Below are 72,089 nucleotides of genomic sequence, written 5' to 3' on the forward strand. Positions count from 1 at the left end.
CCTGATGGGCTAATCTTGCATTTGCCTATAGTCCCTGGGTGTTACAAGGTGGCTTGGCCCAGGGACCACTTAGGGTAAGTGTTGGGCCCATAGAGCCCATCTAATGGGTTTCAGGGGGTGCACTGTCCATAACAGTGTATTCGACCAGGCCTTGTAACAAAGGTTGGGCTGAACCCATGTGTCAGATGTGTAGATCAATGTTTGGGTCCCACACCATACAAGAAAGCTCAACTGGGTAACAGTTTGGAAGGATAAATGAATACATAACCTTAAATGGTCCTTAAGCCCATTTTGAACTGGGCTAATTTGATTAGTCACTTAAGGGGCGAATTCTGAGATGGATCAGTTGATAGGATTGGGCCCACACCCTATCCACTTAGAGAGTCCAAGATCTAAATAAAATTTAGATCTGACAACCACCTAGTTAGATTAGGAGATGGCTGATCTAATTTACTAATAAGATAAGGATTATCCCTTATCACTTATAGGGACTTCTAATCCAAATATGATTTGGGTTAGCTACTCCTAATGGGATTAGGAGCTGATCCCTTTTTAAGTCTATAAAAGGAAGAGGGGGCGACAGCCTTTAAACAAGCAAGCAATACAGAGATTCTTGTCTTCAGAGCTGAGATCACAAGAAGAGAGAATCTGCACCCTACAAATACTCTCTTGCCACCTCCTTTCTGCAGCCGCCACCTACAGTAGTTTGATCTCCAATTCTTGGGAGATATCAAGATTGGATCTTGATACCAATCTTTTGGGAGTTGTACTCACAAGCTGTCCAGGTGATTCTTGAGAAGGGTCAAATTCTTTTGGAAGAACACTGCTGATTTTGCTCCACCCTGCACTGCGCCATCTTTTGTGGGAGCAGATTTTGGATCCTTCCTTGGGCGTGAACACTTCCATTGGGAGATACTACTTCTCTGTATCAGGTATTATCTCTCCCTACTCCTTTTGGTTCAGATCTGGTTCAGTTTATGGTTCAAGAATGATCCTTGAAAATATGATTTTCTAAATAGGGAATTCGATTCCCAGTTGAAGGGAGAGAAATTTTTTTTGAAATTCACCCCCTTATTCCGCAATCTTTGGGCGTCCATGTGATGGATTTCCTATCCCTTCAGTGGTATCCAAGCCATGGTTCAAATCTTGAACTGAGTAACCGTATTTGCGCAGATATGGGTTTTGGGAAATCTGTTCCCAAAATTGATGGGCAAATAATCTGAAATTATTTTTATATAAATCTTATAATTATTTAGAATAGTTCTTTATAATTTTCTTAATTTATGGGCTGTTTGTACAAAAGGAGATCCAATTCTTGATTTGCGCAGGGAGAACTGCAAGATTTGCAGTTTCTTGAATTTATTTATTACATTTGGTCTGTAAATAATTTTTTTTTATTTTTAGACTCAATGTATAGGCATTCGATCTGATGTAATTATTAATAGAAATAGAATTTCTTTTTTTTTATTCTTGGATCAAAGATGGCGGCGCAGGAAGGAGATTTCGCAGATGGGACATTCGCTTCTGCGATTTGCAGTTTATGAAACTTCAATCTATGATCTAACCTCTATTTTGCAGGATGGATTGTGCGAACAGCCTTGATTAACTGATTCCTGATTTTCTTATATCAGTTATTGAATTTCAGATTATTTTCTTGAATTAAAGATTTAATTAAAGATCAAACCCTAGACCCTGATGGTAGGGTTGAGACCTTCAAAGCTCGTCTGGACTCTACTAGATCCACCCTGCGGGGTAAAAGCAATCGGTTGCAAATGGATTTACAAGAGGAAGAAGGGCCCCGATGGTAGGGTTGAGACCTTCAAAGCTCGTCTGGTGGCGAAAGGATACACTCAGAAAGAGGGCATCAATTATGAGGAAACCTTTTTGCCTGTGGCCATGCTTAAATCCATTAGGATCTTGCTACCTGCAGCAGCATATCATGATTATGTGATTTGGCAGATGGATGTCAAAACTACATTCCTGAATGGAGATCTTATTGAAGATATCTATATGCAGCAGCTGCAAGGTTTCATTGCTGCAGGTCAGGAAAACATGGTATGTAAACTCAATATATCCATTTATAGACTTAAGCAAGCTTCTAGAAGTTGGAACATCCGTTTTGACACTGCAGTCAAATCATTTGACTTTGAGCAGAATCTGGATGAACCCTGTGTTTACAGGAAGTATAGTGGAGATAAGGTTACCTTCTTGGTTCTGTATGTAGATGACATTCTACTCATAGGGAATGATGTAGGAATGTTGACTACGGAGAAAGTATGGCTTTCACAACAATTCTCCATGAAAGATTTTGGAGAAGCCTCCTATATACTGGGTCTTCGACTCTATAGAGATAGATCGAAGCGGATAATAGGATTATCCCAATCTGCCTACATTGACAAAATAGTCAAAAGATACAGCATGGAAAACTCCAAGAAAGGAAATGTTCCTTTCAGGCATGGAGTCACTCTCTCCAAGAAGATGTCTCCCAAGACTTCTGAGGAGATTGATGACATGAAAGACGTTCCCTATGCCTCTACCGTAGGGAGCATCATGTATGCCATGCTGTGCACTCGCCCAGACATTGTTCAGGCAGTGAGTGTAGTAAGCAGATTTCAAGCCAACACAGGGTAGGAGTACTGGACTACTGTGAAAAACATACTTAAGTACCTTCGAAGGACAAAAGAGTTTTGTCTAGTATTCGATGGTAATTCATTACAGATCCAAGGGTATACAGATGCTGATTTCCAGTCGGATCCAGATGATAGAAAGTCTACATCTGGATATGTTTTCATGATAGGATCGTGTACTGTTTGCTGGAAAAGCATCAAACAGGGGTCCACTAGAGACTCCACGACCGAAGCCGAGTACATTTCCACAAGCGAGGCTGCCAAAGAAGCCGTGTGGATGAAGAAATTTGTTCACGAGTTGGGAGTAGTTCCGTCCAGCACATCACCCATCCCATTGTTGTGTGACAACAATGGAGCTATTGCTCAGGCTAAGGAGCCACGAGCCGACTCGAAGTTGAAGCACATCGAGAGGAAGTACCACGTATTGAGGGAGATTGTTGGTAGAGGGGATGTCCTGATTTAGAAGGTAGCGTTAGCGGAAAATGTTGCAGAACCATTGACAAAGCCACTATCACAGAAAGTGTTTGAGAAACACGTGGAAAGCATGGGACTCTGGCTATTACTTGATTGAACCTAAGTGCAAGTGGGAGCTATTAGATAGTTTTGTATGCCCTTAGCTTCAATCAAAATGATGTACTTTATGAGTTTATTGTAAATGAATAAAAGTGCATATTTGATTCATGTTCCCTTGGTATGTTTCTGTGTAATACCCTTAAACTGGACACTTAATGAGACTCGTGTTAGTTTAGAATATTCACAGCCAGTGGGTCAGTCTGGGGAGACCTATCCTAACAAGGCTGACACTTTTGTGCCACCAAGTCGGTTGGGGTGGCTTGTCTCAACTACCGGGGTGAGACCCTAGGCACATGCAGTGTAGGATTAATTGAATCATTGAACTGGACCAAATTTCCAGTATTGCTTTGGACCTTGGAGATTGATGGGCAAAACTGGAAAGTTACACCCGACCCCTAGACTCGATTATGATACTGCACTAGGTGTCAGATTGGGCTATTTTTGATGTACCAATCAGTGAGATCCTTAGCGGGGGTCAAAACCAGAGTATGGTGGGACAGTCTGAGAATTCATCTGAGTGGGTGATCATAGTGACAGGATCAGCCCCTTTGTCGGACAAAGGTAATGATCGGGGATGCACTCTCACTGTTGGAAACCAAGACTGCCGGCAATAGATTTCAATCGTTTAGATTTGTTTTGCAAAATATATTTTATATGAGATATAAAAGTATATATATTATGGTTTCAAAATGATTTGTAAAATGTTTTGTCCCGGGATCCATACAAGCAGAGAGTGCAACATTGTTCCTTGCAGCTGAGGGAGAGGTCCTCTCTTGTCGGGCAGTGTATGATCATTATGAGCTGAGAGGTTAAGTGTAAGACCATTGAGGATAATACCTGATGGGCTAATCTTGCATTTGCCTACAGTCCCTAGGTGTTACAAGGTGGCTTGGCCCAGGGACCACTTAGGGTAAGTGTTGGGACCATAGAGCCCATCTGATGGGTTTCAGGGGGTGCACTATCCATAACAGTGTATTCGGCCAGGCCTTGTAACAAAGGCTGGGCTGAACCCATGTGGCTGATGTGTAGATCAATGTTTGGGTCCCACACCATACAAGGAAGCCCAACTGGGCAGCAGTTTGGAAGGATAAATGAATACATAACCTTAAATGGGTCTTAAGCCTATTTTGAACTGGGCTAATTTGATTAGTCACTTAAGGGGCGAATTCTGAGATGGATCAGCTGATAGGATTGGGCCCACACCCTATCCACTTAGAGAGTCCAAGATCTAAATAATATTTAGATCTGGCAACCTCCTAGTTAGATTATGAGGTGGCTGATCTAATCTACAGATAAGATAAGGATTACCCCTATCACTTAAAGGGACTTCTAATCCAAATATGATTTGGGTTAGCAACTCCTAATGGGATTAGGAACTTATCCCTTTTTAAGTCTATAAAAGGAAGAGGGGGTGGCAGCCTTTAAACAAGCAAGCAATACAGAGATTCTTGTCTTCAGAGCTGAGATCACAAGAAGAGAGAATCTGCACCCTGCAAAGACTCTCTTGCCGACTCCTTCCTGCAGCCGCCGCCAATAGCAGTTCGATCTCCAGTTCTTGGGAGATATGAAGATTGGATCTTAATACCAATCTTTTGGAGAAAAGATTGGTGGGAGTTGTATTCACAAGCTGTCCAGGTGATTCTTGAGAAGGGTCAAGTTCTTTTGGAAGAACACTGTTGATTCTGCTCCACCCTGCACTGTGCCATCTTCAGTAGGAGTAGATTTTGGATCCTTCCTTGGGCGTGAACACCTCCACTGGGAGATACATTTTTCTGTATTAGGTATTAACTCTCCCTACTCCTTTTGGTTCAGATTTGGTTTATTTTATGGTTCAAGAATGATCCTTGACAATATGATCTTCTAAATAGGGAATTCAATTCCTAGTTGAAGGGAGAGAAAAATTTTTTGAAATTTATCCCCTTATTCCTCCATCTTTGGGCATCCATGTGATGGATTTCCTATCCCTTCATCACCCACTCAGATAAATTCTCAGACTGCCCCAACATACCCAAGTTTTGACTCCCGTTGAGGATCTCACTAATTAGTATATCAAAGACAGTCCAATCCAACACCTAGTGCAGTATCATAATCGAGTGTAGGGGTCGGGTGTAACTTTCCAGTTTTGCCCATCAATCTCCAAGGTCCAGGGCAATACTGGAAATCTGGTCCAGTTCAAAGATTCAATTAATCTTTCACTGTATGTGCCTAGGGTATCACCCTGGCAGCTGAGACAGGCCACCCCAACTGTCTTGGTGGCACCACAGTGTCAGCCTTGTCAAGATAGGTCTCGCCAGACCGACCCACTGGCTGTGAACATTATAAACTAACACTAGTCTCATTAAGTGTCCAGTTTAAGGGTATTACACAGAAACATACCAATGGAACATGAATCAAATATGCACTATTATTCATTTACAATAAACTCATAAAGTATACCATTTTGATTGAAGCTAAGGGCATACAGAACTGCCTAACATGTACAATAAAAATGAGAAATAACAAATGTTTCTATAAATCTTTGGTTGAATACAATCCCACATTCAGAATAATAGCAATGAGGTGGAAGAAGAAAACGTACATCAATGGTAATTTTATCTTGTGATGTTAGAGCTCTATATATAATCTGCTCTTGGTAGATGGGATTTGGCTATAAGGATACCTAGTGGTCAAATTTTTTATAAAGTTTATAGCTTGTGTTTGACTTAGATACTTAATTCATAGGATGTCAAAAATTAGGTACTTAATTGCCCAAGTATAAAAGGCAAAAATTTGTATTGTAGAGTTTTACTTATAACAAGGGATATCTTTTTCATCTTCCTCGACTCTCTTCCGCAAGAAAGTTATTTACAAATAAATGATTATTCCTTTACAAAATTTTGAACGGGCCGGGGCCAAACAATTTCTTGATCAGAAAAATCTTTGTTGCTAATACTCATAAACCATTCAAACGAGATGTGAGATTAATGAAGACACCCTCATTGAATGGTATGGTGAGAGCACCCATTGGATGATTGAAGGCAAATTCTTCTTGAGACTGGCTTAACAAATCTTGGAACGAAGGATGGATCAAATAGGATATGGGAACCACGAACTGCTTCTTGTGGGTCTCTCTAATATAACCAGCCAAATGGCCCACGGCTTCTATGCACACTTATATTGCAAGAATAAGAAATCAAAGAACAAGGTTTGATAGAGAAGGAAGAGAATTCTGAGAATATTTGAGATTGTGATTTGGAGGGACATGTCCCCCTTTCCGGTTTTGAGGTGCAATTTGGTTATCATGAAGACTGTTATATGTGTCAGCTCATTGTATTTGACTCGTTCATAATCAATAGACAACGCATGTGAAGGGCTGAGAGTAATGCCATGGGTTGTCAATGGAATGGATATACAGGCGATATACAATCAATCAGTTGTCCACTCTCAACAAAGTTTCGGAAATGGGTTAAAAGGCAAAATCATGTGATTTCACATGTAGGATGTCCCTTAGAAGGCCTAATATGAATAAATGTGGGCTCTCCTGCTAGCCGCTCTTTTGCGAATGGCCTTCTGACCACACCATTTCCTTGGTCGTCTACACCCCTCTCTCTCTATATATGTGTACGCATGCTGAGGGAAAGTGCATCTTTCATTTTCTAGCTACTTCCAATCTATTAGTGTTGACGCTCTCTGTGTTTTCTAATACCAATTTCCGAGATTAATATCTTGTGAATCCTTCTTTTGCCAAGTAACCTTGAAAATCATGGGTTTCCGCTTGCCTGCTTTGCTTCACACAAAGGAGATTCTTCGCCGCTCTCTTTCAGGAGGGAGGAACCAATCGCTTTGGTCAACAACAGCCAATGTTCCTAAGGGTCATTTGGCAGTTTATGTAGGAGAAGCAGAAAAGAGGAGGTTTGTTATTCCAGTATCCTACTTGAATCATTCCTCATTCCAAGAATTGTTAGGTCAGGCCGAGGACGAGTTTGGGTTTGATCATCCAATGGGTGGCCTAACGATTCCTTGCAAAGAAGACACTTTCATCCACCTTTTGAATGGTATGGATTGTTAGAGGAGTAACACAAGATTTTCAGAAAAGCAAGTGGTGGAGAATCGAATCAATGCATTGAATTTCCTTTGGTTGTCAATCTATGCCACAAACTCCGTAGGCTCATAAGTTCAAAGGGCTGCAGTTTTGGATCCAAAAGAAAGATTCTTCACTCAACGCTAATAGACGATGGGCCAGCACTAAATCCAAACTCTCCAATTTTGTAGCTTCAAGTGAAATGAAAAGTCATTGCAATTGAAGTTGAGGAGGGGATTGAGATTGAAACCGATGTCCGTATTTTTCCAAACTATATTGTTGACATTTCAACATTTTAAATTTACATTCTGTATAGCACCGGGGAGATCATTTCTCCCAATGGAAATTGGAAATACAATTCAATAGCACATCTTCTTTTTCCATCTGTTATTAGATCTAAATCTATATTGAAAGAAGGGTAGGATCCATCTAATGGACGCCATAAAGGTTGCGGAATGGGTGGGCGAATTTCAAAAATTTCCTACATTCTCTTAACTGGGAATCATATTCCCTAAATTTAGAATACAATATTCAAGGATCCTACTTGAACCATAATCAAACCAGATCTGTACCAAAAGATAAATGGGAGGAATATACCTGATCCGGAGAAGCAGTATCTCCCAAAGTTGGTGTTCACGCCCAAAGAATGCTCCAAGATCCGTTCCTGCTGAAGATGACACAGCTGTGAATGGAACAGAACTAGCAGGGTACGTCCTACACACTGGATCCTTCACAAGAATCCTCTGGAAGTACTAAACACTGAATCCTTCTCAGTCTTTCTTGCAAGACTGATGTCAAGAACAGATTTCTTGACTTTCTTTTCTGCAAAGATCTAATCTTGCAATGGCAGATGGCGGCAGCAGGAGATCTCCAAAAAACGAAAAAGGCTGAACTGCTTTTCTCTTTTTCTGGAGAGTATGAATCAGATCAGATCTCAATTCGCAGGAGGTATCCTATACCTCTTCAAGGTGGTTCGAAATCTCCTCCTTTCTTCTTGATTAAGAAACCTCCTTTTTAGGAGTTATCCCAATCCAAATCAGTATTTGTATAGGGGATAATCTTAATCCTTTTTGCAGATAGAGTTAGCTTACTCCTGATCTTATCAGGAGGTTACCAGATTCAAATCTAATTTGAATTTGGTCTCTTAGAGTGGATAAGGCTAAAAGGCCCAATCCTTTTACTAACTTTAATCTCAAATTCGCCCCATGGATGGGTGATCATATCAGCCCACCTTGAAATGGGCTTTTGGCCCATTAAGTGTTCAGTGTCTAATTACTTTCCAATCTGCTGCCCAGTTGGGCTTCTTTGTATGGCGTGGGACCCAAGCATTGATCTACACACCAGCCACATGGGTTCAGCCTAGCCTTTAATACAAAGCCCAGCCGAATTCACTGAAAAACTCAATGAACCCCTTGAGTCCATTATATGGACCCTATGGGCCCAATACTTACATTAAGTGGTCCCTGGGCCAAGCCATCTTATAAAAACCCAGGGACTGTGGGCAGGTGCAAGATTAGCCCATCAGGTATTATCCTCAATGGTCTTACACTTAACCTCTCAGCCCTTAATGATCAAGCACTGCCCGACAAGAGAGGACCTCTCCCTCGGCTGCAAGGTACAGTGCCGCACTCTCCTCTCACATGGATCCCGGGAATTAAAACCATTTAAAAACAATTCAAAACCGTACATATATATATAAATATATTACTTTTGCAAAACAAAATTCCAACGATTGAAATCAACTGCCGGCAGTTTGGTTTCCATCAGAGAGAGTGCATTCCCGATCATTACCCTTTGTCCGACAAAGTGGCTGATTCTGTCACTATGATCACCCACTCAGATGAATTCTCAAATTGCCCCAACATACCCAGGTTTTGATCCCCGCTAAGGATCTCACTGATTGGCATATCAAAGGCAGCCTGATCCAACACCTAGTGAAATGTCATAATCGAGTCTAGGGGTCAGGTGTAACTTTTCAGTTTTGCCCATCTATCTCCAAGGTCCAGGGCAATACTGGAAATCTGGTCCGGTTCAAGGATTCAAGTAATCCCATACTGCATGTGCCTCGGGTCTTACCCTGATGGCTGAGACAGGCCATCCCAACACTTGGTGGCACACCAGTATCAGCCTTGGCAGGATAAATCTCCCCAGACTTATCCAATGGCTGTGAACATTTAAAACTAACATGAGTCTCTATAAATGTCCAGTTTTAGGGTTTTACACAGAATTAAACCAAACAACATGAATCAAACATGCACTTTATTTATTTCCACTAAATAACAAAAGTACATCAAATCAGATTGAAGCTAAGGGCAAACAAAACTGTCTAACATATATATATATATATACATATATTTTTTTATTATTGGCTTTGTTCACCTATGTTTGGATTTGCAACTTCTTAATCATCTCGTAGATTATAGAGCATTGATATTGTTGATCCACAATGGTTATGGGACTGAATCATGTTAGACACAAACGCCATCACATGGTTTTGCTAACCTTCACATTGTGTCGGTGAATGGTCAAAAAAAAAAAAAAAGTAAAGCTGTTGCATTAATCGTTGATGAGAAATGTCCACAAACAGAACCGAAGAGCATAAACCAACACATTTTATGAGTAATGAAATTGTAGGTCTCTCCATTCAATCAATTCTCAATTATTGTTGCCAAATATGGGGCCGAGGGCAACTAGGTAATATCCTTAGTGTCCATAGATGACTAATCTGATCTGTAAACAAGGGAAGAGCACAAGTCTGAGGCCCCAAGTGTTATCCTAAGGGCGGAGACTTGGTCAAATTATTCAAATACTCAAAGAGGGGTCTGACTAGACAAGAGGCGAGGGCTTAGATATTAGTCCTTAATGACCAAGTGGTTGGAAGCAGTTGATGATGTGTGTCTAGGATTTGATTTGGTTGACACCACGAAGTATGATCTGAGGCCTACCAACTGGTGTGGCCCCCACTCTCGAGGCTGTAGTGGTTGAGGTCAGATGGTGTATTGTGTGGAGTTCTTGGCTTCGGCTGAAGAGAGTACTATGGAGTTGCATGGAGAAGTCAACCTGGGCTGCAAAGGGTTCTTCTTGGCGACTGCTTCCCTGCTCGTCCTCCATCTTTGTGAAGGATCGTAATGGGCTGAGAACACATGACCTTGGCCGACACGGGTGCAAGATGTCTGCATGTGTTAGCCGTGCCTTGCACAAGTGTTGACAACATCTAGTGGAGGTCCATACATGGGATGGGTGTTGGTGTGGACTGGTTAAGGCCATGTGCGGAACATTGCAGAGGGGTGTCTGGTTTCAGTCGTTCATGACCTGGAGCAAACAAGTGAACCAGCTCCCTCCTTCGGTGTCGTATCATCTTCCCAATGAGTAGAATGTGTCTACATACAGAACCAGAAATGTAACCTTATCCCCACTGGACTTCCTATAAACACAGGGTTCATTCGGATTCTGATCAAAGTCAAAGTTTTTTACAATAGAGTCAAACCGGATGTTCCAACTCCTAGAAGCTTGCTTAAGTCCATATACGGATCTATTTAATTTACATACCATTTGTTCCTGACCCGCAACTATGAAACCTTGCGTTTGCTACATATAGATATCTTCAGTAAGATCTCCATTTAAGAACGCAATTTTGACATCCATTTACCAAATCTCGTAGTCATGGTATGCTGCTACAGTTAGCAGGATCCAAATGGATTTAAGCATGGCCACAGGTGAAAAGGTTTCCTCGTAATCGATGCCCTCTTTTTGAGTATACCCTTTCGCCACCAGATGATCCTTGTAGGTCTCAAACTTACCATCTGGGCCCTTCTTCCTCTTATAGATTCATTTGCAACCAATTGCTTTTACCCCGGGGGCGGATCCACCAAAGTCTAGACTCCATTGGTCTTCATTGAGTCCATGTCAGCTCTCATGGCATCTACCCACTCCAGGGAATCTATGTCCAACATATCTTCTGCATAAGTCATGGAATCCTCCTCACTAGTCATGGCTTCCACCCAGTAACTATCCTAGTCATAGCCAAAATGGACTGGTGACCTAGATACCTGGGTAGATCTTCTATGTTGGTCAGTACCTGGAACCTGTGGGACACCTCCCACTGACCTTGAGCTCTCCTCATCAAGAACAACTTCCTGACGATGATTATTCAGGTTATATTCATCCTCCAAGAAATGGCATTCAGACTACAGAACACCTTCTGTTCTCTTGGTTCATAGAATAGGTAACCCACAGAGCCTTTGGGGTAGCCTATGAATAGGCAACGGATGGTCTTGGATTCCAATTTGTTCGCACTCGTTCTTTTGACGTGCGCAGGACAATCCCAAATTTTCAAGTGTCTGACACTTGGTTTCTTTCCGGTCCAAAGTTCATATGGAGCGTTCGGAACCGATTTGGATGAAACTCGATTCAGCATGTAAATCGCAGTCTCTAATGCGTAACCCCAAAAGGATGTGAGTAACTTTGAGTGTATGAGAAGTGACCGGACAATATCCAATAAGGTCCTATTCCTCCTCTCTGAAACACTGTTAAGCTGTGGTGTAGCAGGAGGAGCTAACTGTGATACTATCCCATTGACCTTCAAGTAGTCCCTTAATTCGTTAGAGAGATACTCGCCACCTCGATCCGATCGAAGGGTCTTAATTTCTCTCCCTAACTATTTCTTGACCTCTTGTTTGAAATCTTTGAACTTTTCAAAGGATTCAGACTTGTGTTTCATTAGGTACATGTAACCATACCGAGAATAATCATCGGTAAATGTAATAAAATACACGTACTGGTTACGAGTCCTAACAATCAGGGGACCACATACATCAGTATGTATTAGGTAAAAAATGCCCGTACATCTTTCAGGCTTACCGTTATATGTCCGTTTCATCATCTTACCACGAAGGCAAGGCTTACAAGTGGGAAGATCTTTCTACAGTTAGAAAATCCAAAAGACCATCCTTTACCAACCTTGTGATACGATCAATGCTGATATAACCAAGTCGGTAATGCCACAGTCACGTGGGATTAACTGTATCATGGATTCTTTTCTTGGGGATATCAGCTGACGTAGTTTCGGCTAAGTTAGTTTCTAGAAAAGGATGTAGAACATAGAAACCGTTCTCTAGTTCCCCGTATGCAATGAATTTGTTGTTTCTTTTGATAGTAATCATATTACTAAAGAAGATAGAATATCCATCCGCATACAGTTTTGAGACAGAAATCAAATTTCTTCTTAAAATCTTTACAAAAAGACAATCTTTAAGTACAATAGATCATTCTCTAAAAATTAATTCTACAATTTCTATGGTCGTAGCTGCAACACTTGCAGAAGTCACCAAGTAAAGCGTTACTTCTCCTTCACTCAGCCTTTTACTTACCTTGAACACCTGTAGTGAATTACACGCATGAGTTGAAGCCCCGGAGTCAATACACCAGAACGCAGAAGCCACCAACAAATTGCTTTCTATGACACAAGATTCAAAATTACCTTTCTTGGATTCCAGGTATTAAGGACAGTTCCTCTTCTAGTGGTTGGTCTATTTGCAGAACTAACATGCATCAGATGTCCTGTCCTTTTTTTGCTTTTTGGACTTGGTGGCTTTCTTTTGGGTTTTCTTCTTTGCCTTCCTCTTTTTCTTGCCTGACTTGCTAGCATCAACAAGCATAGCTATAGGCTCATCCTTTTTAATCAGTTCATCGGCCCTCTACAACATATTGCTGAGTTCCTAAACGCTGACATTCAGCTTATTCATGTTGTAATTCATGATGAACGGATTCAAAGAAGGAGGCAAAGAATTCAGGATGGCATCTATCTGGGTTGCGTGATCCAGCCCAGATCCAAGAGCCTCAAGCTCATTGATGTAACCCATCATCCAAAGACAATGGACATGAACTTGTTGCCCCTTAGACATTTGTGCAATCATGAACTGCTTCAAGACCTTTTGCCGAGTAGAATGATTCTACTCTTCGTACATTGTCTTTAGACTCTCCAATATGTCCTTGGCAAGTTCGATCTGATCAAACTGCCTCTGTATCAGATTGTCCAGGGAAGCAATGATATAGCACCAGGACAAGGAGTTTTTCTCCTCCCAATCCTTATAGTCCCTCCTATGGGCCTCAGAAGCTCTATCACCCGGATGCTCCGAGGCACGGTTTTTAGCCACCTTGTCCAAATTCTCAGAAGTCAGGACCAACATAAGGTTATGGTACCATTCGGCATAGTTTTGGCCCTTAAGGTTGTTGTCATCAATAAGCTTTGCAACTTATCCGTTTGTCATTTTCTGATAAAAGAGCAAACATCAGTCCACAACCTAATTTGATTCATGTTATCCACATAGATATGGCTTTTAATCTATGTTCCATTCCCATTTGTTCATCTCTGAGATTTCCCTCCTATCTCAGTGACGGAGACTGTGAGTTGTCTTTGGAAATGTGGGAAACCACATAGGGTGCATGGAGCCAACTGTTTCAGCTACAAAACCCCACCACCTTTCTATGAAGGATCATATCCACTCATCGTATGAGCTTTCCCTTTGGCCTCTGTCAAACAAGGTTCATAGCCATTTTAGGTTAAACCTTTCTGTCTAGTGAGTGCTCATCCATCATATTCGTGAATGCCAAGGTACCATGAGAGTCCCCATTTTCTGGTGAGGTCCTCCCACATTGGTCTATGATGCCCCTATCATCTTATGAAACATTCCAACAGATCCAGCAACAATTCGGATGGCCCATTTTCTAGTGCTTCCCCTCATTACTTGAAGGACCTATCTTCATGTTAATGATGGAAGGCCTTTAGAGAGTTCATCACATGAATCTCCCTATCACATGCACTCATAGTTCAGGAGGGAACAAAAGTTACGCCCTAGTTTAATTTAGGTCAAACCAAAGTGACTCCCACTAACTTTCATAAAGCCAGATTTCTGGTGGGCCCTAAATGGCTTATGAATCTAATTATGTACTAATTCAGTATAAAAGATAGAATATTAGGGGATAAAATACGATAGATTTTATTCTCATTAAGCATGTTGTCAGAGAGAAGAGAGGGATGCTTGCCTAGCAATACAGAGAAGAATCCAAAGGAGCAAGTGAATGCCATTTCCTTGAGAAGTTGAAAGACTATTGGTGAGATCAAGGATGATCATCAAAAAGTTGGGGTAGCTGATTCTCAAATGGAGATCGAAGGGAGTACACCTAAACTCAATTTAGATGCTATTAACATCCTCTCCCCTACCCTAAAAGAGTTTTGAAAGCTAACTTAGATAAACAATTTGAAAAATTTTTAGAGGTGTTTAGAAAAATACATTTTAACATCCCTCTTCTTGATGTATTGTCATAGATGCCAAAATATGCCAAATTTTTTAAAGAGGTGATGTCGAATAAAAGGAAATGGGAGGAGTACAAAATGGTGAAACTAAACGAAGAATATTCAGCAATTCTTCAAAATAAATTGCCCCCAAAGCTCAAGGACCCTGGGAGTTTTTCTATTCCTTGCACCATAGGAGATACTGAGTTTGAAAAAAATTTATGCAATTTGGGTGCCAGTATAAATCTAATGCCATATTCTATTTTTGAAAAACTTGGATTGCATTAACTAACACATACTACTATTACCTTGCAATTAGCTGATAGAAGCATTAAGTATTCTAGGGGAATAGTAGAAGATGTTTTAGTCAAAGTGGGCGATTTTATTATTCCTACTGATTTCATTGTGTTGGATATGGAGGAAGATAGGACAATGCCCTTGATTTTGGAGAGACCTTTTCTTGCTACTGGTAATGCTTTAATTGATGTGCAAAAAGGTCTCCTTACTCTTAGAATCAATGGGGAAGAAGTGGTATTTAATGTATTTAAAACCATGAAATATCCCAACACAATTGAACATGAAATTTATGCAATCGATTGTATTGATGTATGGGTAGCCAAAGTTAACACATCTAAATTAGATGATCCTTTAGAAAGATGCATTCATAATTCTTGTAAAAATGTACAGGTCTTGGATGAGGAAGCTAAGGAGGTTTTAAACTATTTGGAGACTGGTCAGGAAGGGTGCAAGCCAAGACAAGGAAAATTTTTACCACTGGATGGACCAACCTCTACCAAGCAATTGCGACCCTCCATCGAAGCACCTCTACTTTGGAACTTAAACCTTTACTTTCTCATTTGAAATATATATTTTTGGGAGAAAGTTCCACCTTACCTGTAACTATTTCTTCTGGTTTGACAAGTCTCCGACAGGAAAAGTTGGTAAGGGTGCTCAAGCAACATATATTGGCTATCGGATGGAGCATCGCTGACTTAAAAGGGATTAAGCCTTTGGTGTGTATGCACAAAATCTTGATGGAAGAAGGCTGCAAACCCAAGGCACAACCACAAAGAAGGTCAAATCCTAAAATGCAACATGTAGAGAAGACATAAATTCTTAAATGGCTTGAACTAGGTTTTATCTACCCGATCTCTAATTCGTCATGGGTAAGTCCTATTCAAGTTGTACCAAAAAAGGGTGGGACCATAGTAATTTTAAATGAAAATAATGAATTGACTCCCACAAGAACAATAACTGGCTGGAGGGTGTGCATAAACTATCAAAAATTGAATGAGGCTACTAGGAAAGATCACTTCCCTTTGCCATTTATTGATCAAATGATAGAAAAACTTGTAGGGCATGAATACTATTTTTTCCTAGATGCTTATGATAGAAAAACTTGTAGGGCATGAATACTATTTTTTCTTAGATGGTTATGATAGAAAAACTTGTAAGGCATGAATACTATTTTTTCTTAGATGGTTACTCTAGTTATCTTCAAGTATCCATTGCACTTGAAGATCAGGAGAAGACTACCTTTACTTGCCCATATGGAACATTCTTATTTCGGAGAATGCCATTTGGACTGTGTAATGCACTGCTACCTTCCAGCGTTGCATGATGCCTTTATTTGGCAATTTCATTGATGATTTCTCCATTTATGGATCATCATTCGATGTGTGTTTACATAATTTAGAACAAGTTCTTCAAAGATGTGAGGAATCTAACCTTATTTTGAATTGGGAAAAATGTCATTTCATGGTTAAGGAAGGAATAGTTCTATGACATAAAGTGTCATCCAAGGGCATCGAAGTGGATAAAGCTAAAGTAGAACTGATTGAAAAGCTTCCTCCACCTCAATCATGAGGGGTTTTCTTGGGCATGCAGGTTTTTATAGATGATTCATTAAGGATTTTTCTAAAATAGCTAAACCCTTGACAAGTCTTCTAATTAAGGATGTACCTTTTGAATTTGATGATGATTGTTTGCATGCAATCAACACTCTCAAGGAAAAATTGATTCAAGCCCCCATTGTATCAGCCCCTATATGGGAATTACCTTTGGAAATCATGTGTGATGCAAGTAATGATACTTTAGGTGCAGTTTTAGGGCAAAGAAAATATAAGAAATTTCATACCATTTACTATGCAAGTAGGACCATGAATGAAGCACAAAGAAATTACTCCACTACTGAAAAGGAATTATTTGCAGTCGTATTTTTTATTGAAAAGTTCAGATCTTATTTGCTCTTGTCTAAAGTCATTGTGTTCACTGATCATGCCACCTTGAGGTATCTACTTGCTAAAAAAGATGCAAAGCCCAGGATACTACGATGGATTCTGCTATTTCAAGAATTTGATCTAGAAATTAAGGATAAAAAGGGTAGTGAAAATACAGTAACTGGTCATTTATCAAGGCTTGATGAAAATTATGTTGAAAATATTAATGATTTACCATTGCATGATGAATTCCCAAATGAGCAATTGTATGCGATTAACATAAATAATGAACCTTGGTTTGTTGATTTTTCTAATTCTCTAGTAGGAAAAGTGGTGCCACTTCACTTGACATATCAACAGAAAAAGAAAATTTTCTCTGATGTGAAGCATTACTTGCGGGATAAAACTTAACTTTAAAAAATTTGTGGGGATGGAATGATAAGGAGATGTATTCCTAAGGAGGAAGTGCAGAGTGTTATAGTTTCTACCATGACAAGGAAGCAGGAGGTCACCATGGAGCATCAAGAACTTCTTCAAAAATTCCTTAGAGCGGTTTTTACTGGCCTTCACTCTTCAAGGATGTTTACTCTTATGTAAGTGCTTGCGATCATTGTCAAAGGACATGTAATATCTCCCATCGAAATGAGATGCCCTTGAACAATATTCTTGTTTGTGAAATTTTTTATATTTGGGGCATCGATTTCATGGGGCCTTTTCCTAAGTCTGTTAATAAATCATAGGCTGTGGATTATGTGAGTAAATGGGTGGAAGCATGTGCATACCCAACTAATGATGCATGGGTTGTTATTAAATTTATAAAAAAATTTATATTCACTCATTTTGGAACAACCAGAGCTATCATAAGTGATGGGGGGAAGCATTTTTGTAATAAACAGTTCGAGCACTTGCTGAACAAATATGGTGTTACGCATAGAATTGCAACCCCCCACCACCCTTAGACTAGCGACCAAGTAGAGGTTTCTAATAGAGAATTGAAACAGATTTTAGAAAAGACAGTTAGCACATCTAGAAGAGATTGGTCCTTAAAATTAGATGATGCACTTTGTGCTTACCGTACTGCATTCAAAACCCCAATTGGTATGTCCCCATATCAATTAGTTTTCGGCAAAGCGTGCCATCTACCTGTTGAGTTGGAACATAAAGCTTACTGGGCTATCAAATTTTTGAATTTCGATTTGAGTTATGCAGGTGATAAAAGAAAACTTCAGCTCAACGAAATTGAAGAATGGAGGAATCAAGTGTATGAGAATGCCCAGACTTACAAAGAAAAAACCAAAGCATGGCATGACTCCCGTATTGCAAGGAAGGAGTTTAAGGAGGGAGACAAAGTTTTGCTCTTTAATTCTTGTCTCAAGCTATTTCCTGGAAAGTTGAAAACCAGGTGGAATGGACCATTTGTAGTGGCTAAGGTATTACCTCATGGAGTGCTTGAATTGCACAATGGAAAGGGAGGAACACTCAAGGTAAATGGGCAGCGTTTGAAGAATTATATCGAAGGAGAGCAGCATATTCACTATGGGTGCACTCTTTCCCTGCATCAACCATGAAAGAAAGTAGCAAAGTCAAGCTCACGACTTAAAAGGAGAGCTTGTGGGAGGCAACCCATTAAGTTTGATTATTGTTTCAGTTATTTTAATTGTTAGTTAGTAGTTATTTATGGCTGTGATTTTTTTTTTGAACATGGTCATGTTTGGCAGCTTATTTCGCATCGATAGGATTTCAACAATCCTCCCCACTTGGCGTTCAGGGAATTTCCCCTCAAATTTTTCTATTCTATACAAGGTCATGGGTGAGCTTGATACATTGAGGACAATGTATACCTTAAGTGTGGGGGAGGGAACTTGATAATTTTTGGGTTAACTCTAACATGCTTCGATCATCACTTTTTAACTTTTATTTTTGAAATTTCTGCTCCCTAGAATCTTATTTTTGAATGATTTGAAGTTATCATGAATTATGTGCTTAGGTTGAATAGACAAGATAGGATACAAGCATGAATAATTGAATTTTTTGGCTACGATAGGTACTTCATTATTTTGAATGACCAATAGGAAAGATTCAATACAAATTTAACCCTTATGTGAGCTTTTGAGCCAATGAACATCTTGCTCTAATTACTTTTTGATTGAGTGATTATCAAATATGGTTTGATTATTCTAGAACTTGCTTTGTTATGCATTTTGAGACCACATTAATGAGTTCATGGATTATAATGAAAATGGTAGTGCTCCTGTGAAATTTTAAAAGGGACAGTGCAAGTTGTTTGTATTAAAAAAAAATTGTGACTACTGTGAGATGGAGCATAAAATGTACTCACACTAAAAGCGAAAGAAAAGGGTGAGATGGAGCATAAAATGCACTCACCCCTAGAAGCGAAAGAAAAGGGTGAGATGGAGCATAAAATGCACTCACCTCTAGAACCCCAAGCCCCATTTCACCTTTTGATTTTTAATACATTGAACTCATGCTCAGTAGTGGAGATGTGATACATAAGTAAGCTTATGGTGATAACATTCCTTGTTTTGACTTGAGAGTCTAATGGTACCTTAAAAAAACTATGAGTGCATAGAGTGAAAACAATGAGAGGGTATTTGAATCTTGTTGCATTTTGATTGATGAGTGCTTGTTTTAGTCCAAAAAAGTTCATTTTGTGGAATGATTGCTTTCCTTGATTGTTGATTTGACTTGGGTTCAAGAGGAATGGTGATTTGAGATTGTTCCTTGATGAGCTAAAGAGGAGAAAGAAGTGGAAAATGGAAAGATTATTAAGTTTGTCTTAAGGTATGCTTAAGGGCAAGCATCATGTTAGGAGTGAGTTTAAAATTCAGTAGGATAGTTAGTTTGTTCTTGTTTTATTTTCGCTTGAATTTTGTCTTGCCTGAGAACGGGCAAGGTTTAAGTATGGGAGGATTTGATAAGAATAAAAATTATCATATTTTTATCCCTAATATACAGTCTTTTATACTTAATTAGTACTTGATTGGAGTCTTTATTCTTGTATTTCGATTCAGGGCATGAAAGAAGGCCTCAAGAGAAAAACAAGGCTAATCGGGTAATTTTGCACAGTTTCAATGCCGCTTAGTAATCTGGGCATAACTCTCCAATCCGGACTCCGATTGAGATAATTCAAGATGAATTGGAAAGATAAGGAAGAACTTTACAATGTTCATGTTTTGAGTTTTAATAAATTCAAGGTGCATCTAAGTCAAAATCGGGCCCAAAGTTTGAGCAAATTCATAGGGAAGCCCAGTTCGCAGCAGAAGCCCAACTCGCAGAGAAGCCTTGCAGCGGCCTAATTCGTTGAGGAAGCTTAATACGAATGCAAGAATAAGAAACTACAAAGAGTCCTATCAGATTTAACTTTCTGATGTAATTCTAGAAAGATAAAGGAGATTGAGATTACTAGATAAGAGATAAGGATAGGATTAGATTAGGACTTTCTATTTTTGAGGAAGAACTCTAAGAAGGAATTGAAAACAACCCCTCCTCCTAAAGCTATATAAAGGGGGGAGGGGGGGTGGACTAGCACCAAGGCATGAATCAATCTTTGGAGCAATCAAGGAGAAATCCTCCAAGAGAGCTTCAGCCTTCAAGAAGGCAGTCAGCAACGCAGGAGGAGAAAAGGAGGAAGGCGGCGGCAAGGAGAAGAAGTTCATCGATCTCAACCTCAAGGGGCAACATCATGAGTTCTTTCTTATACCTTGTTTGTTTAATTTCCTTTATCATGAACTAATATATTTGTAGCTAGGGCTGTGGAAAGCCTAACCACGACCATTGATTGATTTCTATTTAATTCAGCCAAGCTGTTTTTATTTTCATATTGTCTATGAGTTATTATGCATAATGCAATTAGGAGCTTGGCCACCTCCTAGTTGATTTGGTTTATATGAATGAACCAAAAGGGAAATTCATATAAAAAACTAAATAATTCATAGTGTGAATTGAATGGTATATAGGAATATATATACATGATTCATATGATGACACAGGTTTTTCATAGAACTTAATGCACTTTCTATCTCCAGAATTCTAATGGAGGGATCGAAGGGTTACTTGATAGAAGTAGGTCTGATATATTTTGGGAGGGAATATCAGATAAATTAGGAAAGACTTTAGCTTGTGAAAATAATATATCATCTTGGTTAATTTAATAAATCAATGTTCATTGGGATGGTTAGGTGGACTAATAGTCCTAGCGCTTTCAATTAAATCGTTGCAAGTTCAGCCGTTGATTGCCTTTGTTTTTATTTATGTTCTTTCTTTTTATCTTTAATTTTCAGTAGTTTCTATTGTTAAAATTTGGCTGTTCAAATAATTGAGGGAAGCTATGGTTCTAATACTTATTTTGTTAAATCCTCGTCGAAATGATATCTTTATATTACTTGATAACTAGTGCACTTACTAGGGTTATATAGTTATACTTATCAGCACGCACAACCTCGACCAGTCCACACCAACACCCATCCCACATAGGACCTCCACCAAATGACATCGACACCCGTATTCTTGGCCTGTAAGAATCCTTCATTGAGATGGAGGGCGAGCAATGTAGTAGTCACCAAGCATTCACCAAGAAGAGTCCTCTACACCCTAGGCAGACACCTCCACGCAACTCCACAGTACTCTCTTCGGCCGAAGTTGAGGCCTCCACACAACATGCCATCTAATCTCAACCACTACGACCTCGAGAGTGGGGGGCAAGTGATGTAGAGATACTTGGCAAGCCTTAGATCGTGCCACATGACATCAGCTAGATCAAATCCAGGCCGCACCTCAAGGTAAGCACATTCAAAATCTAAAGAGAATCATCCATGGTCATTAAGGACTAAGCTCTGAGCCCTCATCTCTTGCCTGGTCCGACCTCTCTTTGAGTATTTGGCTAACTTGATCGTCGGTGTCTCCAACCGTGGGATAACACTCAGGGCCTCTAACGTGTGCTCTTTCCTTGTTTACAGATTGGGCCAGTCGGCCGCGGACGATAAGGATATTACCATATTGCCCTCGGCCTCTTATTTGGCAATAACAACTTCATTAGTTGAATTTGGAAATTGTTTTTCCTTCTTAAATTTGTTATTGATCTCATGCTAAATACATTTATTGTCTTTAAACAAGGGAAGCCATGTATGGTTGGGAGATGTTCCCAACCCTGGTGGCAATAGGCTAGATCCCAGGAACTCATGAATTGGGAACATCTCCCCGTGCATAATACTATGCAGAGGATGAGATGTTCTCCATGTATGGTTGTGATAAACGTGGGCAGGAAATTCGGGCTCAGATCCCAGGCCTCCACTACAATTAGCTATAGAATATACAAACTGAACTACTATTAATTGGTTCTCATGTTGAGCAGTTAATGCATGTACTTCTTTGGAACAATACACATTTTTAAACAGTAGCCCGTGCATTGCTCGGGTGATCGCTAGTGATATAATTAAAGAGGGATGAATTGATTACTTGACAACTGGGTGAATGAAGAGACCTACAATTTCATTAATCACAAAATGTGTTGGTTTTTGCTCTTCGGTTCTGTTTGTGGACATTTCTCATCAACGATTAATGCAACAGATTTACTCTCTTTCTATCCATTCACCGACACAATGTAAAGGGCAGCAAACCCATGTGATGGTGTTTGTGTACAACTAGATATTCGGTCCCATAGTCATTGTGGATCAACGTTGTCAATGCTCTATAATCTACGAGATGATTAAGAAGTTGCAAATCCAAACATAAGTGAACAAAGCCAATAATTTAAAAAATTATATATACAGATTTAGATCTAATAAGAGATGGAAAAAGAAGATTTGATATTGAATGGTATTTTCAATTACCGTTGGGAGAAATTCTCCCTGGTGCTATACAGAATGTAAATTTACAATGTTGAAATGTCAACAATATACTTTGGAAAAAATAGGGACATTGGTTTCAATCTCAATCCCCTCCTTAACTTTAATTGCAATGTCTTTTCATTTCATCAGAAGCTAGAAAATTGGAGAGTATGGATTTAATGCTGGCCAATCCTCCATTAGCTCTGAATGAAGAATCATTGTTTTGGATCCAAAGCTGCAGCCCTTTGAGCTTATGATGAGCCTACGGAGCTTGTGGCATAGATTGACAATCAAAGGAAATTCTCCACCACTGGCTTTTCTGATGATCTTATGTTACTCCTCTAACAATCCATTCAAAAGGTGGATGAAAGTGTCTTCTTTGCAAGGAATCGTTAGGCCACCCATTGGATGATCAAACCCAAACTCTTCCTCGGCCTGACCTAACAATTCTTGGAATGAAGGATGACTCAAGTAGGATACTGGAATAACAAACCTCCTCTTTTCTGCTTCTCCTACATAAACTGCCAAATGACCCTTGGGAACATTGGCTGTTGTTGACCAAAGCGATTGGTTCCTCCCTCCTGAAAGAGAGCGGCGAAGAATCTCCTTTGTGTAAAGCAAACCAGGCAAGCGGAAACCCATGGTTTTCAAGGTTACTTGGCAAAAGAAGGATTCACAAATTATTGATCTAGGAAGTTGGTAATAGAAAACACAGAGAGCGTCAACACTAATAGATCTATTGGAAGTTGGAAAAGAAAGATGCACTTTCCCTTAGCATGTGTACACGTATATATATAGAGAGAGAGAGGGGTAGACGAGAAAGGAAATGGTGTGGTCTGAAGGCCGTTCTCAAAAGAGTGGCTAGTAGGAGAGCCCACATTTATTCATATTAGGGCTATCTTCTAAGAGACATGCTACATGTGAAATCACATGATTTTGCCTTTTAACCCATTTTCTAAAATTTGTTGAGAGGCCTTAACCTACCAATATTAAATTGTTTCATGTCCCACTGAACCCACTTGAGTAGACATGAAGAGTGGACAACTGATTGATTGTATATCGCCTAAATATCCTTTCCATTGACAACCCATGGCATTGTAATCCCTTAATGTAAATAGTTCATTCCTGGTTTCTGGTTAATATCTTGCGATTGTATCATTATATAGTTTGAGAGCAAAACACCCACATGCGTTGTCTCTTGCTTATGCACGAGTCAAATACAATGTGCTGACACATATATATAACAGTCTTCATGATAACCAAATTGCACCTCAAAACTGAAAAAGGGGACAACCAGTCCACACAGCAAAGCCATGTGCAACCATAACACCATGAGCCATGTCCCTCCTCGTGGCCTATGTAACTCTGCTTTAAGTCTTCAGTCAGCTTATTGTCATCATCTCTTACGGTACTGATCTAGTCCATGCCTCTTAATGGAAAATCAAAAATGGGATTTGTCCAAATTAAACATCCCTGTCCTACCAATACAACAACGAGTTCTAAATTCCGATCAGCACTTGCAATCCCATCTTCTAAAACAAATTCAATTCCTTGTAGATATGCTTAATTAATAAAAATCATTACCGATTCCACCCAGCCACCATCTCAAACAAGAACGATGAATGATGAATCACTTCCAGTTATAATAACTGGAGTTTAAATGTTCAAGAAATCTGTAGTTCGACATCATCTAGAGAAGCATGGACTTCTTCCACTATGCCTGTTCCTATTATAACGTCTCATTGTAGATAAATTGCTCCATTCCCACTTCCACTGAGCTCTGGGTAACTGTGAATTCTATATAGCTCCATCTATTCCATTTACTTGAGGGTTTCCAATCTTGCTCCTCCCATCATAATTCATAACTGAGGCAGTACCACAGAGATCTTTCTAATTATAAGAGAACAATAGCTAAAGAATTGATCTTGGGATAAGGCTTTGTGATCCCTTACTGTGATAGTTAAAGTAAAAGAAGAGACTAGTCTTCAAAGAATGGGTCAAATTTCACTAAATTGAATGATTGTAGAAGTCTGAATATATACAAGAATAATAAAGAATAAATTGGAAATAATTACAAGTAGGGGTGGCAACGAGCCGAGCTTTTCACGAATTGCTCGAGCTCGGCTCGTGAAAAGCTTGGATCGGCTCGGTATTTACCGAGCTTCGAGCTGAGCCCGAGCCCAATTCACTAGCTCGATTATGAAATGAGACAAGCTCAAGCCTACTAGAGCTCAGCTCGTGAGGCTTGCGAGCTAGCTTGATATATATAATAAAATTATAGAGAATAATATATATAATAAAAATCATATAATTTTTAATTATTATAATTCTTAATTTTTTAAAGATCAAATAAAAAATATTTTTATATATAATTTTTTATTTTTATAAAACATTTTTTTCTCAAAATCGAGCTGAAGCTTATGAATTTTTTACTCGAGCCGAGCTCGAGCTCAAGGTTCTGGCTCGAACCGAGCTCAAGCTTAAGCTCGAGCATTGTAGAACTGTTTCAAGCCGAGCTCGAGCCTCAAACTATTCAACTCAGCTCGGCTCAAATCCACCACTAATTACAAGTATAGAAATAGAGAAATAAGGAAGGAGCTTCAGTAGGAAACTTCCTAAGAGGAGAGTTAATTTCCTTTTTACTTTGATTGATCTCTCTATAGTAAGAATCCTTTGTATAGTAGTTGGTCCTTCTTTAGTAGGAAGACTAGAGCCTTCTTTGGTAGGAGATCTAGAGCTCTCTTTGGTAAGAGTTCTAGAGCTCTCTTTTGTAGGAAGGCTAGAACTCTCTTTGGTAAGAGGAGGAGAGCTACGGTTGGTCAACTCCTCAATACGCCCCCTCAAGCAAAAGTGGGCTGGAAGCACTCGAATCTTGAATCGAAGCCACTTGAACCAGTGAGAGGAGAGCAGCTTAGTGAAAATATCAGCAAGTTGGTCCTATGTGCGAAGGAACCGCACGATAAGAGACTTCTTAAGAATAAGATCTCGAAGGAAATGAAAATTAACCTCAATATGTTTAGTACGGGCATGAAAAATGGGATGAGCTGCAAGATACGTGGCCCCAATATTATCACAGTATAGAATTAGTGGTGATTGGATTTTGACCCCCAGATTGGAAAGAAGAGAATTTAGCATAAGAGCTCCATGGTGGTGTTAGACAGTCTTGTATGCCCTTAGCTTCAATCGGATTTGATGTACTTTTCTTATTTAGTGGAAATAAATTAAAGTGCATGTTTGATTCATATTGTTTGGTATAAATCTGTGTAAGACCCTAAAACTGGACACTTATAGAAACTTGTGTTAGTTTTAAATGTTCACAGCCATTGGATAAGTCAGGGGAGATTTATCCTGCCAAGGCTGATACTGGTGTGCCACCAAGTGTTGGGATGGCTTGTTTCGGCCATCAGGGTAAGACCCAAGGCACATGCAGTATGAGATTGCTTGAACCCTTGAACCGGACCAGATTTCCAGTATTGCCCTAGACCTTGGAGACAGATGGGCAAAACTAGAAAGTTACACCTGACCCCTAGACTCGATTATGACACATCACTAGGTGTCGGATCGGGCTGTCTTTGATGTGTCAATCAGTGAGATCCTTAGTGGGGGTCAAAACTTGGACATGTTGGGGCAGTCTGAGAATTCATCTGAGTGAGTGGTCATAGTGACAGGATCAGCCCCTTTGTCGGACAATGGTAATGATCGGTAATGCACTCTCTCTGATGGAAAATAAACTGCCAACAGTTGATTTCAATCGTTGGAATTTTGTTTTGCAAAATAAGATATATATATATATATATGTATATGTACGGTTTCAAAAGATTTGCAAAAGGTTTTAATTCCCGGGATCCATGTGAGTAGAGAGTGCGGCACTGTTCCTTGCAGCCGAGAGAGAGGTCTGTGCTTGATCATTAAGGACTGAGAGGTTAAGTGTAAGACCATTTAGGATAATACCTGATGGGCTAATCTTGCACCTGCCCACAGTCCCTGGGCTTTTATAAGATGGCTTGGCCCAGGGACCACTTAATGTAAGTGTTGGGCCCATAGGGTCCTTGTGATGGGCTCAAGGGGGTCACTGAGTCTTTCAGTGAATTCGGTTGTGCCTTGTAATAAAGGCTGGGCCGAACCCATGTGGCTGGTGTGTAGATCAATGCTTGGGTCCCATGCCATACAAAGAAGCCCAATTGGGCAGCAGGTTGGAAAGTAGTTAAACACTGAACACTTAATGGGCCAAAAGCCCATTTCGAACTAGGCTGATATGATCACCAGTTCATAGGGCGAATCTGAGATTAGTGTTAGTAAAAGGATTGGGTCTTTGACCTTATCCACTCTAAGAGACCAAATTCAAATTAGATTTGAATCTGGTAACCTCCTGATAAGATCAGGAGTTAACTAACTTAATATGCAGATAGGATTGATATTAACGTCTATCCAAATACTGATTTGGATTGGGATAACTCCCAAATTATTGGGAGGTTTCTTAATCAAGAAGAAAGAGGAGAAAACCCTAGTAGAAATATCAGATTTCGAACTAGGGGGTTTTGAGTAAGCAAGAAACACATCCTACAATCTGAGATTTGATCTCTCACAAACTCTAGAGAGAATAGACAATTCTGCCCTCTTCGTCCCTGGACTTCTCCTCCTTCAGCCGCCGCCACTACATGTTGGAAGATTGGATATTTGCAGCAACAGGAAGTCAAGAAAGCAGTTCTTGACAATAGTCTTGCAAGAAAGACACTAGGATTCGGTGTTCAAGGTTTCCAGAGGGTTCTCGTGAAGAATCCAATGTGTAGGACGCACCCTACTGGTTCCGTTCCATCCACAGCTGTGTCATCTTCCGCAGGAGCGGATCTTGGTCACTTCTTTGGGCATGAACACCAACTTTGGGAGATATTATTTCTCCGGATCAGGTACAATCCTTCCTGTTTCCTTTTGGTTCAGATCTGGTTTGTTTATGGTTCAAGTAGGATCCCTGAATAATGTATTCTAAATTTAGGGAATATGATTCCCAGTTGGAAGAAGGTAGAAATTTTTTTTTGAAATTCGCCCCCCATTCCGCACCTTTCTTGGCGTCCATTAGATGGATCCTACCATTCTTTCAGTGGTATCAGAGCCACAGGTTCAAATCTTGAACCAAAAGAAAATCAGATTTGACCCTGCGCAGATGAACAGAAAATGTTCTGCCAAGATTTGCGCAGATTGCTTTCCTTTTTTTTTTTCAAGAAATGGTTTCTTGTTAAGGGCGTTTGATCTGAAATTAATTTTGTTAAATCCAAAAATTTATTTAGAATTGTTCTTTATTTCTTTTTGATTTAATGGAATGTTCGAACCTGGAGATCACAGTGCAGATTTGGCGTAGATAGTCTGCGCACCCTTTTTTCTTCCTTTTATTATTATTCGGTCTGTAAATAATTTTTTTTTATTTTTCTAGACTGAATGTATAGGATTTGATCAAGAATGTAATTAATTAATAGAAATAGGATTTCTGTTTTTTATTTATTTTCTTGATTAAAGAAGAAGGAAGAAGATGGCGGCGCTAGAGATTTGCAGATGGAGAAATCGCATACTGCGATTTACAGTTTATGAAACTGTAACTTTTGTGATTAACCTCTGTTTTGCAGGTGGTACGAACAGTCCATATTTTTTATTTGTGATTGTCTAAAATAAAAAATTATTAATTTCAGATCTCTCTTGAATTAATTCTTGAATTGAAAATCAGTTTTGGACCATTTCGGACTAGATTGGACCAAAATTGCTTGGACCGAATCTGAGATTCGAAGGGGGCTATTTTCAGTCCATATTTCTCACACTGATTATTCCAAATCTGATGTTCAATTACAGGGAGTAATTCGGCCCACCTGTAAAGCCCAGTTTTAAAGGGTTAAAACTGCAAAAGCCCATTGTTGTGAGAAAAGCTGTATGGGCCGAACTGCTAACTGCAATTCAGCCCATACACCTAGTAAACATTAATTGTTAATGCTTTAAGTTTTAAATGGGCCATTCGATGGGCTTTACAGTAGTTAATTGATTGGATCAATTCTTCCTTTACATGTGATGTTTGGATGTTTGATGTGCTGTGACCATGGGCCATAAGCACTTGGCCCATGTTAATTCGTTAGTGGTTCTTCCGCACACCATGGCTAAATGCACATAATTGCCATGGTGTCCCTTAAGGTCATTGGGTGACCCCTCTCCACTTGGTGGGCCCCACAACCCTAAAAAGGGATGCGTACAGAACCCCTAGCCGATTGAGGCCCACCAGAAATCTGGCTTTATGAAAGCCAGCGGGAGCCACTTTGGTTTGACCTAAATTAGAACTAGGGTGTAATTTTGTTCCTTCCAAGCAAATATGAGTGCGTGTGATAGGGAGATCCATTTGATGGACTCTCTAAAGGCCTTCCGTTATTAAAACAATGATGGGTCCATCAGTAATGAGGAAACGCACCATAAAATTGGGCTATCCATTTGTTGTTGGATTTGTTAGAGTTTTTCATTAGATGATAGGGGCGTCATAGACCGATGTGGGAGGGGCTTCACCAAAAAATGGGAACTCTCTCACGGTACCTTGGCGTAACCTGAATATGATGGGTGTGCATTCACTGGATAAAAAGGTTTACCTGAAAATGGCTCTGAACCTTGTCTGACAGAGGCAAAAGGGAAACTCATCTGATGAGTGGATATGATCCGTCACAAAAAGGTGGTGGGGTTATGCAGCTGAAACAGTTGGTTTCATGCACCCTATGTGATTTCCCACATTTGCAAAGACATTCCGTCGTCTCCGTCACTGAGAAGGGAGGGAAAATCTCAGAGATGAATAAATGGGAATGGAACATAGATTAAAAGCCATATCTATGTAGGTAACATGAATCAAACTAAGGTTGTGGACTAACATTTTTGTTATTTTATCAGAAAATGGCAAACGGTTAATTTGCAAAGCTTCTAGATGATAACAAGCTTAAGGGCCCAAACTATGCCGACTGGTACAGAAATCTTATGCTGATCCTAACTTCTGAAAAGTTAGATAAGGTGGTGAAAAATCCTGCGCCGGAACGTCCGGGTGATAGGGCTTCGGAGGCCCGTAGGAGGGACTACCAAGATTGGGAGGATAAGAACTCCCTAGCCCGCTGCTTCGTCATTGCCTCATTAGACAACTCAATATAGAGGCAGTTCGATCAGATCGAACTATCCAACGACATATTGGACAATCTAAGAACAATGTAGGAAGAGCAGAACCGTTCTACTCGACAGAAGGTCCTGAAATTGTTCATGACCGTGCAGATGTCCAAGGGGCAGAAAGTTCATGACCATTGTCTTTGAATGATGGGATACAATAATGAACTTGAAGCTCTTGGATCCGGGCTAGATCTTGACACGCAAGTGGATGCCATCCTGAATTCTTTACACTCTTCCTTCAATGCGTCCACTATGAACAACAATATGAATAAGCTGAATGTCAGCGTCCAAGAACTCAGCAATATGTTGCAGAGGGCAGAAGATCTTTTAAAGAAGGATGAGCCTATGGTTATGCTTGTTGAAGCTGACAGGTCGGGCAAGAAAAGAGAAAGGCAAAGAAGCCCTAGAAGAAAGCTACCAAACCCAAGAAGCAGAAGAAGAACAAGGCATCGGATGTCTGTCACTTTTGCAAATAGACTGGCCACTGGAAGAGGAACGGTCCTGCCTACCTAGAATCTAAGAAAGGTAACATCGAAACTTGTGTCATTGAAACTTGTGTCATAGAAAGGTGGTGGGGTTATGCAGCTGAAACAGTTGGCTTCATGCACCCTATGTGATTTCCCACATTTGCAAAGACATTCCGTCGTCTCCGTCACTGAGAAGGGAGGGAAAATCTCAGAGATGAATAAATGGGAATGGAACATAGATTAAAAGCCATATCTAAATTGGCTGAAAATGTTTGTTCATTCTTTGTCCTAAAATAGCTCCTATAGCAGAATCACTCGCATCACTCATTAATTCAAATGGGAGGGTCCAATCTAGTGCTACCATAATAGGTGCATGGATCAATTTGTCTTTCAAGATGTTGAAAGCATGAAGGCATTCAGTTGAAAATTCAAAAGTCACTTCTTTTTGAAGCAAGGTAGATAATGGCTTGGCAATTTTTGAGAAATCCTTAATAAACCTCCTATAGAATCCGACATGTCCTAAGAAACTTCTCAAAGAACGAACAGATGTTGGGGGTGGTAGTTTTTCAATTGCCTCCACCTTGGCCTTGTCGACTTCTATACCTCTTTGAGAGATCTTGTGTCCAAGCACTATGCCTTCTTGCACCATAAAATGACATTTCTCCCAATTCAACACAAGATGTGTTTCTTTGCATCTAGTAAGCACCTATTCCAGATTATTCAAACATGCATCAAACAAAGAGCCAAAAACTAAAAAATCATCCATAAAGATCTCAATAAAATTTTCAACCATATCAGAAAATATAGACATCATACATCGCTGAAAGGTAGCTGGGGCATTACATAACCCAAAGGGCATCCTTCGGTATGCAAAGGTTCCATATGGGCAAGTAAAAGTGGTATTTTCTTGATCTTCTGGTGCAATTGGTATCTGGTTATACCCTGAATATCCATCCAAGAAACAATAATACTCATGCCCGGCTAGCCTCTCCAACATTTGGTCCATGGGAGAGGGAAATGGTCCTTCCGGGTGGCTTCATTTATATTTCTATAGTCAATACACACACGCCATCCAGTGACGGTTCTAGTAGGGATGAGCTCATTTTTCTCATTTGGAACAACAGTCATACCCCCTTTCTTGGGCACAACTTGCACAGGGATTACCCAAGAACTATCAGAAATAGGATAAATGATCCCAGCATCTAACAACTTAATTATTTCAGCCTTTACCACTTCTTTCAGGTGCCTTTGGGGCTGAACAGAAGGCTTGCTATCCTCTTCCATCAAAATTCTATGAGTGCAGATTGATAGATTAATGCCTTTAATATCTTCTACCTTCCAAGCTATAGCATTTTTGTGTTCCCGTAGCACTCTTAATAATTTTTCTCTTTGTAAGGGATTCAGTGCTGTAGAAATTATCATGGGGAGATCTAATGGTTCCTCAAGGAAAGCATACTCTAAATGGGATGGTAATTGCTTCAGTTCAAGGGTGGGGGGTTCTTGGGGTGATGGCTTACCTGATGGTCCAGGCAATTTGCCTAAGTTCTCTAATTTAAGAAACCCCTTTCCCTTGAATTGAGGCTTATCATTCAGGTATGCTATCATGAGATTTATTTCTTCATTTTCTCCTTCTTCAAGTTCTCCCTGCTAGAGGCAGAGTTCAAGAGGATCAGTTATTCTACTTACCTGGAAGCATTCATCAATTGTCAATTCAATGGCATCAATCATAAAACAAGAATGATCACTAGAAAGTACATGTTTCATAGCATCAGACATTTTAAAAATTATCTCTTCATCTTGTATCCTAAGGCTGAGTTGTCCTTGTTGGACATCAATCATTGCTTTCCCAGTAGCCAGGAAAGGTCTCCCTAGGATAAGCGGGACCTCCACATCTTCTCTTCATGTCTAACACAATGAAATCAATTGGGAAAATGAATTTGTCAACTTTAACTAACACATCTTCTATGATCCCCCTAGGATGTCTAATGGATCTATCAGCCAATTGTAATGCCACTCTAGTGGGTTAGGGTTAATTCAACCCCAAGTTCTTGAAGATAGAATATGGCATTAAATTGATGCTAACTGTCAGGTCACATAAAGCTTTTTCAATTTTTAAAGTGCCAATGGTACAAGGAGTAGTGAAACTCCCTAGATCTTTGAGTTTCTGAGGCAGTTTGTTCAGAAGGATAGCAGAACATTCCTCATTTAAAGCAATTGTAGCCACATCTCCCAGTTTCCTTTTGTTTGCTAATAATTCCTTCAAAAACCTTGCATAGTGTGGCATCTAGGCTAAAGCATCAGCAAAAGGAATATTAATATGTAAACTTTTAAATATTTCAAGAAACTTACCAAATTCCTTTTCCAATTTTTGTTGCTTCAACCTGTTAGGGAATGGAACTTGTGGCAGCTGGTGCATCCCTTGTTGTGTTTCTGGTTGTTCTATCTTCTGTTGTCCGGTCCCAAGGCTTGTTTCTGCCTTGGGTTCAGCACAATTCTTCTTTTCTACCTCGGGCAACTCTTTTCCATTCCTTAAGGTAATAGCTTGCACCTGCTCTCGTGGATTCACTTCAGTGTTGCTTGGAAGAGTTCCCGGCAGTCTGGAAGAGATTAATTGTGCCAATTGCCCCACTTGGTTTTCCAGGTTTTTGATTGAAGCTTCCTGGTTTTGGAACCTGGTTTCTGCACCTGCTATAAATTTTGTCATCAGTTCCTCCAAATTGGACTTTGGTTCAGGCTGATGATAAGTCTTGTGGAACGGCTTGGAAGTATGCTGATTTGGCCAGGACTGGTTTGAATGTCCCCTCCATCCTTGAAAAGTATGGTGACTCTGATAACCCTGCTGTCTTGACGAATTGCTGACATAGTCAACTTGTTCAGTAGATGGCCTGAACTGATTGCCAACTTGGCATTCAGTACTGATGTCGCCTCCCCCACACAATTCGCAATTAAGAGGCTGCACATACATGGCAGCTATCTGCATTTCATCTATTTTCTTACTGAGTGCTCCTATTTGTGCAGATAGTGCCGTATAATTATCAACATTATGCAAGCCATGCTGCTTCCTAGTTTGAGTTCTTTCAGAATGCCATTGATAGTTGTTGGCTGCCATTTCCTCAATAAGTGCATGGGCAACCTCAGGAGTTTTATTATTTATGGACCCTTCGGCTGCAGCATCTAATATGGTCTTATTTGAGTCAGTAAGACCATTATAGAAAGTCTGCACTTGCAGCCAAATGGGGAGGCCATGGTGAGGAACTCTCCTTAACAGCTCCTTGTATCGTTCTCATGACTCGTATAAAGATTCCCCCTCTTGCTGAAAAAAAGTAGTGATGTCATTCCTCATTTTAGCAGTTTTAGAAGGGGGAAAATATTTAGAGAGAAAACGGCTGGCCATTTCATCCCATGTAGCTATTGATCCTGCCGGTAATGAATTCAGCCATGCTTTGGCTTTATCCTTCAAAGAAAATGGGAATAACCTCAACCTAATGGCGTCATCACTTACCCCATTGTATTTGAAGGTGTCACAAATTTCTAAAAAGTTAGAAATGTGTGCATTGGGATCTTCGTGGGCCAATCCACAGAATTGCACCATGTTTTGAATCATTTGTATGATGGCAGGTTTGATCTCAAAGTTGTTAGTAGCAATATTGGGCCTGATAATGTTGGAGGCAGCTCCAGTGAGAGTGGGTTTGGCATAGTCCATCATAGGCCTCTGCTCAGCCATTTCTTGAGCCTCTTGAGCTTCTTGAGCTTCTTGCTGGACTTGTTTGGCTGCTCTTAGTCGGACACGGAGAGTTCTTTCAATCTCTGGGTCATAGAGGATTTCCTCCAGCTCAACTCTACTTTTCAGAAACTGTGAAAGTCAAGGCAATAAACAAGCCAATATTCACAAAATAACTAACCTTATTACAACTGAAAATATATAGTGAAGTATTGGAATATACAAACCTACATCCTAAAACAAATAAATACAGCTAACTAAAAGCAGATCAACATCTTATTCAAGGTTCCTTTATCTACATCCATCGATTGCAACATCTGAATTCAGATCCAATTTAGTTGAGTTCAGATCTGCAAGTCTTTGGTATTGTTAGTCTAGAGAAAATTAACAAATAATAATTCAGATCTGAGTTGTATATCTCATACACACTCATTGGTATACACTACAATATACATCCATTAAGGTTGGAATCAAATCTGTGATGCTTTAGGGCTGATATCAGATCTGATCTGAAAAATATATTAAAAGGACATGAAATAAACTAAAACCAGTCCTGAGTTAGGCTTGGTTTAAGGATTTTAAGCTCTACAATTGAAGCCCAAACCTGTATAGCTGATGCATAGCAAACACTTGCTAAGACCTGAAAATCGGGTCTGCAATGTTTGGTATTGCAAGCTATTCGGTCCACACAACTTTTGTAGAAATCTGAAATCAGGTCTGCATTATGGGCATTGCTACTGCTGCAAATTAGCAGGTTGTAGAACAGATCCGAGTTCAAGTTCAGTTCATTCTCAAAAGAGATCAAAGATGGTCATCATAGAATTTTTTTTTCTTTTTTTTTTTTTAATTTTGCAAAGAGCATCCAAGAATGTGTGGGTGTTTGAAAGCACAAACCTGACCTGAAAAATAGGTCTACTAACTGTTGTACTATAGCAGCCCTGCTACAGATCTGAATGCTAAGAGAAATAGTTGGAAAGTGCTAATTTTTTATTAAATATCTGAGGCATCACAATTATCCAATCCAAACATACACCTCCTTAGCTAATGTAGCTCGGTAAAAGTGGATAAAGCAAATGTTCAGTTCATCCAAAATCCAAAATGTGCTCTGTATCAGTTCAATCCTCAACTACAGTTTAGATCTGTATCAGTTCAGATCTGAATTTTCTTTCTCATTCTTTGCTATCCAATTACCTTTGGGGTATGTTGGATGTATCATAGGGTGAATTGGGGTGATGATGGCACCCAATTCACCTTAAACTTGTATCAGTTCAGGTCTAAGTTCATCTGAACTCAGATCTGAACTGAGCAGTTCTACAATAGCAGAATTCAGGTCTGAACTCAAGTCTGAGTTCGGATCTGAATTCTCAATTGCCTTACCTTCAGTTATTGCTACCAAATTGTTTTTGAGGAATAGCAGAAGTGCCTTAGGGTGAATTGGGGTGGTGATGACACCCAATTCCCCTCAAAATTGCATCAGTTCAGAGGAACTCAGATCTGAACTGTTGCAGATCTGCAATAGCAGAACTCAGATCTGAACTGATCCGAATTCTCAATTGCTCCTCTTGTTGTTCAAAAGATCTCCTTTTTTTTCATTTTATATATTTTTTTCTTTTTGTAATGGAAAAAGAAATAAAAGGCTGAAACACAAGCAATTCTTTTCAGCTGAGTGCTACAGATCTGAATTCTTTTGATCTGAGTGCCAAATGCAACTCAGATCCGCAACACTCATGTTTTTGTGAATTTTTTTCTTTTTTCTTTTTATTTTTTTTTGAAGGGAACAACACCAAGATTGAAAAGAAATCAAATATACCTTTATTAAAATGAAACTGAAACCAGAAAAAGAAAGTAATCTACTTAAGAAAAAAGAAACATAACTACAGTAGTACAGCAGTTGCATTCAAAGCTAAAATGTAAAATTAAGCAAATTAAACCAACTATGAATGCAATGCTGAATGAGACCAGATTAAGAATGCTCAATTTTTCCTAATATTACTTCTATAAATCCCCGGCAACAGCGCCAAAAACTTGATGTGTGGCTCATTGTGACACTAGCAAGTGCACTCGCCGTTCAAGTAATAAAGTAGTGAGTGAAGTATCGTTCCCATGAGGATTTAGGAAACAAGTATCAATACTAAATTGAGTACTTCTTATCTGATTAACAAATAAATCAAAACTTTAATGAAAGCTAAAAATCCTAAATTAAAATCTATCTAAATCATTGGTCCAATTGCCTTCAAATCAAGTTAGAAGAGTAAGTAGTAAATTTCAATCTCAGAATTGAGCAATCTATCAATTTGAATCATTCAAATAAATCATAATTGATCCTTGGTTTAGTGAAATCCCAAGGTCATGAACAGCCTCTCTCAAGCACATGTTCATCCTATGCATGAGTGACAATTCTTCTATATCTAACAAGAATCTAATCCCCATGCATGCATTTCTTCAAACACTTCTAAGGCATCAATTCAAAACTGAATTGATCACCAACTGAATTGTGCAAGTTATCTCTAATCTTGCATCCAATTCAGTTCTTGAATAGTAGATCTGAATTCCTAGAGTCTCTCTCAAGCACTCTAGGAATTCCAAGATTTAGATCCATTCGGCCAATCTAAAAATTGCAGATCTGAATTCTCTTTTAGGCAATTCAGATCTTGCAATCTCAGATCTGAGAATTCAGATATGAGTTTTGAAGGTTAGTTGGCCTAATTAATCTACAAAAACACCCTTATTCAAGAAACTCCAAGTACAATTCATGACCATTCGAATGAATCAAAAAAATTAGATTGCTGAACTGAAATTTTACAAGCTGAAATACATCAAGGAAGAATGGAAGAAGGAGAAAGAAGAAAGAAAATATAACAAAGAATCAGAATTCAAATTAAAGGAGAATGAAATTACAATTGAGTTGTTACAAATGATCTTTGAATCACAAACCCCCAATTTCGAATTCACCTTCTCTTCTAGCTTGCTTGTCTTGAACTTCCTTCAGCCCTTCTTCTTCTTCTTCCTTGCGCCTAACCTTCTTCTCTTCTCTTCTCTCAAGGTGGCCGAACGTCTAAGAGTGGGAGAGCCTTCCTCTCAAGCAATTGAACACCCCTCCCCCCTCCTAGAGGCCTCCTTATATAGTTTTTCAAAGGGGCTCTTGCCCCTTCTTGAAGTCTTTAGAATTGGGTGTATTACACCCCTCATGAACCTTCTAGAGTGCTCCCTCCTTCTCTTCAAGAAACTTCTAGGAGTTGCCGCCCTTAGCTCCCTTTGGACTGCTATTTGGGCTACAACTTAGCTTGCTTTTGAGCTCATGTAGGCTACACTCTAGGCTGTTCTTTGGGCTAAAAATGGGCTGGGCTGAAATTTCCTTCTTACTAGGCTTCTTCCCTTGCGTTTTCCAAAGAGTTAGCTTGCACTACTTGGGCCGAATGAAACTCCCATGCTCTCATGGCTGGGCTGGGCTGAACTTGATAAATTTTGGGCTTTCTTTTCTTGCTTTTGCCTTCTTTTTCTTGATTTGGCTGCCCCTGAAATCTTTCTTGCAATCAAGCTAAAATAGGGCAAAATCTAATTAAACCGGCATAAAATTTCATGCAAAAACCTCATAAAATATAGATAAATTGTAGGTTCATCAAGAGTGTGGCACTGTTCCTTACAGCCGAGAGAGAGATCTTCTTTTGTCGGCCAGTGCTTAATCATTAAGGGCTGAGAGGTTAAGTGTAAGACCATTTAGGATAATACCTGATGGGCTAATCTTGCACCTGCCCATAGTCCCTGGGCTTTTATAAGATGGCTTGGCCCAGGGACCACTTAATGTAAGTGTTGGGCCCATAGGGTCCTTGTGATGGGCTCAAGGGGGTCACTGAGTCTTTCAGTGAATTCGGTTGTGCCTTGTAATAAAGGCTGGGCCGAACCCATGTGGCTGGTGTGTAGATCAATGCTTGGGTCCCATGCCATACAAAGAAGCCCAATTGGGCAACAGGTTGGAAAGTAGTTAAACACTGAACACTTAATGGGCCAAAAGCCCATTTCGAATTAGGCTGATATGATCACCAGTTCATAGGGCGAATCTGAGATTAGTGTTAGTAAAAGGATTGGGTCTTTGACCTTATCCACTCTAAGAGACCAAATTCAAATTAGATTTGAATCTGGTAACCTCCTGATAAGATCAGGAGTTAACTAACTTAATCTGCAGATAGGACTGAGATTAACCTCTATCCAAATACTGATTTGGATTAGGATAACTCCCAAATTATTGGGAGGTTTCTTAATCAAGAAGAAAGAGGAGAAAACCCTAGCAGAAATATCTAATTTTGAACTAGGGGGTTTTGAGTAAGCAAGAAACACATCCTGCAATCTAAGATTTGATCTCTCACAGACTCTAGAGAGAAGAGACAATTCTGCCCTCTTCGTCCCTGGACTTCTCCTCCTTCAGCCGCCGCCACTACCTGTTGGAAAATTGGATCTTTGCCACAACAAGAAGTCAAGAAAGCAGTTCTTGACAATAGTCTTGCAAGAAAGACACTAGGATTCGGTGTTCAATGTTTCCAGAGGGTTCTTGTGAAGAATCCAGTGTGTAGGACGCACCCTGCTGGTTCCGTTCCATCCACAACTGTGTCATCTTCAGCAGGAGCGGATCTTGGTCACTTCTTTGGGCGTGAATACCAACTTTGGGAGATATTATTTCTCCGGATCAGGTATAATCCTTCCTGTTTCCTTTTGGTTCAGATCTGGTTTGTTTATGGTTCAAGTAGGATCCTTGAATAATGTATTCTAAATTTAGGGAATATGATTCCCAGTTGGAAGAATGTAGGAAATTTTTTTTGAAATTCGCCCCCCATTCCGCACCTTTCTTGGTGTCCATTTGATGGATCCTACCATTCTTTCAGGTGGCATTAGCTAGAGCTCAAAATTTAGCCTCTGTACTAGATCGAGCAGTAGTTGGCTGTTTCTTAGCACTCCACAAGATCAAGTGATAGCCAAGAAAGATGCCATATCCGCCAATAGATCATATGTCGTTAGGAAAACTAGCCCAATTAGCATCTGAGTAAGCAGTCAATGTCTCTGATGTGTGAGCCAAGACAAATAAGCTAGTGTCAATGGTAGCTCTCAGATACTGTAGAGTACGTTTAACTATGCTCCAATGTTCAACAGTAGGAGCATGTAAAAATTGATAGACTTTATTAACTACAAGGGCAACATCTGGCCGAGTAAGAGTGACATACTGAAGAGCACACCTACAATGCTCTAGTACTGAGTGGGATCAGATAATGATTCGCCATCAAAGCATGAGGGATGAGATGAGGTGGCCATCGGACTAGAAATCGATTTGGCCACAACAAGATTAATCTTCAGCAAGAGATTCAAAATGTACTTGCACTGAGAGAGAAACAATACTGTGGCATCACGGTGAGACTCAACACCAAGAAAGTAGTGCAATGACCCTAAATCTTTCAAGGCAAAAGTCTGAGACAAACTGCTAATAAGATGAGAAACATGAAGAGAAGAAGAGCCAATAATAATAATATGATCAACATAAATAAGAATATAGATGGTGATCTGATCTTGACTGTGAATAAATAGGGAGGGGTCACATTGGTAGCCACGAAAACCAAGATCATATAATCTATTACTTAAACGAGAGAACCAAGCCTGAGGGTCCTATTTGAGGCCATAGAGGGCTTTATAAAGTTTGCAAACATGATGGGGATAATTGCTATTCTCAAACCCTTTTGGTTGACGCATATAGAAAGTTTCAGTAATAAAACCATTAAGGAAGGCATTATGTACATCCAATTGGCGAATGTCCCATCTATGAGAAACTACTAGTGAGAGAATAGTGCACACAATTGTATGTTTGACAATAGGACTGAAAGTCTCAGTGAAGTCAACTCTTGGAACTTGAGTGAAACCTTGGGCAACAAGGCGAGCCTTAGCTTGTAATGATCAATTGAGCCATTAGGGTGCCATTTGATTTGTGATGGCTCTAATAAGAGATTCATACTCACTTCCTAAACCAAATAAAATATATAGAACCAAATCTTCTTTTGCTACTAGTTCTGAAACTACAAAAATGTTATCTACAATGGTTTTGGCCTTTTGGACATAATCACTAATGGAGAGATTTCCTCTCTTGAGGTTCTGAAGTTGGCACCTAAGTTGTAGCACCTTGGGTCAAGAATGAGAGGAGAATGATCTTTCCAGAGCACTCCAGACTTTGGCAACTGTAGAAAGGCCAACAACTTGTGCCAAGACTCCCTCAATTAGAGAGGCAACAAGCCAACTTAGGACCAACTGATCTAACTGCACACAGGTAGTGAAGTCTAGATTCAGAATTCACCTACTATTGTCATTGGGATCTGGTATTTCTTTTGAAGGAGGCTTGGTTGATTCATCAATCAGCCCCATTAGCTTGTGAGCTCGAAGTACTAGAAGCAATTGAGCTTTCTAGAGAAGAAAATTGTCACCATTAAGCTTGATTGTTAGATAATGAGAGATGTTGGGAGTGAGTTGATGCTCATGGGTAGAGAAGAGGTTTGGGAAGAGGTTGAGCTTGAGCTCATTGCTTCAGATTCAATGGAGGTATTGTAGGCCATGGCTCTGATACCAAGATAAAGTAAAAGAAGAGAGTAGTCTTCAAAGAATGGGTCGAATTTCACTAAATTGAATGATTGTACAAGTCTAAAAATATACAACAATAATAAAGAATAAATTAGAAATAATTACAAGTATAGAAACAAAGAAATAAGGAAGGAGCTTCAGTAGGAAACTTCCTAAGAGGAGAGTTTCCTTTTTGCTTTGATTGATCTCTCTATAGCAAGAATCCTTTGTATAGTAGCTAGTCCTTCTTTAGTAGGAAGGCTAGAGCCTTCTTTGGTAGGAGATCTCGAGCTCTCTTTGGCAAGAGTTCTAGAGCTTTCTTTAGCAGGAAGGCTAGAGCTCTCTTTGGTAAGAGGAGAGCTAGGGTTGGTCGAACTAGAGTTGGTCAGCTCCTCAATAGTGATAATCCTATATATTTTGATTTGAAACCATAAAACTATATATTATGTTAAAGCTGACTTGATCATTATTGTGACCAAACTTTTGCTCAAAATGTGATGAACATATTCAGATTCACAATCATCTTACACAACCAACTAGAAACATTTTGAAGCTAGAGTAATTCTTCCAAAGTTAACATCCATATCCGTAAGTATTATGCACTTGAATGATTCTCATCAATCAATCTCTCGAATTTTGATTGGGATTTTTTTTAAACCACATGCATTTCTAATATGCCAAATGAATTCTGTTAATAATGATTGTGGTAGCAAAGATTCCAACAAGTTTGTCGATATTTAATTTTCAAACCACCATTAATATATCCATAATATCCTTCATGATGAAGGGCATTTTGGTCCTCCCATACAAATAGTGACACATGGACACTATCGACAACACAATGCCAAGTCAGCAGACCAGCTCGATGGATCAGCCTGGAGCATCTCACGTAGACCGACCAGGAAGACAACCGAGCTAGGATAAGCTTGGGCAACCAGTGAAGCGAGCTCACCTAAGCCGCTTCGCATGCCCCACCCTCAAGGGCACCAATATCGTAGCTGTGAGAACAGCTCGCCGAACTGTGCGCCACAATTTAAACAAGCGACCTGTAACCGCTGCGTGAATCTAGCAACCAACGCATTAAAACACCTTATATTGTGGAAACAGCTCTACCAAAGACTCAGAGACATTGCCCTAAGCACCTGAACCCCTGATAATTATAAAAGGACTCCAAATCCACCCAAAAAGGTATATGCACTGATAAACTCAAGCTCCCCACACTCTCAAGAGATTTCTATACCATCTTTCTAACTTAAGCATTAGAGTGTTCTCCTCGGGTAAAACCTACCCGGGCACTCTCACCCTTCTTTTTTTGCAGTTCACTTAAACTCAGACATCCAAACATCAGCTCGGCTCTGCCAGATTGGAACCATGTTTGAGCCAAGTCACAGTACACGAGGGAGCGACCAGATCGCGCATCATCACTTCACTATTGAGATTCTCAACATCATGAAAATTTTCTATCTGATCACAAAAAGGACTATTCCTCTTTACTTGCCAACTATCCATTTATCCAATATAACCAAGTCTCTTTCAGGCTGAACCAATTGCCTTGCCCCACTCAAATATTCGATCTAAGTTTCCTCGTAATATGCATATAAAGTGGCACATTGCACTTTTCATCCTCCTCTTGAACAAAGTTGCCATGGATTAAAAACATTGCCTTGCCCCACTCAAATATTCGATCCAAGTTTCCAAAGATAAATTCCACGAGACTTAATAATGTTAGTTCTTGCGTTAGAACCCTTTTGAGAATTGACTAAAAATATTTTCTCCTTCTTGAATTTCTATCTTAAGTAGTTCCTCAGCCACGTGGCTGATTGGCTAGCTCACAAAGCTTTATCTTCTCCAACAGAGTCCGTTGATCATAGTATAGCTTCTCTTCCTTCCCCTCTTTTTTCTATTTGTGTTGTTGATTTATGGAGGGTGATTTTCCCTGACCTCATCATAGGGGGACACGTGGGCGTGACATAACATAAGTGACAGCTCAGCGCGACTAGTCTGCCAAGGTCCAGCGTGGCAGCTCGGTACCGGGTGACACTCCGATTATCCCAAGCTCCTCCCAAGTAAAGGAGCACCCGAGCTCCTCCCAAGTAAAGGAGCACCCGAGCTCCTCCACAGTAAGGAGCCGCAAGCTCTTCCACAGGCATCCCAAGCTAGGGTACTACAAGACAGGGATCTCCCGAACTCAAGGCACTTTGGGGTGAGCTCGGGAGCCTCCTAATAAATTTGTTCCAACAAGCCTAAGTAGGCCGCCTCGGGTAGAATAACCTCAGTATGGCACCTCCAGCTCGGCATAGGGTAGCTCGGTGCAAGGTATCTCAAAGGAAGACAGCTCGGCGTATCACAGGAAGATCTCCCTTGATAACCATACCTACCAAACCAGGGGCCCTACACCCATGTCTCTCCCCATGCGGCGTCGTGCCTACCAAACCTGAGAGGTGTCCCCTGTATGACAGAGCCATACCCTGCAACAGTGACCTGCACAGCCCTGGCAAGTAACAGCTGCGACAGAGAATCAGAGGTGGTTATGTCAGATTTGACAGGACACCATTATATAAGAACTCCAACCCTCAGAGAGCAAAGGTTTCACGCTATCTGCACTCTAGCTTTCTTCATCTTCTCTGTAATCTTCTCTCTCAAAGTTCTAACTTAAGCATCGGAGTATTCCCGCCGGGAGAGCCCCCTGGGAATCCTTCATTCTCTTTTTCTTAGGTACCATCTGTCGCCAGCTTGGAGTGTGACCCCTGCCAGCTAGGATTGACCAGATTGCGCACTATCACTGATGTTTGGGGATGTGCTACCCCATCTTGTGTATTCTCTTTTGGTTCTATCAAAAAAAAGAAAGAGGTTTTGAGAGAGAAAATCCCCTCTCACAATTACAAATAACACTTGTAAAAGAAGCTGCTAAATGGATTTGATCCTTCTAGCCAGTCAAATAAAAATTTATCTAGAAAATGCCTTGTTGTTTATCATTGTTCCTAGCCGAAAATTTTGTTTTCATGTAATAGAATTTTTGGAATAGTGTGGATTGTACTTACAATGCTCTTCCATAGTTGTGATGGTGTACAACTCTAGTAATCAACTTCAGATACTCCAAATTAAATGGTAGGAAGGCACTAAGATTTTCTGTTTCTGGAGTGAAATTCATGAGACCAACCACGCCAATCTCTATTCCCTGTATGTTTTTCAAGGACCAGTCATACTTGAACACAGCCAATAGTCTATTGAAATAGCTTTCACTTGTAGGTTATTGGCATATGACTACATTTGGAATGTGGGAAAAGGGTGCTGCAACCAGTAGATTGTCGTGGAATTCAAATCTCTTTCTCTTAGAATAAAAGTGGATTGGTGATGAAACACAAACTGTTCTTCGACTTGAATTTGCATTATGGCATTTGAATCAGAAGCTGCTAAGTTCTGGCTCTCCTTAGCATAGACATGACTGGCCTATGAAATCAACGATGGCACCTGACTGGTCTCAGGACAATAGATCATGATCTGGAACTGCAACACCTACTGGTTTCCCTCAAAATGGTTGCAGGGAACAAATTTTAGAATTTGATGAAAAAGAAGATAACGTATGAAGGACAGGATTACTAATGCTTATATATATCAATTCATAAAATGGAATCTAATAGCTAGTGGAATGCAACTATGTCCACCCTAGGTCCTTGTGTCGGGTTAGCAGTGAACAAACTAGATCTCTGGTATATCCCCATGGCCCCTCATACAATAACTCTTGCACATTGAGGAGGTAATAAGAGACATGGCATGTACTCATGACACATGCATGTTAATTAATGAATAGTTCAAATCTCATTCATTTAATTTGCTCTTTCTTTTTACTCCGAAGGAGTAGGTCCAAGCTTGAATTTACTTCCAAATAATGTTTGGTTGTTTACCAACACCAACAGATCAGTGGGTGGTCATCATCTGTCTATTGTATACATAACAACTTCTACTTGGTGGTGACCCAGCAACCATGGGTTGGTGGATGGTTAATATGAGAGAGAAAGAGAACCTATATCTTTTAATATTCCTTCAACAATTTACAAGGCAAAGCCATGTGGGATGGTAGGTCCTTCAACAGACACAACTATTAGCTAGTCATTTCACAATTCATTACAATTGAAACAAAGGATTGGAAATGCTATAACCAATTCCCCACCATATGCCTCAATGTTCACTCATGCATAGCCAACTGGGATTTGTATGTAGGACACAATGTGTTGGCAATTCAAAGATTTCATTCTCCACAAGTCATTCACATTGAGTCAAAAAAGGCAAGGCCATGTGATCTCATGAGGCATGCTCCTGGAAGGCACCATAAGCAAAAACAGGGGTATCTCCCTCTTCTAACAACTCTTTCACTCCAAGAAGATTTTTGGCCACACTGTCAATTCTACCTCTATCTATATATAAGCGTCCACATGCTGAAAGAACATACATCCATCAAGTTCAGGCCTTCAACTCCTCTATCGTTTTAGATTTGAAGCAACCACACTTGAAATTCATATCAAGTTACCAAAATTTCATCTTTTTGAGTAACCTTAGAATCCATGGGTGTCTGTTTGGCGGGGGTGGTTCACGCCAAGGGGATTCTCCGGCAATCTCTTTTGACAGGGAACCAAGTGCCTTCAGCAACAATTTCCAATCTTCCAAAGGGCCATTTTGCGGTTTATGTTGGAGAGACCGAGAAAAAGAGATTTATTGTTCCAGTATCCTACTTAAACCATCCCTCATTCCAAGATTTGTTGGGTCGGGCTGAGGAAAAGTTTGGGTTCATCCATCCAATGGGGGGTCTCACAATCCCTTGCAAGGAAGACATTCATAGATCTAATATCTCGTTTGAGTGACTAAGCACAAGAAGCATGCAAGAGTGTCAACAAGGCCAACCAAAGAAACCATGAGTTGCAGCACATAATACAGCTGGCATCTCTCAGCTGTTGCATACCCACATCTATACAAGGTTGTAACTTCAAAATGCATGCAGTTTGGACCAAAAGGAATGGAACACTACACTTAAATTAAGCTAAATGGAAGAAGGATTAGCAGCGACCAAATGCATGCAGCTTGGACCAAAAGAAAAGGAACACTGTGTTAGACAGTATATGCCCTTAGCTCCATTCAGAATGATGTACGTTATGACATTTAATGTAAATGAATAAATTACTTATTTGATTCATGTTATTATGGTGTGTTTCTGTGTAATACCCTTAAACTGGACACTTATGAGACTCGTGTTAGTTTAGAATCTTCACAGCTGTTGGATAGATTTGGGGAGATTTATCCTACCAAGGCTGACACTGATGTGCCGCCAAGTTGGTTGGGGTGGCTTGTCTCAGCTGGTAGGGTGAGACCTGAGGTACGTGAAGTGTAGGTTTTTTTGAAACCCTAAACCGGACCAGAATTCCAGTATTGCCCTAGACCTTGGAGATAGATGAGCAAAATTGGAATGTTACACCTGACCCCTAGACTCAATTATGATACTACACTAGGTGTCGGATTGGGCTCCCTTTGATATGTCAATCAGTGAGATTCTTAGAGGGGGTCAAAACCTGGGTATGTTGGGACAGTTTGAGAATTCATCTGGGGTGATCATAGTGACAGGATCAGCCCCTTTGTCGGACAAAGTGAATGATCGGGGATTCACTCTCTCTGATGGAAACCAACACTACCGGTAGTTGATTTCAATCATTGAAATTTGTTTTGCAAATATATATATATATATATATATATATATATATATATATATTATGGTTTCAAAATGTTTGCAAAACATTTTAATTCCTAGGATCCATGTGAGTAGAGAGTGCAGCACTGTACCTTGTAGCTGAGGGAGAGGTCCTCTCTTGTTGGGTAGGGTTTCATCATTATGGGCTGAGAGGTTAAGTGTAAGACCATTGAGGGTAATCCCTGATGGGCTAATCTTGCATCTGCCCACAGTCCTTGGGTTTTTATAAGGTGACTTGACCCAAAGACCATTTAGTGTAAATGTTGGATGCATTAAGAGCCCATGGTGATGGACTCAGGGGTTCACTATTTCCTACAGTGAATTTAGCCAGGCCTTGTAACAGAGGCTGGGCTGAATCCATGTGGCCGATGTGTAGATCAATGTTTGGGCCCCATGCCATAGAAGGATAGCCAACTAGAAAGTAGATAGGAGGTTAAGTGAGCACATACACTTAATGGGCTAAAGCCCAATTTTAACTGGCTTAATGAGTTTAATTAATTAGATGCAGTTTTGAGATTTAGATTAGTAGATAGGATAAGGGATTATTCCTATCCATTTAGAGAGTCTAGATCCAAATAAAGATTTGGATCAGGAAACTCCTAATTTGATTAGGAGGGCTGATCTTTATCTACAAATAAGATAAGGGATTATCCTTATCTCTTATAGAGAGTCCAGAGCCAAATACAAGATTTGGATTAGGAAACTCCTAATGAGATTAGAAGATGCTCTCTTTAAAGGCTATAAATAGAGGAGCAAGGAGAACCCCTATGGAATACAACATTCAGTTCACAGATAACAAAGAGAGAAGAATTTGCAGTTCGACTGCTCCTATCTTCTGCTCTTTCCTGCTCTTGCCGCCCTTGTCAGTTCGATCTCCACCTGTGGGATTAATCAAGAAAGATTCTTGATATTACCTTTTGGTGGAAAAGGTAATCTGAAGTCGTGCTCACCAGCCCTCCATCACATTCTTGCTAAAAATCCATCCTACTGATTCTGCTCCACCTCACACTGTGTAACGGAGAAGTGATGCTCTACTTGGGGACTTCTGCAATAGTTGCAGCTACAGCCATAGGAACTGTAGAATTAGTTTTCAGAGAAGGAATTATTGTACTAAAAGATTGTCTTTTCGTACTAAACTTAAGAAGAAATTTGATTTCTGTCTCAAAATTATGCATGGGTGGTTATTCTATCTTATTCAGTAATGTGATTACTATTAAACGGAATAACAAATTCCTCGCATAAGGAGAACTTGAGAATGGTCTCTATGTTCTTCATCCATCTTTGGAAATAAACCTTACCAAAACTACAATGGAAATAATCCCCAAAAAGAGGACCCATGAAACAATGAATCCCACATGCCTATGGCATTACCGACTTGGCCACATTAATATAGATCATATCACAATGTTAGTAAAGGATGGTCCTTTGGATTTTCTAACTGTAGAAGATCTTCCAACTTGTGAACCTTGTCTTTAGGGTAAGATGACGAAACACCCACATCTATACAAGGTTGCAACTTCAAAATGCATGCCACTTGGACCAAAAGGAAAGAAACACTGCACACAAATTAAGCTAAATGGAAGAAAGATTAGCAGTGACCAAAAAGAAAGGCATTATTGTGATCAAAGATGACAAGAAAACGCATAGAGGTTCAAACCAATATTTTCTACAAATTGCAATAGATTGAGAATAAAAATAACAATTACTGTAAAGTAGAAGAGAGTAAACTGAAATAATAATTCTGCTAAGGGTTAGCTAAGGGTTATCTTGGATAGCTCTTTGGGTGTGGAGAGTGGTTTGGTGAAAACATCCGCTATCTGATCAGCTATGGGAATATACTGGATCTGATGCATCCTCTAAGTGACAAGATCTTGATGAAAATGAAAGTCCACCTCTACATGCTTTGTCCGAGCGTGAAAAATAGGGTTGGCTTCCAAGTGGGTAGAGCCCATATTGTCACACTAGAGTATGGGCGGAGAAGCCAAAAAACTAATGTCTTTGAGAAGAGATTGAATCCATAGTAGCTCAATCATAGTGTTGTCGAGGGATCTAAACTCAGATTCAATGTTGGAGTGAGCTATGGTTTGCTGCTTTTTGGATCTCCAAGAAATGAGATTGGAATCAAGATAAATTGCATAACCTCCGATGGAGCATTAGTCATCCGGACAACTAGCCTAGTTAGCATTGCTATAAGCAACTAGTTGATGAGATGAGGAACCCTAGAAGTGGAGACTATGAGAAATAGTACCCTTGAGATAGCAAAGGATTCGCTTTACTGTTGTCCAATGCTCATCAGTGGGAGTGTGGAGAAACTGGCACACTTTATTGACTGCAAAGGATATATCCGGGTGAGTTATGGTGACATAATGCAGAGCTCAAACAATGTTGCGATATTCTATGGGATTAGACAAGAGATTACCAGAATCCTTGGAGATGCGACTAGAGGTAGCCATGGGCGAGCTTGCAAGTTTGGCACCTTCTAGATTTGTCTGATGTAATAGATCTAGAATGTAGCATTACTGTGAGAGGTACAAACTGCCAGAGGTACAGCTGACTTCAACACCTAGAAAATAATGAAGGGAACCTAAATCCTTCAATGGAAATATCAAAGAGAGTGATTTAAGAAAACCTGCAAGGGCGGTAGTAGAATTCTCGATTATAATTATGTCATCAACATATACTAGTAGGAGTAGTACGGATTTTTTGGAGATAAAGATAAAAAGAGAGGGATCAGTAGTAGAGTTACGAAACCCCATTTGTTTGAGGACGGAGATCAATCACGAGTACCAGGCTCGAGGTTCTTGCTTAAGGCCATAGAGAGCCTTTTTCAATTTGGAGACATGATTTGGGTATGTGGGATCCACAAACCCTTTTGGTTGATGAACATAGATGTCTTCATCAAGGATGCCATGAAGAAATGCATTATCTATATCCAATTAAAGGAAATGCCAATTGTGCGCAAGGGCAATGAAGAGAATCATCCATATGGTGACCGGTTTGACAACTGAACTAAAAGTGTCAAAATAATCAAGACCCGTGACTTGATTAAACCCTTGGGCAACCAGGCAAGCTTTATAGCGATCAATGGTTCCATCAACCATCTTCTTTATCTTATGGATCCACTTGGTACTGATGATGTTCATGAAGGGATCATACAGAACAAAGTGCCAAATATCATTTCTAATGAGGGCCTGATATTCTTTTTGCATGGCCATCAGTTATGTGATTTTGTAGCCTGATTAAAATTTTTAGGTTCTTGATCTTTGAGGATGTTAGATAGTTTTATATGCCCTTAGCTCCAATCAGTCTTGATGTACTTTGGACATTTAGTGTAAATGAATAAAGTGCATGTTTGATTCATGTTGTGTGGTATGTTTCTGTGTAAGACCCTTAAACTGGACACTTAATGAGACTCGTGTTAGTTTAGAATGTTCACAGCCGTTGAATAAGTCTGGGGAGATTTATCCTATCAAGACTGACACTAGTGTGCTGCCAAGTGTTGGAGTGGCTTGTCTCAGTTGCCAGGGTGAGACCCAAAGCACATGCAGTGTAGGATTACTTGAATCTTTGAACCAGACCAGATTTCCAATATTGCCCTGGACCTTGGTGTTTGATGGGCAAAACTAAAAAGTTACACCTGACCCTTAGACTCGATTATGATACTGTACTAGGTGTCGGATTGGGCTGTCTTTGATATGCTAATCAATGAGATCCTTAGCACAGTTTGAGAATTCATCTGAGTGGGAGATCATAGTGACAGGATCAGCCCCTTTGTCGGACAAAGGTAATGATCGGGAATGCACTATCTCTGATGGAAACCAAACTGCCGGCAGTTGATTTCAATCGTTGGAATTTTGTTTTGCAAAATTTATCTATAAGATATATAGATATGTACGGCTTCAAAATGTTTGCAAATGGTTTTAATTCCCATGATTCATATAAGTAGAGAGTGCAACACTGTTCCTGCAGCTGAGGGAGAGGTCCTCTCTTGTCGAGCAGTGTTTGATCATTATGGGCTGAGAGGTTAAGCGTAAGGCCATTTAGGGTTATACCTGATGGGCTAATCTTGCATCTGCCCACAGTCCCTGGGTTTTTATAAGATGGCTTGGCACAAGAACCACTTAGTGTAAGTGTTGGGCCCATAGAGTCCATGTGATGGGTGATGTGTGGCTCATTGTGACACTAGCAAGTGCACTAGCCGTTCAAGTAATAAAGTAGTGAGTGAAGTATCGTTCCCACGAGGATTTAGGAAACAATTACCAATACTAAATTGAGCACTTCTTATCTGACCAACAAATAAATCAAAACTTTAATGAAATCTAAAAAAAATCCTAAATTAAAATCTATCTAATCATTGGCCCAATTGCCTTCAAATCAGGTTAGAAGAGTAAGCAGTAAATGTCAATCTCAGAATTCAGCAATCTATCAATTTGGATCATTCGAATAAATCATGATTGAGCCTTGGTTTGGTGAAACCCCAAGGCCATGAACAGCCTCTCTCAAGCGCATGTTCATCCTATGCATGAGTGATGGTTCTTCTATCTCTAGCAAGAATCTAATTCCCATGCATGCATTTCTTCAAACACTTCTAAGGCATCAATTCAAATCTGAATTGATCACCAACTGAATTGTGCAAGTTATCTCTAACCTTGCAGTCAATTCAGTTCTTGAATAGTAGATCTGAATTCCTAGAGTCTCTCTCAAGCACTCTAGGAATTCCAAGCTGTAGATTAATTCGGCCAATCTGAAAATTGCAGATCTGAATTCTCTTTCAAGCAATTCAGATCTTGCAATCTCAGATCTGAGAATTCAGATCTGAGTTTTGAAAGTTAGTTGGCCGAATTAATCTACAATAACACCCTTATTCAAGAAACTTCAAGTACAATTCATGACCATTTGAATGAATCAAAAAGAATTAGATTGCTGAACTGAAATTTTACAAGCTGAAATACATCAAGGAAGAATGGAAAAAAAGGAGAAAGAAGAAAGAAAATATAACAAAGAAACTGAATTCGAATCAAAAGAGAATGAAACTACAATTGATTTATTACAAAAGATCTTTGAATCACAAACCCTCAATTCGAACTCACCTTCTCTTCTAGCTTGCTTGTCTTGAACTTCCTTCAGCCCTTCTTCTTCTTCTTCCTTGCACCTAACCTTCTTCTCTTCTCTTCTCTCAAGGTGGCCGAACCTCTAAGAGTGGGAGAGCCTTCCTCTCAAGCAATTGAACACCTCTCACCCCTCCTAGAGGCCTCCTTATATAATTTTTCAAGGGGGCTCTTGCCCCTTCTTGAAGTCTCTAGAATTGGGTGTATTACACCCCTCATGAACCTTCTAGAGTGCTCCCTCCTTCTCTTCAAAAAACTTCTAGGAGTTGCCGCCCCTAGCTCCCTTTGGGCTGCTATTTGGGCTACAACTTAGCTTGCTTTTGAGCTCATGTGGGCTACACTCTAGGCTGTTATTTGGACTAAAAATGGGCTGGGCCGAAATTTCCTTCTTGCTAGGCTTCTTCCCTTGGGTTTTCCAAAGAGTTAGCTTGCACTACTTGGGCCGAATGAAACTCCTTTGCTCTCATGGCTGGGCCGGGCTGAACTTGATAAATTTTGGGCTTTCTTTTCTTGCTTTTGCCTTCTTTTTGTTGATTTGGCTCCCCCTGAAATCTTTCTTGCAATCAAGCTAAAATAGGGCAAAATCTAATTAAACCAGCATAAAATTTCATGCAAAAACCTCATAAAATATAGATAAATTGTATGTTCATCAATGGGCTCAAGGGGTTCACTGGGCTTTCCAGTGAATTCGGCTAAGGCCTTGTAACAAAGGTTGGGTCGAACCCATATGGTTGATGTGTAGATCAATGCTTGGGTCCCATGCCATATAAAGAAGCCCAACTGGGCAGCAGTTTGGAAGCCTATTGAGCACTTAATATTTGGGCCTAAAGCCCATTTCGAATTGGCTGATTTAATTACCCACTTAAAGGGGCAAATCTGAGATTCAAATAAAGATTCAAATTTGGTAACCTCCTGATAAGATCAGGAGTGGGCTGACCTAATGTACACATAGGATTAAGATAATTCCCTCTCCAAATACAGATTTCGATTGGGATAACTCCTAATAGGATTAGGAGGTTTCTTAATCAATAAGAAAGAGGACAAACCCTAATCTTGAATTACTAGAATTCAAACCAAGGGTTTTAGCAGAGCCTCCTCCTACAATTTGAGATAGGATCTCAGAAACCCTAGAGAGAAGAAAAGCAAATACGCCAACTTCATCTTTAGAGTTCTCCACCAGCCACTGCTACCATTCACTCCCTGGTTCGATCTCTCTAAGAGGGAAAGATCAAGAAGGTGTTCTTGACATTAGTCATTGCTGAAAGGCTGATTGTGTACGATGCTCTTCGCTTCCATCGAATTCCTGTGAAGAATTTGGTACGTTGGATGAACACTACTGGTTCTGTTCCAGTATCACTGCATCATCTTCAGTGGGAGCAAATCTTGGGAGTATTCTTTGGGTGTAAACACTGATGTTGAGAGATACCGATTCTCCGTATCAGGTATAACCCTTCCCTTTCTCTTTGGTTCAGATCTGGTTTGGTTTTGGTTCGATTAGATCCTTGAATATTGTATTCTAAAATCAGGGAATATGATTCCCAGTTGGAAGGGAGGAGAGAAATTTTTGAAATTCACCCACCCTATTCTGCTGCATTCTTGGCATCCATACGATGGATCTCTCCCTCCTTTCAGTGGTATCAGAGCATAGGTTCGAATCTTGAACCAAGAAAATCATATCTGACCCTGCGCAAATGGGCAGAAGCTGTTCTACCTGGATTTGTGCAAATTGTTGTTTTTATTCCAAGAAATTATTTCTGGATGTGGGCTATTGATCTGAAATTAATTTTTGTTAAATCTGAAATTTATTTGGAATTGTTCTTGATTTATTTCTTGATTTAAATGGGTTGTTCGTATATGGAGATCGAAGTACAGATTTGGCGCAGATAGTCTGCGCAGTCTTTTTTGTAGTTTCTATTCTATTCGGTCTTTAAAATATTTTTTTTTTTATTTTTCTAGACTGAATGTATAGGATTCAATCAAGAATGTAATTAATTAATAGAAATTAGGTTTTTGTAATTTTTTTTCTTTTTCTTGAATGAAGATGGCGACGGCGCTGGAGATTTGCAGATCATGAAATTGCATTCTGCGTTTTGCAGTTTATGAAACTACAACCCTTGATTACTAACCTCGGTTTTGTAGGTGGTACGAACAGTCCATATCTGATTTGTGATTGTCTAAAATCAGAAATATTAATTTCAGATCTTTCTTGAATTGTTTCTTGAATTAAAATTTGGTTTTGGACCGCTTCGGACCAGATTGGACCAAAGCTGTTTGGACCAAATCTAGGGTACGAACGGGGCTGTTCTCAGCCCTGATTTCTCTCACTTTCAGGTCTGAAACTAATCTTTAATTGGAAGAACCAATTTGGCCAAAACCTGTAAAGCCCAGTCTTAAAAGGTTAAAATTGCAAAAGCCCAATTTTGTGTAAAAGCTATATGGGCTAAACTGCTACTTGCTATTCAGCCCATATACCTAGATAATGTTAATTGTTAATATTATGGATTATAAATGGGCTTATTAATGGGCTTTATAGCAAGTAATTGATTTGATCAATTCTTCCATTACATGCGATGTGTGGATGTTTGATGTGCTGCGACCATGGACCATAAGCACTTGGCCCATGATGATATGTTAGTGGCTCTCACACACACCATGGCTGAATGCACATCATTTCCATGGTGTCCCTTACGGTCATTAGTAAAAGGTAGGGTAGGATCCATCGTATGGACGCCAAAACTGTTGCAAAATGGGTGGGCGAATTTCAAAAATTTCCTACCTTCCTTCCAACTGGGAATCGTATTCCCTGATTTTATAATCAAAATTCAATGATACTACTTGAACCAAACCAAACCAGATTTGAACAAAAGAGAAGGGAGTGATTATACCTAATCTAGAGAAGTAATATCTCCCAAAGTTGGTGTTCACGCCCAAAGAAGACACCAAGATCAGCTCCCACTGAAGATGACACAATGATAATGGAGCCGAACCCACAATTTTCATCCCACGAACCGGGTTCTTCTAAAGAACTCGATGGGACACTGTGAGCACCACACGAACAAGAATGTTTCTTGATCTTATCGAATTGGCAAGAAAAGAGTGGTGGCTGCTGGTGGAGGAGAATGCTAGAGAAGAAGGTGGTGAACTGCTATTTTCTTCTCTAGGGTTTCTGAGATCCTATCTCAAGAAAACTCCTAGGGTTCAAATTCAAGTAATTCGAAATTAGGGTTATCCTCCTCTTTCTTAATGATTAAGAAAACCTCCTAATCATATAAGGAGTTGCCCTAATCCAAATTTGTATTTGGATTATGACTCTTCTTAATCTTATCTATAGATTAGATTAGCCTTAGGGCTCATCCTAATCTCAGATCTGCCCCCTTAATTGACTGATCAAATCAGCCTAGATTGACATGGGCTTTAGGCCCATTAAGTAATATATGTTCAATAGTCTTCCAAACTGTTGCCCAGTTGGGCTTCTTTGTATGGCATGGGATCCAATCAATGATCTATGCACCAGCCACATGGGTTCGGCCCAGCCTCTGTTACAAGGCCTAGCCGAATTCACTAGGAAGCCCAGTGAACCCTTGAGCCCATCACATGGACTCTATGGGCCCAACACTTACACTAAGTGGTCCCTGGGCCAAGCCATCTTATAAAAACCCAAGGACTATGGGCAGATGCAAGATTATCCCATAAGGTATTATCCTAAATGGCCTTACACTTAACCTCTTAGCCCATAATGATCAAGCACTGCCTGACAAGAGAGGACCTCTCCCTCGGCTGCAAGGAACAGTGCTGCACTCTCCACTCACATGGATCCCAGGAATTACAACCATTTGCAAACATTTTCAAATAGTATATATCTATATATCATATATATAGATTTTGAAAAACAAAATTTCAACGATTAAAATTAACTGCCGGCAGTTTGATTTCCATCAGAGAGAGTGCATCCCTGATCATTACTTTTGTTCGACAAAGGGGCTGATCCCATCACTATGATCACGCACTCAGATGAATTCTCAAATAGTCCCAACAAACCCAGGTTTTGACCCCCGCCAAGGATCTCACTGATTGGCATATCAAAGACAGTCTGATCCGACACCTAGTGCATTACCATAATCGGGTTCGGTTCAAGGTCCAGGGCAATATTGGAAATCTGGTCTGGTTCAAGGGTTGAAGTAATCCTACACTGCGTGTGCCTTGGGTCTTACCCTGATGGCTGAGACAAGCCACCCCAATAGTTGGCAGCACACCAATGTCAGCCTTGGCAGGATAAATCTCCCCAGACTTATCCAATGGCTGTGAACATTTAAAACTAAGACAAGTCTCATTAAGTGTCTAGTTTTAGGGTCTTACACAGAAACATACCACACAACATGAATCAAACATGTACTTTATTTATTTACATTAAATATCAAAGTACATCAAATTAGATTGAAGCTAAGGGCATACAAAACTATCTAACAGCTCCCACTTGCACTTAGGTCCAATCTGGTACAAGCCGGAGTCCCATACTTTCCATGTGTTTCTCAAATACCTTCTGTGTGAGTGGCTTAGTTAATGGGTCTGCCACATTATCCATTGATGCTACCTTCTGAATTAGGACGTCCCCTCTACCAACGATCTCCCATAGTACATGGTACTTCCTCTCGATGTGCTTTGACTTCAAGTGGGCCCGAGGCTCCTTAGCCTAGGCAATCGCTCCATTGTTTTTACACAACAACGGAATGAGTGATGTGTTGGATGGAACCACTCCTAATTCATGAACAAACTTCTTCATCCACATGGCTTCCTTGGCAGCTTCACTTACGGCAATGTACTTGGCTTTGGTTGTAGAGTCTGCCGTGGACCCCTGTTTGCTGCTTTTCTAGCAAACAGCACACGATCCTATCGTGAAAACATACCCAGATGTAGACTTTCTATCATCTAGATCTAACTAGAAATCGACATCAATATACCCCAGAATTTGTAGTGAACTACCATCGAATACCAGTCAAAACTCTTTCGTCATATGAAGGTATTTGAGTATGTTCTTCACAACAGTCCAATGCTCCTACCCTGGGTTGGCCTGGAACCTACTTATGATACTCACTACCTGAGCAATGTCAGGGCAAGTGCACAGCATAGTATACATGATGCTCCCTACGGCTGAGGCATAGGGAACATCTTTCATGCCCTCAATCTCCTCAGAAGTCTTGGGAGACATCTTCTTGGAGAGAGTGACTCCATGCCTGAAATGAACGTTTCCTTTCTTAGAGTTCTCCATGCTGTACCTTTTGACAATTTTGTCAATGTAAGCAGCCTGGAATAATCCAATTATCCATTTTGACCTATCTCTATAGATTCAAAGATCTAGTATATAGGAAGCATCTCCAAGATCTTTCATGGAGAACTGCTGTGAAAGCTACACCTTGACCGAAGTCAATATTCCTACATCATTCCCAATGAGTAGGATATCATCCACATATAACACCAAGAAGGTGTGACCTTATCCCCACTGGATTTCCTGTAAACACAGGGCTCATCCGGATTCTATTGAAAGTCAAACGATTTGACGGCTGAGCCAAAACGGATGTTCTAACTCCTAGAAGTTTGCTTAAATCCATATATGGATCTATTAAGTTTACATACCATTTGTTCCTGACCAGCAACAATGTAGCCTTGAGGCTACTACATGTAGATATCTTCACTAAGATCTTCATTCAGGAACGCGGTTTTGACATCCATTTGCCAAATCTCATAGTCATGGTATGCTGCTACAGCTAGCAGGATCCTAATGGATTTAAGCATGGCCACGGGAGAAAAGGTTTCCTCATAGTCGATGCCTTCTTTCTAAGTATAACCTTTCGCCACCAAACGAGCTTTGTAGGTCTAAATCTTGCCATCGAGGCCCTTATTCCTCTTATAGATCCATTGCAATTGCTTTTACCCCGGAGGGCGGATCTACTAGAGTCCAGACTCTATTTGCCTCCATCGAGTCCATCTCAACTCTCATGGCCTCCACCCACTTTTGGGAATCTATGTCCAACATAGCTTCTGCATAAGTCATGGGATCCTCCTCACTAGTCAAGGCTTCCACCAGGTAACTATCCTGGTCATAACCATAACAGACTGGTGGCCTGGATACCCGGGTGGATCTTCTAGGTCGGTCACTACCTAGAACCTGCAGGACATCTCCCACTGTTTTGAGCTCTCCTCATCAAGAACTATTTCTTGACGATGAGTGTCCAAGATATAATCTATCTCTAAGAACAGGGCATTTTGACTATAGAACACTTTCTACTCACTTGGATCATAGAAAAGATAACCCACTGAATCCTTTGGGTAGCCTACAAATAGGCAACGACTGGTCTTGGATTCAAACTTGTCCACACTCGTTCTTTTAACGTGCATAGGACAACCTCAAATCTTCAAGTGTCTAACACTTGGTTTCTTTTTGGTCCATAGTTCGTATGGAGTCTTCGGAACTGATTTGGTTGGAACCTGATTCAACACATAAATCGTGAACTCTAACACATATCCCCAAAAGGATGTGGGAAATTCCGAGCGTGTGAGAAGTGACCGAACCATGTCTAACAATGTCCTATTCCTCCTCCCTGAAACACCGTTAAGCTGAGGTGTTGCAAGAGGAGCCAACTATGAGATAATCCCATTAGCCTTCAAGTAGTCCCTAATTTCATCAGAGAGATACTTGCTACCTCGATCTGATTGAAGGGCCTTAATTTCTCTCCCTAACTGTTTCTCGACCTCTTGTTTGAACTTTTTGAACTTTTCAAAGGATTCAGATTTATGTCTCATTAGGTACACATAACCATATCGCGAGAAATCATCAGTAAAGGTGATGAAATACACGTGTTGGTTGCGGGTCCTAACACTCAGGGGACCACATACATCACTATGTATAAGGTCAAGTGTGCCTATACATCTTTCAGGCTTACCGTTAAATGGTCACATTGTCATCTTGCCTCTAAGGCAAAGCTCACAAGTGGGAAGGTTTTCTGCTGTTAGAAAACCCAAAGGACCATCCTTTACTAATCTTGTGATTCGGTCAATACCGATATGGCCAAGTCATTAATGCCACAGGCACGTGGGACTGACTATGTCACGAGTCCTTTTCTTGGGAATTTCAACCGACGTAGTTTCGGTTAAGTTAGTTTTTAGAGAATGATGTAGAACATAGAGACCATCATCTAGTTCCCCGCATGCAATGAATTTGTTGTTACTTTTGATAGTAATCACATTACTAAAAGAGATAGTATATCCATCCACACACAGTTTAGAAATAGAAATCAAATTTCTTCTTAGATTTTGTACATAAAGACAGTCTTTCAGTACAAGAATCCCTTCTCTAAAACTTAATTCTACGGTTCCTATCGCCGTAGCTGCAACACTTGTAGAAGTCCCCAAGTAAAGTATCACCTCTCCTTCACTCAGCCTTTTGCTTACTTTGAACCCATGCAGTGAGTTACACACATGAGTTGAAGCCCCAGAGTCCACACACCAGGACATAGAAGTCACTAATAAATTAGTTTCCATGACACAAGTTTCGAAAGTACCTTTCTTAGATTCCTAGTAGGCAAGACAATTCCTCTTCCAGTGGCCGGCCTACTTACAGAAGTTTCAGGCATTGGATGCCTTGTCTTTCTTTTGTTTCTTAGATTTGGTGGCCTTCTTCTAGGGCTTTCTCTTTGCCTTCCTCTTCTTGTCGGATTTTCCAGCTTCAACAGGCATGGCTATTGGCTCATCCTTATTAATTCCTCAGCTCTTTGTAACATATTGCTAAGCACTTGGATGCTAACATTCAGCTTGTTCATGTTATAATTCATAACTAACGGGTTGAATGACGGAGGCAAAGAGTTGATAAAAACATCAATCTATGTGACTAGATCTAGCCTGGAACCAAGGGCCTCCAACTCGTTTATGTAGCCCATCATCCAAAGATAATGGTCATGCACTTGCTGCCCCTTAGTCATCTGCGTGGTCATGAACTGTTTCAGGACCTTCTGTTGAGTAGAACGATTATGCTCTTCGTACATAGTTTTCAGACTATCCAATATATCTTTAGCGAGTTTGATCTGATCGAATTGCCTCTGTATCGGATTGTCCAAAGAGGCTATGATATAGCAGAGGGCCAGGGAGTTTTTATCCTCCCATTCTTGGTATTTTCTTCTTCGGGCCTCAGAAGCTCTGTCCCCTGGATGATCTGGAGTAGGAATTTTAGCCACTTATCTAGTTTTTCTGAAGCCAGGACTTGAATATGATGGGTGAGCACTCACTGGACAGAAATGTTTACCCTAAAATGGCTATGAACCTTGTCTGACAAAGGTCAAAGGGAAACTCATACGATGAGTGGATATGATCCATCACAGAGAGGTGGTGGGGTTATGCAACTGAAACAGTTAGCTCCATGCACCTTATGTGATTTCCCACATTTCCAGAGAAATTTCACCGTCTCCATCACTGAGATAGGAGGGAAATCCCAGAGATGAACAAATGGAAATAGAGCATAGATTAAAAGCCATATCTATGTAGGTAACATGAATAAAACCAAGGTTGTGGACTAACATTTTGTTGTTTTACTAGAAAATAGCAAATGGACAATTTGCTAAGTTGCTTGAAGACAACAAACTTAAGGGCCCAAACTATGCCGACTGGTACAGAAACCTTATGTTGGTCCTAACTTCAGAAAAATTAGATAAAGTGGCAAAGAATCCTGCATCAGATCGTCCGAGAGACAGGGCTTCAGAAGCCCGCAGGAGGGAATACCAAGAATGGGAGGAGAAAAACTCCCTAGCCCGCTGCTATATCATAGCCTCTTTAGATAATCTGATACAGAGGCAGTTCGATCAGATTGAACTAGCCAAAGACATATTGGATAGTCTGAAAACTATGTACGAAGAGTAGAACCGTTCTACTCGCCGAAAGGTCTTGAAGCAGTTCATGACCGCGCAGATGACGAAGGGGCAGCAAGTTCATGACCATTGTCTCTGGATGATGGGTTACATAAATGAGCTGGAGGCCCTTGGGTCCGGGTTAGATCTGGTCACACAGTTAAACGCCATTTTTAAGTCCTTGCCTCCGTCCTTCAATCCATTCATTACAAACTATAATATGAACAAGCTGAATGTCAACGTTCAAGAGCTCAGCAACATGTTGCAACGAGCCGAGGAACTGATTAGAAAGGATGAGCTGATAGCCATGCATGTTGAAGCTGGAAAATATGGCATGAAGAGGAGGGCAAAGAGGAAGCCCCAGAAAAAGGCCACTAAATCTAAGAAACAAAAGAAAGACAAGGCATCCGATGCTTGTCACTTCTACAAGCAAGCCGACCACTGGAAGAGGAACTGTTTTGCCTACCTGGAATCTAAGAAAGGTAATTTCGAAACTCGTGTCATGGAAAATATTCTTTTAGTTGCTTCTGTGTCCTGGTGTGTTGACTCTGGGGCTTCAACTCATGTGTGTAATTCACTATAGGAGTTCAAAGTAAGCAGAAGGCTGATTGAAGGAGAAATGACACTTTACTTGGGGACTTCTACAAGTGTTGTAGCTACGGCGATAAGAACCGTAGAATTAGTCTTTAGAGAAGGAATACTTGTACTTAAGGATTGTCTTTATGTACAAAACTTAAGAATAAATTTGATTTCTGTTTCTAAACTGTGTGCTGATGGATATACTGTCTGTTTTAGTAATATGATTACTATTAAAAGGAATAATAAATTCATCGCATGCGGGGAACTAGAGAACGGTCTTTATGTTCTACATCTTTCTCTAGAAACTAACTTAACCGAAACTACGTCGGTCAAAATCCCCAAGAAAAGGACTCGTGATATAGTTAGTCCCACATTCCTGTGGCATTACCGACTTGGCCATATCGGTATTGACTGAATCACAAGACTAGTAAAGGATGGTCATTTGGATTTTCTAACTGTAGAAGATCTTCCCACTTGTGAGCCTTGCCTCCGAGGTAAGATGACAAAACGGCCATTTAATGGTAAGCCTGAAAGGTGCACAAGCACGCTTGACCTTATACATACTGATGTATGTGGTCCCCTGAGTGTTAGGACTCATAACCAATACGTGTATTTCATCACTTTCACCGATGATTACTCACAATATGTTTACGTGTACCTAATGAGACAGAAGTCCGAATCCTTTGTAAAGTTCAAGGAGTTCAGACAAGAAGTCGAGAAACAGTTAGGGAGAGAAATTAAGGCCCTTCGATCAGATCGAGGTGACGAGTATCTCTCTGACGAATTCAGGGACTACTTGAAGGCCAATGGTCTAATATTACAGTTAGCTCCTCGTGCAACACCACAGCTAAACGGTGTTTCAGAGAGGAGGAATAGGACATTGTCAGACATGGTCCGGTCACTTCTCACATGCTCGGAATTACCCACATCCTTTAGGGGATATGCTTTAGAGACTGCAATCTACGTGTTGAATCGGTTTCCAACCAAATTGGTTCCGAAAACTCCATACAAACTTTAGACCAAAAAGAAACTAAGTGTTAGACACTTGAAGATTTGACTCATTGTATATATGCAGAAACAAAGAGAGATCCCTTTTTGAGATTTTGCAGTTGTCTCCGCAACTGTAGTACCTTGGAATGGGAGTGGGTGGAATAACTGTGAGAAAGGGATGTCCATACCTCTGATGATTTCAATAGACCTACCACTTGCTCCATAACTCCTTCAATGAGAGAGGAGATCAACAAACTCAACACAAGTTGATCTATGCCCGTCCATTTTTCAAATTCTGGGTTGACAATTATTCTCGTACCGTCTAGATTTGGTATAACTTCAGGCGGGGGTTTCTTCTTCCCTTCTACAAACACTAACAAATGATGGTGTCATAGGATAGGAATCGAGTGTGCCACAACAAATAATTATCACTTCTGAGTTTGAGAGGAAGGTAATGGGTGACATTCTGGATTAAAGGGAGCAAGTTGCTCGTTGTTGAACTACTGTTGGAGGCTGTTGGACTGCTACCATGAGTACCTGTCTCTGTCAACATAGCTCTGATACCAAGTTAAAACAATAAATTGAGAATAGAAATAACAATTACTATAAAATAGAAGAGAATAAACTGAAAGAATAATTCAGCTAACCTAATGTGGTTAGGGCCGAATACCACTCTATTTATAACTGTAGTGATTGAGTTTCAATGGGATTTACAGAGGATAAGAACCAAGATGACAGACATTATTTGGGTTAGTTGAGGGTTATCTAGTATAGCTCTTTTCTTGAAAGAGGATTATAGTTATCCTAGTTAATCTAAATTGGTAAGTTATCTACAAGAATCTCAGGGATTCGGTTTACTGAAACTCAATGGGCCTAGAGTCTTTAGTGTTTATGGTGGTCGTGCATGGGCAATGCATGAGCCCATGGACCTCTACGTTATTAGGGAAATACTTATGTACTTGCCAATAGAAACATCATTCAATAAATTCTTTTTCAATTTAATTACATTAAAGTATCTTCTTTGTTTTATTTTATGGACTATTTAATGTATACAGTACATCATGCAAGGATTGTAAAGAGGAAGAAATTACTAATGCCAATTTAATAGCAAGTTTCATTGTTACCTCTTCGATGGAATTGATATAAGATGGAGAGGCGATGGCAAAAACAATTGTCTTGAGTTTAAATTAAATAATTATCATAATAATATATCAGAAGTTAATTTTTCTAATTATATCGAGTTTAATTATATATATATATGACACAATCTTACAAAAATAAAAAGAGGAAGGGTTTTTCTTGAGAATGAACAAGAAAATGAAAGTACATATTAAAAGCCTTTCCCCTATTTCGGAATCATGCCAAAGTATTAGATTCTCTCTCTCTCTCTCTCTCTACATACACCCCTAATAAAACTTTAATCAAGGATGGGGACTTGTATACTTAATTCTGTAACCATCATGGTTCATGACCACCAAAATCCTCCAAGCTCAAATGATTTAAGATATTTTTGAAGGAAATTGAATTTTTAGTTTCTATTGCCATAGTTTCTACAATAAATAAAAAAATAAATCAATAATTGAAATGGTTTCTAATATGTTGAAAATTCCAAAATAAAATAATTCTAATCCAACTAGGCTACTTTTTATTGAAAACAACATTATTATCCTATGGAAAATTATTGGAAATTTTCTTATTTATAATAAGGAAATATCTTTTCTAGGTGATCACAAGAAAGGAATGTTGTGAGTTTTCCAATCTATGAATTTTTCATTTGTATAATATGGGTTACACTTCTTATTTTCTTTAGAATCTATCTAAATCATAATTAAGCCACAAACATTTTCTAATGAAGTTCATCCTAACTCAACCAAAGATGCATTCCTAAAATATAAAATCATTGACATAACTTTGTACACGAAACAAATCACATAAATAAATAATTAAAACATGCGGCCACAAGGTATTCTTCTAACTAAAACCAATTTTCCAAGAGTAGATTATAGCGCTCTCAACTCACAATATGAAGTTACCTTAAACGTGTAATGCTATAAGCATGAAACTATGAATATCAACTCCATTTCTTCTTTCATATCGATTCTACTATTGTGAATGTAGATTTGCACTCGACCAATGATTTATAGACAAATCTAGTATTGCCTGTCATTACTGCATAAATAATGTTTTGAATCAAAGACAAATCTTTCAAAACCGTTTCAGCCAAACAGTCAAACACAAACACATTGAAAACAACAAACTTTGAATAAGGTAATCCTCAAATTTGGTGCTAAATTTGATAGTAAATCTCCTTAATTTTGCATGAAGCCTTTTGCTACTATTGTTCCATGAAAAATTATATTTTGATAGGCCTCCCAAACTATTGAAACATTACAAATGAAGCCGATCAAAGTGAATTGCTCTCTTTCGAGTGCCAAATGTTGCAACTCTTAGTACAATCCTCTTTTTGACGGTTTGGCCTACTAGTAATTATCAAAATCAATACGCAAATAATTTATTTTGGTTACCAATGAAAGATTATTAGATTTTGATTTCAATGTAAGAAAAAACTTTTTTTGTTACCAGAAGAAGGTGATCGAAATTTGATTTCCAAAACCCGTTGATAACTAAACTTATATCGAGCAAAAGATGTAATTATTGGTCTTTCTCCAAATAAGCACTAAATGAGAATGTAAATGACATTTTCACCATTAGGTACTTTTCCAATTACTAAAGATAATAGAAGGTACTTTTGTCTCTTTTGTAAAATAAGCATTAAATGAAGATGTAAAAAGACATATTTGCCATTTATGTTTTTCCTATTCAAAATTTATAAATGGGATATTTTTTGTCTAATGAAATTTCCAAAAGCCAAGACACTTATTTACACTTTTATAGATATTATAGATAAAGTGAATATAGATTTGTTGCATGGGTTGTTCTAGTTCAATAGTAAAATGTAGTAAAACAACACTTAATGTGAGCCTTTGGTAATCTTCATTATTTGTTGAATTTTGAAAATGTCATTTCTTTTAAATTTGGTTATTGATCTCATGTTAAGAACCTTTAATTTCTTGGCTTTATAAGAACACACAAATTGGGAGCAGCCATCCCCGGCCCAAACCCCTAAGCCCCGACCCTGGTGGCAATAGGCCGGATTTGATCCAAAGTCTCCACTACAACTAGCTAGAGAATGTAACAACTAAACTACCATTAGTTTGTTCCCATGTTGAGCAGTTAATACATGTACTTCTCCTAATATACAACTTATATAAAAATGAATAAATTTGAAGCTCAATAATTATAAAAAGAAAAAAAATTTTTTTTTCCCTTGAACAATACATTTTTAAACAGTAGCCCGTGCTTTAGTGATCACTAGTATTATAATTAAAGAGGGATGAATTGATTCACACGTGTTGTGAGGTCACTTGACAGTTGGGTGAATGGAGAGACCTACAACTTCATTAATCACAAAATGTGTTGGTTTATGCTCTTCGGTTCTGTTTATGGCCATTTCTCATCAAGGATTAATGCAACAGCTTTACTTTCTCTTTTTAACCATTCACCGACACAATGTGAAGGGCAGCAAACCCATGTGGTGTTGTTTGTGTACAACTATATTCGGTGCTGTAGCTATTGTAGATCAACAGTATCAATGCTCTATAATCCACGAGATAACTAAGAAGTTCCAAATCCACCATAGGTAAACAAAGTCAATAATTTAAAAAAGAAAACACAGATTTTGAACTAATAATAGATGGAAAATTAAAAACGATTTGCTATTGAATGGTATTTCAACTTCCGTTGGGAGAAATTCTCCTTGGTGCTATACAGTTTAAATTTACAATGTTGAAATTTCAACAATATTCTTTGGAAAAATCGGGACATTGGTTTCAATCTCAATCCCCTCCTCAACTTCAATTGCAATGTCTTTTCTATTCAGCAGGAACTACAAAATTGGAGAATTTAGATTTAATGCTGGCCCATCCTCCATTAGCTTTGAGTGAAGAATCTATCTTTTGGATCCAAAGCTGCAGCCCTTTGAGCTTTTGAGCATACGGAGCTTGTGGCATAGATTGACAACCAAATGAAATTCTATGCATTGATTAGTTTCTCCATCATTGGCTTTTCTGAAGATCTTGTGTTACTCCTCTAACAATCCATTCAAAAGGTGGATGAAAGTGTCTTCTTTGCAAGGAATCGTTAGGCCACCCATTGGATGATCAAACCCAAACTCTTCCTCGGCCTGACCTAACAGTTCTTGGAATGAAGGATGATTCAAGTAGGATACTGGAATAACAAACCGCCTCTTTTCTGCTTCTCCTACATAAACCGCCAAATGACCCTTAGGAACATTGGCTGTTGTTGACCAAAGCGATTGGTTCCTCCCTCCTGAAAGAGAGCGGCGAAGAATCTCCTTTGTGTGAAGCAAACCAGGCAAGTGGAAACCCATGGTTTTCAAGGTTACTTGGCAAAAGAAGGATTCACAAGATATTGATCTGGGAAGTTGGTATTAGAGAACACAGAGAGCGTCAACACTAATAGATTGGAAGTAGAAAATGAAAGATGCACTTTCCCTCAGCATGTGTACACGTATATATATATATATATATATATGTAGAGTGAGAGATGGGTAGACCAATGAATGGTGGGGTCAGAATGCCATTCTTAAAAGATTGGGTAGCAGGAGAACCCACATTTATTCATATTAGGTCTTCTAAGGAACATGCTACATGTGAAATCACATGATTTTGCCTTTTGACCCATTTCTGAAAATTTGTTGAGAGGCCTTAACTTACCAATATTACATCGTTTCATGTCCCACTGAATCCACTTGAGTAGACATGAAGAGTGGACAACTGATTGATTGCATATCGCCTATATACCCATTCCACTGAGAACCCCTGACATTGTAACCCCTTAATGTAAAATGTTCATTCCTGGTTTCTGGTTAATTTCTTGCGATTGTATTATTATATAGTTTGAGAGTAAAACACCCACAGTTATTGAGACACAGTACGTAGAAAGGCGGAAGCCAAAAAACTTGTTTGTGTTCCATTTTCTCTCAGACCTTCACATGCATTTTCTCTTGCTTATGAGTCAAATACAATGAGCTCACACAGTTTCATGATAACCAAATTAAACCTCAAAACCGAAAAAGTGGACATGTCCCTCCTCGTGGCCCATGTAACTCTGTTTTAAGTCTTCAGTCACGCTTATTGTCATCATCTCTCATCGGTTATTGACAATGTTACTGTCCATATATATAGAGAGAGAGAGAGAGGCCACACTACTTAACATCTCCTCATTCCACATCTACACAAATCACAATCTCCAATATTCTCAGAATTCTCTTCCTTCTCATCAATCCTTGTTCTTTGACTTCTTATTCTTGCAATATGTGTTCATAGAAGCCATGGGCATCCGCTTGCCTAGATTGGTTGATGCCAAAATGATTCTTCGACATTCTTGTCTTACTGCAAATCAATCAACTTTATCAGCAGCAGACACAGATGTCCCAAAAGGTCATTTGGCTGTTTATGTTCGAGTCACTTTGTTATAATTACAAATAGTTGTTGCCAAAAGATAAGTAATAATAACAATTGATCAACGTTGTTGTTAAACCAAATGAATTGGCACAAAGGTTATTTAATTGTTGCTCGTTTTATCTATAACTGTTGCTAAAGCAATCAATTAGAAACAAAGTTTATCATCGTTTGCTTATTGCATATCCAACTGTTACTAAATCAATGAATTGGAAACTAATGTGAATCAACCGTTGTGAACTCTATCTTTGATTGTCGGTAATGCCATTGAATCTTACCAACAACTATTGAAAATTGTAGTGACAAACATATTTAATACATCAACAAGTTGAATAAATAACAAAAATTCATTTTAATGAGTCAAGCTTGGATTAACTCTACCGATTTGATTATTTCGCAACCAAGTAATTAATTAATCAAAATAGGATCAACTGATGACATCCTAATTAAAAAAATAATATACAAAAAAAATTATTAAATAAGATCATAAAATATAAAAAATTGAAGAAAATACGTAAAAAATATATTAAACATTTAAATATAATTATTGAGATGTTTAAAATATGGAAAAATGCAAAAAGGGAAGAAAACTCAATGCTTTTGGGTTTTAACCTTTTATTTCTATTTTTGGAGTTCAACTATGATAACAAACTTAACTAGTAATGAGACCTTGAGGCAATAATGGTTAACCTCTAGGCTGGTTTTTATCAATGTTTAAAAAACCAACTCAAAGGGAGGTTTAACATTTTTCTCAAGGTCATGAATCACCAGTTTGACCGTTTGGCTCGAATAGGTCAGACCATGCCACATCAACATATATATGGGAAGTATCTCAACGTTTGTTTGGTTTTTAACTTTAAACCAGTAAAGAACCGATATCATTAACCAAATTAATTAACCAATCATGGTCCTTGGGACACAAATTACACACTAAATTAAACTTAAATCCTAATATTTAAAATTTTTTTCTAAATAAACAATTAAAATTAAAATATAAATATAAACTAAACAAAAATAAAACCTATATGTATACATGTAATTGACATGTTTGACCCAAATGATCAAACAAATGTATGACCTAAGGCACGACATTGGATATTTGGGATCTGATCCGATTTGATTTTTTTTTAAATTAATAATTTATTAAAATAAAAATAAATATAACAATTTAAATAAATCAGAACAAAAAGTACAAGTATGTTTCAACTATTTTAATCATTTATATACATGTTTTTTATAAAAACCTAAATAATATAAAAAATTTACAAAATTTCAATATAAATAATATATTTATAAATAAATAAATAACATATATATGTGTTATATAAATACACTACTAAAATATATAGATTTAGAGGCTCCTGGGTAGAGGCGGTCCCAAAAAAATGCCTCTATAACATGTTAAAGAAAGCAACATTATTTCTTCGTTATAGAGGTGTATTGTTATGACTAAAGGTGTAAATCGGGCCTTGCCTCCTGTGGCTTAGCACGGCCTAACACGAATTTGCACCGACCCGGCAAGATGGTCCGCAGACCGTGCCAGGCCTGACATGATCGTGCGGGCCATGCTGGGCTTGGGGTTTGTCTATAGGTCGGGCCGATCGACACAAACGATTCAAAAGATCCTTTTGAAAAGATGGCCAAAAGTTGTTGGATGGTTTGAACGGTTTAACCACCCGGGTCAGTAGTTTGCTGACCAAATCAACGGTTTTGAGCAAAATGGTGATTCTAGGGTAAAATAGAACAAGACCACTGACCAATTTCTAGCTTTTCCAGTCTAACCATCCATTTCGGTCCGGTTTTGAAAACCATGTCTAGTTCTATGTTAGTTTTTAAAACAATCACCAAAAACTTCATTTACTAGACACTTATTTTTTAATATAAAAAAGGAAAACCCAAAACTCTAAACCCGCCCAACCCATTTTAAGTTTGGCGCTCAAGATACGCCATGCGCGCGAAACTCTTCTTGATCCAAAAGGGAGTGCTCTTCTTCATCAAAGAGAGGGCCAAGGGGAGAGGGTCGAGAGAGGGTAAGGAGAGAGGGTCGAGAGGAGAACACTGTTACCTGCAACTCTGCAACCGCAAGCCAGAACAGTCGAAGCAAACATAGTTCTTTCATTTTTTGCCACCGCCAGAGCTATCACGGCTTGAAATCTGTTCCATGATTATAGATTAGCCCTAAACTTCTTTTTTTTTTTTTCAAATCGAAGGCAACACTACAAGAAAATGGTCAAAATCGGCAGTTTTGACCGCCGCTTTTGATCTAAGGCGGTAGTCAGGCATCCGCCCCCTAAGCCACTACCACCTTAGATCAGGACCGCTGGCTCAAATGAAAAAGGCCGCCACCTTTGATGGCCAGTCTGAGGCTGTTCGAAATGCACTAAAGCGGTGGTCAATCAAAACTGTCGGCTTAGCATCAATAAAGTCAGCTGTTCAGACCATTGCCTTAGGTTTTGTCAAACATAAATTGCATCTTTTGGTGGTGGTCTAAACTGTTGGCTGAGACCTCATGTGACCGCCAGCTTAGGTTTTGTCAAATGCTGCTTAGGTTTTTAAGTGGTGGTCTAAACCACTGGCTTACATCTCATATGACTGCCGCATTAGGTCTTATTTATGGCTAAACCAGCGGTTGAATGACCGTCGGCTTTGATATTTCTTTTTTTTATTATTTTTATACTAGGTTAATTGCATCATTATTTTGTACCTACACTTTAATTCCAATATTCATCATTTTAATACATGTTTAATACAAATCTCATGACAATTGATATATAATAAACAACTTAAATAAAAAATGCAATTTAAAGCAAAATCTATTAATTTACAAAATTAATTGTTATAATATTCAGAACAAATCGTTCAAATACAATATCCAATTGACATATAAAAAAATACAAGGACTTCAGAAACATTCAATTTGTCAAATATTTTACCTATGCAAAATATAATGCAATCCTTGATTGCCTCTTGGATTAAAAGAACAACTATAATATTAACCTGACAAAACGCCCCATGCAATCTTTCCAAATTTAGTGATGGCAATGCAAGCATTGAATATGGCAAGAAAAAACAACGTCCAGATGTAAACCCTGCAAAGAGAAATTATCTTAGTAAGATCAATATGGTATATAAAATTCTAAGAATTCAAGTATTGAATTATGAAGAAGTTGCTTCCTATTACCATCCAATCCTAGCTAAGTATAAGTCCTTTTCCAAATCTACCCTTCCAATAATAAGATCTGTTAGAATTTAGAGAATAAACATGGAATGCTGGTTCCTCTGATCAAAAGAAGGATAGGTGGCACATTATGGGGGCTCAAACCTATCTATGGGCCGGTGCTCTGTCCTCAGAATATATACAAGGCATCACAAGGTAATTTTCATTACCTTGCCCCCTATGTTTCATTAGCTTTTCTATTTAATTTTTCATTAGCTTTTCTAGCCTTGTAATTAATGATAACTCCAATACATACAATATAAAATATTTTAAATGCACAAGGAAATTTGTCAAGGTATATTCCATTAATATTTCATATCAGTACCCATGGAAATGGAAATATGTTGTTGAAATATACAAACACTTTCAATCATGAACAAGATGAGAATGTTGAGATGGATGAGTGAAAAGATTAGAAAGGAAAGAATTAAGTGCATTGAAGAGAACCTAGGAGTAGTTCCAATTAGTGACAAGATGAGTAAAAGTTGACCAAGATGGTTTGATCTGCTGCGTATATGCCTAATAATTGCACCAATAGGAGTAATTTGATACAAGTAGAAGGTTCTAAAAGAGCAAGGAGAATACCAAGAAAAGCATGGGTTTAAGTGCTGAAAATAATCTAAGGGAATATGATTTGACATGAATTTTGGCTCCTGATACAGAACAATGTAGAGGTCATGAGTTGGGCCGAACTCTCCCCAGGTCAGCTCGTGGGCCACGCTGCAACCCACATCATGGTGGTAAGTTCGTATTCCGTAAAACAACACTCTATCCCGACCCCTTCCCCTTTTTTTTTACTGACCAGTTTCCTTTTGCTAGGCGAACACTTCCATGTACGCCTTGACTTTCCAATCTGACAAACACCTGAGGAGCCCTTTGGCTGCTGAGGAGTCATCCCGTGTGGCTCATGCCGAGCTGAAGGCAACACAGGATAAGGTCCATTAGTTGGAGAGTGCAACCGCCACTTAGAGAAGCCTGAATGACACCTTGGCGTTAGAGAGGGAGGAGCTGGCCCGTGAGCGAGACAAGCTGAAGGTCGAGGTGAACGGGCTCCGAGTTGGTCAGGAAGCCTTGAAGCTCAAGGTGGAAAGCCTCAAAATGGCCCAGAAGGCTTCGCAGCTCAAGATGCAGGCCCTCAAGGAAACCAAGGAGGCCTTGGAGCACAAGGTGGAGCCGCTTAAGGCCGATATTAAGGAGAAGACAGAGATCTTCGTCGATGCTCTAAAGCAGACCAAGGTTCAGTCCATCATCGACTATGTCAAGTTGTCGAGGTTCAATAACGTAATGTCAAAGGCCTATCATAGGGGGTTCAAGCTCGGCCAGTGGTGGATAAGGCATGCCTACCCCAACTTGGATATAAGTGCCTTCACTTATCTCAACATCATGGATGACATGGCACGCCAAGCCACGGTTGACCTAGACTCTAAAGATGATGGCGGCAACAAGGAGGTTGACGCTA

General features: G+C 39.5%; 3 protein-coding genes, 1 long non-coding RNA gene and 1 other non-coding gene across 5 annotated transcripts; 3 read left to right on the forward strand and 2 right to left on the reverse strand.

Annotated features, from left to right (window-relative positions):
• Window positions 1-20,266: 20,266 nt before the first annotated feature.
• Window positions 20,267-21,836, forward strand: LOC148848995 (uncharacterized). The gene is made up of 2 exons (XR_016101477.1): window positions 20,267-21,572; window positions 21,750-21,836. It is a non-coding gene; the product is annotated as an uncharacterized LOC148848995 (long non-coding RNA).
• A 1,116-nt stretch (window positions 21,837-22,952) lies between these two features.
• LOC148848996 (auxin-responsive protein SAUR21-like) lies at window positions 22,953-23,261 on the reverse strand. Its single transcript, XM_088951379.1, has one exon. It carries the CDS (start codon window positions 23,259-23,261, stop codon window positions 22,953-22,955), a length of 309 nt encoding a protein of 102 aa, XP_088807505.1.
• A 10,234-nt stretch (window positions 23,262-33,495) lies between these two features.
• Window positions 33,496-33,602, forward strand: LOC148848997 (small nucleolar RNA R71). The gene has a single exon (XR_016101567.1). It is a non-coding gene; the product is annotated as a small nucleolar RNA R71 (small nucleolar RNA).
• An 11,431-nt stretch (window positions 33,603-45,033) lies between these two features.
• Window positions 45,034-45,761, forward strand: LOC148848998 (auxin-responsive protein SAUR21-like). The gene has a single exon (XM_088951562.1). The coding sequence runs from the start codon at window positions 45,128-45,130 to the stop codon at window positions 45,422-45,424; it is 297 nt and encodes a 98-aa protein (XP_088807688.1). The 5' UTR covers window positions 45,034-45,127; the 3' UTR covers window positions 45,425-45,761.
• Window positions 45,762-65,607: 19,846 nt separating this feature from the next.
• Window positions 65,608-66,431, reverse strand: LOC148848999 (auxin-responsive protein SAUR21-like). Its single transcript, XM_088951561.1, has one exon. The coding sequence runs from the start codon at window positions 66,318-66,320 to the stop codon at window positions 66,012-66,014; it is 309 nt and encodes a 102-aa protein (XP_088807687.1). The 5' UTR covers window positions 66,321-66,431; the 3' UTR covers window positions 65,608-66,011.
• Window positions 66,432-72,089: the final 5,658 nt, after the last annotated feature.

Source organism: Nelumbo lutea, chromosome 6 (genome assembly GCF_056320005.1).
Source record: "Nelumbo lutea isolate HS-2025 chromosome 6, American lotus-T2T, whole genome shotgun sequence".
Classification (NCBI taxonomy): domain Eukaryota; kingdom Viridiplantae; phylum Streptophyta; class Magnoliopsida; order Proteales; family Nelumbonaceae; genus Nelumbo; species Nelumbo lutea.

Excerpts from the sequence above, each read along its gene's own strand:
- LOC148848996 (XM_088951379.1), bottom strand. The coding sequence starts at position 23,261 with ATGGGTTTCCGCTTGCCTGGTTTGCTTTACACAAAGGAGATTCTTCGC.
- LOC148848998 (XM_088951562.1), top strand. The coding sequence starts at position 45,128 with ATGGGTGTCTGTTTGGCGGGGGTGGTTCACGCCAAGGGGATTCTCCGG.
- LOC148848999 (XM_088951561.1), bottom strand. The coding sequence starts at position 66,320 with ATGGGTTTCCACTTGCCTGGTTTGCTTCACACAAAGGAGATTCTTCGC.